Source organism: Crocuta crocuta, unplaced genomic scaffold (genome assembly GCF_008692635.1).
Source record: "Crocuta crocuta isolate KB4526 unplaced genomic scaffold, BGI_CrCroc_1.0 scaffold147, whole genome shotgun sequence".
Classification (NCBI taxonomy): domain Eukaryota; kingdom Metazoa; phylum Chordata; class Mammalia; order Carnivora; family Hyaenidae; genus Crocuta; species Crocuta crocuta.
Window position 1 is genome coordinate 6305885 of NW_027532594.1, and position 72089 is coordinate 6377973.

Here is a 72089-nt window from a genome sequence, read left to right on the forward strand (position 1 = left end):
TGTCATGATGAAAAACTCAATTTTTCTCCTAAGAAAGTTTTCATTTCCTACTGATTTAAAAACACTATTTATCAAGGTTGTTGGATATAACAACTACATACAAAAATCAATCACCTTCTTGAATGCCAGCAATAAGCAATAAAAAATATATTAGAAACTCAGCACTTCTAGTAATAAATGTATATCCCCAGGAATAAGTATAACAAGAAATGTGCATGATTTGTGGAGAAAATTGTACTTCATTAAAAGGCATTAAAATAACCCAAGTAAATGAAGGCATAACCCATGATAGAAGAGCCAATACCAGAAACATGGTAAATTTCCCCTAAATTAATGTAAAACTTCAACTCAAGTTGAAACCATGCCAGGCAGTTTCAGTAGCATCAGTGGGAGTGTGGGCTCCTGGGTTTCAGGGTTTCTGGTCAGCAAGAGAAATGTGATTTCTGCATGAGCAGTGGAAGCAGAGAGTATAGACATGGGGACCCCTAGCCCAGTGGGGGTAGCAGCTTCCAGGCCTTGGGTAACTTTTCCTTCTCCATTTTGTTGCACCAGTCTTTCCCTCACTTTTGTAACTTATTCCCTGTATTAAATTCTATGCCTGAAATAGCTCAGAGCATTTCTGTTTGGCTGACCGGACACTTATAAATACAGAACACATACATGGGTGTTACAGACCAAATGTTGATGAGGTTCAAAGGCGTAAAAAGAGTGGGGCTCTAGTGAGGAGATTAGTGCCCTTTTGAGACACCAGAGCTCACTCGCTCTCTCTTTCTCCCTCTCCCTCTCTCCTTGCAGAGGCACATAAGAGAGGTCATGTGAGCACATGGTAAGACCTTGGCTTGCTCACAAGCCAAGAGAAGAGGCCTCAAAATGAAAGCTACTTTGCAGGCATTCTGATCCTGGACTTCCAGCCTCTAGAACTGTTAGAAATAATTTCTGTTGTGGAAGCCTCCCAGTCTGTATTCTGCTATGGCAGCCTTAGCAAACTAATACAGATCACAAAAAGAAAGTCACGAAAATACCAAAGATTAACTAAGAGAAAAAAACCTGAATAACAGAAAAAAAAAAAAACAAGCTGAGGTTGAAGAAAAAAAAAAAAGAAAAAGACACAATCAGAGGTGAGATGAAGGATAAAGAATTATCTCCCTCTAATATTCTCCTACTATTTTGTTTTCTCTTACAAAGGGAGACGGGTTTAGGGGGTTACATTTTATTTTCCAAGTGGAAAGGCCAAGTGAAGAATTGAGGGATTATCCAGGGAACTGAATTAATATAAAAAGCCTGAGTAATTCAAGGCAAATCCCTTTTTCCCCCTTATCAATGCTTTTTAAAAAATAGTATCTATAAAGTTGTCTAATCCTACTTTTACTTGCCTCTGTCACTAACACTAATACTTCACCAATTTTTTTTTCTTTTTGAGCCTGGGAGAGGGGCAGGAGTGGGGGGGCGGGGGAGAGAGAGAGAGAGAGAGAGAGAGAGAGAGAGAATCCCAAGCAGGATCCACATTGTCAGCACAGAGCCAGATGTGGGTTTCAAATTCATCAACTGTGAGATCATGACCTGAGCTGAAGTCAAGAGTTGGATGCATAACTAACTGAGCCACCCAGGTGCCTCAGTACTTCACCAATTCCAATAAAGTATATCCAACAGCTCAATCTCAAGAGCCAAGAAAAAACATAATGAGCTTCTGATGAAACCATAGGAAAGAAAAAATCCAAAACCTATAGCAAACTTGTCTGAAATGTATTCTTCTAACAGGTAAAAGTTATGCCAAAATTTTGCTACTGAAATGTTCAGGATGTTAAGCTGAACATATTTGCAGAATACAGGTTTAGATGAAGTTGAGGAAACAAAATTTAGTACTTGAAAAAGAAAACAGTAAAATCTTCCTGTAAAAAAACAAATTCTCTGGGAAAGAATATTTAAGAATTTTTTACAATGGTTACAGATTCAAATGGTACTCAGAGTCAATTTCTTGGATGATATGCAAACAAAAATTCTGCAATGCACTAAAAAGCACAGCTTCTCTGTATTGTGAAGGAGACTTAGGGAGAGAATTTGGCAAATTTAGGAGAGATAAGAATGTCAGACTAGAAAACTCACGCCTCGCTGTGACCCGATACAAACACATCTGTCTGCTTATTCAAGCTCTCTTGCCTCAGGTGCTGAAAAGCAAGATCCATTTTTCTGTAGCTGTTGTTTTTATGGTTAAATTAGGAAAACAAACATTTTTTGACAGAGCATTTCTGAATAAAACTTGAATTTAGAGCTATGATTCTCATAAGAGGGGAAGAAATTATCAGAAATAGAATCTTCAAGGGGCTTTGTCAAAAGCTCCCATGCCCACTCTTCCCAGTCCACAGTCCCCAGGGGAAAAGGGGACCCCGGTCCTGAAGAGAGTGTGGGGGAGTCCCTCGGGCGGGCATGTCAGGGGGCAGGAGGCAGGTTGGGAATCAATGACATATATGAACAAATATGAAGAAATATTTTGTGGCAATAAGAAGGCAGTGTAAAAACTGAAAATTCTCATCTTGGTTTTATTTCTTTTACGTTTACAAAATAATCACTTTAAGGCTTTCTTACAAAAAAATTTTAAAAGACACATACAAATGACATTCGGGAGATGAGAATAATATTCCTCTAATACAAAGTCATTAAAGTAAATAATATTTCAGGTGCTGGACAGCACATATGGCACGTTTATTCACTAAGACCAGAAACCCTTGAGTCAATCACTTCCATTTTTTCCAACGCAGTATTATTGGTTGTGGGAAACGATTGGCCTGAATTGTCTTTTTCTGTGTCCTGTTTAGCAGCTTCCTCCCAAGTCGTTGCCAGAGGCCTCCCCATGGTTTCTGGAAGCATTAGTGACAGCACTCCACTTATGAAGGCCAAAATCGCAACAAGCAACTAGAAGGGATTAAAAAAACAATAATGAGTGACATATCAAGAAAGCAATGTCCCCTTCAGAATAATAATTTCTGAGCCTTTTTCAGAGGCAACAGAATTAAATTTGATGTAACAGTTGTCATTTTGATTCCCGGGTGAAATCTTTGGTTGTTTATGTAGAAATAGGCTTTGGTTACTTATGCATTCCAGCACAATGGTCACTCATCAATTCACTGACCTACTCAATAAATCCCAGTTAGTGCGCGGAGTGCTACCCTTGCAGGCACTGTTCTGGGAGATGCATAGAAAAAAGTCCTTGTCTCATTTTCCCAGACCCCAGAGTCTTATAGAGAAACCCAGCAGTTGAGCCTTGGCTTGGGACTTAATGGTCAGAGACTGCCTTGGTCAACCCTGTCCTTGCCCCCAAAATCGGTACACTATTAGTGTTCAATAAATGACACAGAATGAATGAATGAATGAATGAATGAATGAATGCACAAATGAATGTTTCAATGAACCAAACCTTACAGAATTTAGGGAGAAACCGAACAAAGGGAAATGAAAACTAATTGCTACGTTGGGGGGCAAGGATGCATCTGATTTCCTTTAAAACAAAATTCAGTATTCCTTTACTTTCCAAATTTTGACACACAAAGGGCAACCTTTTAGATTAGCACCGAGGTGTGTGCCTTTAAAAACGCAAATCACATTATACCAATTTTACCTCAGTTTTTAAAATGCAAATCTATGTATCTATTCTCTGTTGATCCTTATGAGATGCTTGCTGGGTGGATTCTAGAACTAAACCTCCACACAGTCTGTAAAAATGTGTCCCATCCTTACATAATTTAAACGTGTCCAGCCAAAATTACTGCCAGGGAAGAGCCCATAAATTAGATTAAGACATGGTTTTCCTGATAAACCCACATACTTGGTGCTTTTACAACCTCTGAGAATGAAAAACACAAAGCACACAGAGCAGCCATGATGTGGTGTGGGGCCCCGTCAACAACACGAGTGACCCCGGAAGACAGGGTGTGGTTTTGTTTTTGTGGGATGCTTATAACCTGTTTCTTAGAAAGACATGAGCAAGCCTAGAAGCAGTAGCAGAATTTAAAGTGACGCTGAAAGGCGTCTTTGGGTGCCTCCAGACGTAGCAGGTACACCCACTGAATAAGTCCAAACAAGAAATAGAATCAGTGGAAGATCCAAGACAGGACTGGGTTTTTCGTTTTTGGCTTCGCGGCAAGAAGAGTCACACAGTACACAAACCCATAACCCTCCACCCCCTCCTCTCTATCAGCAGAAGACCTGGTCTCCCGCCCTCCTGGCCAGCTCCCTCCAACCTCTCAAGCCTCGTCTCAAGCCCCTACCCCTCATCCCCCACCTCTCGCTCCCCCTTCATCCTCTCCAGACCCCAGTGCCTCTCGCCTCTGCCTCGGAGGGTGGCAGGTGGGGGCTCCTCTATCAAGAGACTTCCCTCCTTCTCAAATGTTTTTGAACTTTTCCTTTCCACTGGTTATCTTTCTTCAGTAAAGACAACAGTTCTCGAGCCTCTTATAATCTCTGTACCCACTCTGCCTGAGAACTTGTTCTTGCTACCTGTGTGAACTTGGGCAAGCTACTTAAACGTCCAGCTCCTCAGTTTCCTTATCTTTAAAATGGAAAGACCAATAGTACCTCCCTCAAAGGATGGTTGAGAGCGTTAAATTAAAGGACACATTTAAGGCACTTAGAACAGTGCCTGCCCATGGTAAGCCATCAATAAATGTGATTCTATCATTCAAAGAAGCCAGAGAGGCCCTCAGTCCGGGCCCACACCACTCAGGCTGCTAGCTCAACCTCTGCCCCAGGGCCACTACTTCCCCGCTGTCCGCTCTCCCTCTCCTTCCATCCACAGGAGGTGCTCCGCCCAAGCCCCAGACTCCTGGGTTCAAGCCCTGCGTCGGGCTCTGTGCTGACAGCTAGCTCAGAGCCGGGAGCCTGTCTCTGGATTCTGTATCTCTGTCTCTCTCTGACCCTCCCCTGTTCATGCTGTCTCTCTCTCATTCTCTCTCTCTCTCTCTCAGAAATAAATAAAACACTGCAAAAAATTTTAAACAAAATCAACACTCATTAAATCTTTGCCAAACTACATGATGAATACAAAACAGATATGAATTAGTTGTCCACTTGTTTTTTAGATTACCAGAAAACAATGGTTGAGAAGAGAAGCATCAGAATGAGTGATTTTTCATGTGCTTCTTTTCAAAAGAGAAATCCAAACATATCTTCTAGATTAGCATTTCCATTCCTCCAAATGAAAATATTGGCTCCTTAGGCAAGTTGACTCCCATAAATAAGCTTAATGAGAAATTTAATCATTTATTGTTTTTACTCATTAAAAACAACAAGCAACATCTGTTGCATCCAAAGGGAGCGTATTCACGGAATATTTCTGCAAATATATACAAGATCCTGCTGACAGAGGTTGTCTTGGGAAAGGGGACTAAGGCAGTTCAGGGTCAGGGTGGAGGAGGAGCTTTTTTTTTTTTGCATTCCCTTTTGTACTGTTTAACCTCTGTGAAAGGTGTGGCATTTGGGTTTGAATCCAAGCTCTCTCACCTCGAGGGTGTGTGGCCTTGGGCTAATAATTACTTTCAATTGTCAGTTTCCTCATCTGTAAAATGGGGATAGCAACGAATAGTATCTGCATTCTACGAAGACCAATTTTTGTAGTTTTGCATAGCAAGTGCTATTTAAGTATCTGTCGAAATAAAATTTAAAATCCCTTTTGACTACATAGCCCCAGTTGACTCTTATGACAGTCTTTTTTTTAAATTGTTAATAGGTTTTAGTATTTTTATAGTAGCTTGCTTTTACAGATTTAGCTATCTTCTGTGTGTTTCAGCTTACTGGTTTCAACAAACGCCTTTCCCATTTTTATCTTCTATTTATTTAATGAGGAACACAAAGTGCTAGCCTAAAGGGGATGCTTCTAGAAAAGCCCAGGCCCTAAAAAGGATGGTGGACTCGCCAAAAACACCTCCCTGCACAGGCTAGACAGCACGTACCATTTCTCAATCTCAGAGTCAGTCTGTGAAAGATGCTGGCATCCCAACACCCCAATTAAGAAACTTGACTGAGTGCCTGTTGCTGGGACGTGAGATTCCCAATGGTTCCCAAGGAACAGGCGCACCTGTGTGTGCAAGGTGCTTTTTTTTTTTTTTTTTTTTTTTGGGGCCCCAAACCTCTTTTCCTTTTTTGAGATTTTNNTTTTAGGTAGCACCACACACTTTGTCCTATTGTGAGATTTTGTTACTGTATTTTGAAAAACCTGTAACTAGCAAAATGCCCATGATTTCTCTGATAATAGTGTTGAAGACAACGCTAAGTTTAAAAAGCCAGTCTCTTTGATTTAAAATATCAATTAAATTAACATGAGTGGCACATGGAGTGAGGGAAATGCTCTGCTGGACACAGTTGTGGGGATACAAAGTGCCCTGTCTTGCAAGAGTCCAACAGTCTAATGAGGGGGACAAAGACATGCATGCAGCTCATAAAGCCAGACTGTGGCTGTGGGCTGTGAAAGGGGCACATGTGAAATGCTTCGCAGACCGAGGAAGGGAGAGGTGGGGTCATGAGATCCGGGTCTTTCTTAGAGAAGTGGGGTTTGCTCTGCATCTTAAAGGGTACATGGAAGTTTAGCAAGGGGAGATGGGAGGAGGCTTCTCTGCAGAGGAGATGAGGCAGAAAAGGAGAGAAGGATGCAGAGGAGGGGAAGTGGGTGAGGAAACAAAACGGGACGGGGGTGATCTGCAGGGGGTGCATCTGGAAGGGTCCATCTGCCAATATTTGGCAGAGCTTGGAGTTTATTCAGAAGGTGGTGGGGCCGCGGGGTCCGAGCTGTGGTCTGGCAAACTCTTCTGATGGGGTGGGGGTGAGCTCAGGGAGAGGATCTGGGAGGCAATTGAACTAGGAGCAGGCAAGCCAGGGTGGTTTCAACAAAGAAGGGGAGGATTTGGGGTCATGGATTGGGAGGAGAGGGGGACAGAAGAACAGGGCAAATAAAACGCTGATGCTCAAGCATCAGGCTGGAGGCCACGGACTCCTAACCCAAAGTAGGAGGCAGAGGAGAAGGGCTTTAAGGCACTGACCCGTTCTGTCTGAGAAAAGCTGACTTTGTTTGTGCGACACCCCGGGAGGAAATCCATGAGACCAGTGGAAGAGGGGGTTTGCAGCTTGGAAGGGAAGGCAGAACTGAGAAGAGGTTACCCGCGCAGGGCCTGGGGAGGCTGGCCAGGACGGCTCCCGGACCCTGAGTCTAGTTAAGGGGAAATCAGAAAAAGAATGAGGAGCCTGGAAGACAGAGAGGGGACAGCCTGGACGGAGCTATGGCAAAGAAATTCAGGGGAGGGCACCTGAAGGAAGGGGGAGTGGGCCACAGACCCAGGGCTCTCCCCCTAGTCTCAGAGCACCTTGGGCCACCCTCACCCCCCCATCCCTTCCTGCCTCCATAACCCCCCACCCTGCCTGCCCCCCATCTTCTTCCTCCTCACCACAAACTGCCCATCGAGTTTCAGGTAAACTGCAAACCAGATCCCTAAACCTCTCCACCAGGCACCACAGAATCCTCCGAGCGGCAGGCAGCCTCTGGAATTGACCCTGACCCGCAGGCACATGGCGGGAACCCAGAGGGAGGACGGACACCAGAGCTCTCCCCACGCAGCTGCATGAGATGGGAGGGGAGAGGGTCCTTCCACAGCAGGCACGACGGCAGTTAACAGCTCACCAGTGGCAGAAGGGATCCGCCACCAAGATACCGGCGGCCACCACTCTACTTACCGACTGGTGAGCTGTTAGTCACGTTTCTAGAAACGTCCAGCACTGAATTACAAACTGGCTTCCAATGAGCAAAAGATAGAAGGCAGTGAGCTGCTCTGCCTCTCTGCTGTCCCAGTGAGGGGCTATAAAGTGATGAACACCTGTGGTAGGAAGTTCCAGACGCTGGACAGGTAAACGCAGAACGGGGCCATGATGCTTCCCACGCGGCTCACCATGCTGCCGCTTCCCACGGCCAGCGACCTGCAAACGGGAGGAGCATTGAGACGGCAGGCAGAACAGAAGCCCAGGGGGCGCAGAGGCAGCCCCTGTCCACGCGCCCGGCACGGAACAGACCTAAGAACACTTAAGCTCGGGCTGATATACTTGAAAGTAATTTTACACCAATGCTTCAAGAATCACTTGCAATGTATAGCCACGTTCTGTGCAACAGTGGTGTATACAAGCATACAGATAATTCCAGGCCAATAAATAAATAAATAACCATTCTTCCTTTGCTACTCAGATGAGGCCCTTCTGTGTATTCATTCGGTCTAACATTGAGAAAAACCATAGTCTTCTAGAGCAGCACTTTGTTTGGGGTAGGGAATGGGAATTTGGAGAGAACGAAAGATTTGTATCTGTGGAACATTCTATTTCGATTTTTTAAAGTCAAGCAGTATCTTTTTTTTTTTAAGTTTATTTACTTTGAGAGAAACAGAGACAGAGTGAGCAGGGGGGGCGCAGNCACCCCGCTGTCACTGCTTGGGGCTTGATCTCATGAAATAGGGAGATCGTGACCTGAGTCAAAACCAAGAGGAGGCTTAACTGACTGAGCCACCCAGGCGCCCCAGGCAATATCTTACTGTGTTTTTCATCAAAAGTTACTTAAGGAAGCCATATAGGATATGTAAAAAGGGGAAAATGTACTTTTGATATAAGTATTTCTGATAAAGCCAAGGAGAGAGGCTCTAGGAGAAACCAAATCTGTCAACACCTTGATCTTGGACTTCTAGCCTCTATAAAATAGAGAAAATAGATTTCTGCTATTTGAACCAAACTTGGGTGTTTTGTTATGGCAGCCATAAATATTAAGACAAGTGACATCAGAACAGCAAGAGACAACGTCTTGAGAAAATTAGCCTTGAGTCCTATGGAGAGTCAGTGTAAGTCAACTGCATTTGAGATTTAAAATGGTTTTAGAATTCTAGAGTGTGATTTCACAATTTCTTTTTTTTTTTAGTTTTTTTTTTTTTTTAGTTTTTTAATGTTTATTTTTGAGAGAGACGAGTGTGAGCAGGGGAGGGGCAGAGAGAGAGGGAGACAGAATCTAAAGCAGGCTCCAGGCTCTGAGCGGTCAGCACAGAGCCTGACACAGAAATCAGACCCATGAACTGTGAGATCATGACCTGAGGCGAAGTCAGACACTTAACTAACTGAGACACCCAGGTTCCCCTAGATTTTCTTTAATCTCCCTGTTAATGAAGTGCAGACAAAGCCTCAGATTCAGAATTAGCTTCATCCTGGAACTTTCCCATTATCTCAGCACTCCAGTAACTGCTACCGGAAGAAAGCATTTATACTCAAAGGCCAAATATATCGAAATGACATGTCAGTAAAAGATAACAAGGAAACAAAAGAAAAATAAGCAACTCTTACCTTACCATGGTTGGATACAGCTCTGCTGTATAAAGATAAATGAGGCCAAATGCTGCCCCAATGGCAAATTTTCCAGCCATGGTCACCACCACAGTCCAAATAAAGTAATCCTGAAAAAACACGCATTAGCAAAGTAGACCATCATAAGTAATATTTTTGAAGTGAAATGATAAAATCTTTAAAATTTTATTTAAAATGTTCTAACTCTCCCGCATTTTTTCAGGAGAATGAAAAGTTTTTATTTCTCTGAATTTATTTTGTAATCTCTACTCCTGGTCTGGAAAAACTTTCCGTCTTTATGAAACGTAAGAGAAACACTTACGTGTGCCTCCCCCCAGCCTTGGAGACTTTTAAATTGTCAAATTAGAAAAGCCGTTTGCAAAGACTCCTTTGGAATGAGACCTGCCCAGACGGTCCTGGCCCCGCAAGTAACTGACCCGCTCCTTCTGGAATTGATCCAGCAGAGTGACTCAAAGAGCCATAAAAACAAATTGTGCCCTTTGTGACAGGAATCCTCTAGTTTATAAATTAGCTTCAGAAAATAATTTGAAAGTGATAACTGAGCTATTAAAACATTCTTTTTTTTCTCTTTCTTTTGGCTGATAACATTCCTCAACAGCGAAAGCTCCCAGTGCCTGGAGCTGTTTCTGCTGTTCCTGGTGTGCTCCACTTCCAGCTGTGGCTCACAGAGACCTCCCACATTCCATCTTTTCTCTCCTCCCCCATCTGCCAGCTGGATGTTGAGACTCAGGTGACCCTGGAGTCCGTATATTGAGAATGGCAGCACCTCTGTCTACCTGAACCCCTGAATGCCTCCAGGAAGCCAAACACTCCCACCAACAACCAGGTGCACCCACATCAAACTTTCTATGACCAAGAAATGAATATCTATTATGTGAAGTCCCTGAGATTTGATGATGCCTCTAATAAAGCAACTAATGTCATACTGTCACCCTATAAACTATGTGTTTATTGAATGAATTTATTTTACAGTACCTGCTGCAGACAGTATTTGTTGAATGAATTAATGTAACTTGAAAAAATTGAAGTCTGTTGACACTACCATTTGGGGAGAGATTTTATTAGAAGGGGAGAAATTTGTAGGTAAGTGTTAGTGCCCTGTTTCTAGAAATCCCCATTATCTACTTTCCTGTCTTTTCCATTATCACTGGGGCTTAACCACTATAGAATTCAAAGGACCTGGGGCTCCCCTAAATCTTCACCAGCTCAAATGCAACTGCCATCAACGCAACTAGTATAGCTGCAAATTACTTTAAAAGACAAACTAGGGGCACCTGGGTGGCTCAGTCGGTTAAGCGTCGACTCTTGATTTCAGTCATGATCTCACGATTCATTAAATTAAATAAATAAATAAATAAATAAATAAATAAATACACTTCAAAAATATTTTTTTAAAAACAAACCAGAAACACTATGGATGAAGTCCCCTCAAATCATCAGAGACCTCATGGTCCTGAGTGGTTTTACTGCATTCATATTAGTGTGTATCAATCACTCGGAAACTTCAGGTGCATAAAAAATCTGATTTGCCAATCTTGATAATTAAATGAAGTTGTTACTATAAAAGGAAGTCACTGGGTAACATAACGTAAATTTCAAACAATATGCAAAACTTAAAATGCCTTGCTCTAAATGTTGAGGTACTGTTGCTGTATAATTATATAATCACTAGAGACAATGATAGAAAGTACTTTAAAGTATTGTTACAGTGACCATATTTTCCAAATCAAGAATGAAAACAGGTTCTGATAACATTTGGGGGGGGAAGTGGAGGGGTCTTCTCGATGCAAGAGTTATTCTAGGGGGATGGAGTTTGCCCAAATATAGGAATGGGAAAGTTTGTGTAGTTTGAGTTTCTCAGTGAGAAACTGCATCTTTAGGAACAAGCTCCTTGAAGGTTTTAGGCATACTAGAAATTGGAAACTACTAATGTACTGCAATGAAAAACAAGATATTCAAATTAAAACAGTCCTGAATATAAAACTCATTCTATGCTGACAAAAACTGAGGACTGATGGATGTGGGGGGCAGGGGGGATGGGCATGGAGGAGGACACTTGTGGGGATGAGCACTGAGTGTTATGTGGAAACTAATTTGACAATAAACTATTAAAAAAAAAAAAACTCATTCTATTCTTCAGATGTCTCTTTGGCTTCCTCCCTCCTTCAGTTTTCTAATCAACTGTCACCTTCTCTGAGAAGCACACCATCCCCAATCACCCTGGATAAAATAAAATAGTACACATGTCACTCACACACACACACACACACACACACACACACACACACACACACTATCGCTAATAATGTATTGTTTTTCTTCAGCCTTCTACAAATTTGATTAACTGTGGTTCTCTAGCACCTAAAAGAACTCCTAGCATATAGTAGATGCAGGATATATATTTGTTAAATGAATGAATGTTTAAGATAATGATAATCACTGGAAGGTGTGATCTACTTTCCTCATTCAGGATCATTGTGTTTACAAATATAACACTGGCAATCTCTGGTAAGTGAGATTATGAGCTTTTTTTTAAAACATATTTTTCCTTAATTTTTTTACAATGAATGTGTATTACTTATATAACAGAGAAAGAATGGGTTTTTTAAGAAAACATTTCAAAATATTATGTATATTCACTGTCCATATGTCTGAATGGATCTTCATACTTACTGTCATAATATAACTAACCATGCCCTAAATAAAACGAAAAATAACTCACCTTGGGGATCACCATAATCACACCACAGAGCAGTGCACCTGAGATAAGGGAGAACACCAGAACTTTTCTTCTCCCTATACTGTCCATCCCCAAGCATATGAAGATGTAGGCAGGAATTTCCACTGCACCTGTCATTGAGCAAAAGGGCTCTCTATAAGTCATGGCAACCAACTGGACAGGGGATCTCTCCTATACTGGCCCTTTCCCCACCTCCAGGGGCCCCTAAGAACTACCCAATGACTGCCTGAGAGGCGGCAAGCCCTACCCCTTTTAAACCTCCTGGAGTGAGAAGGATGTTTCCTGTGAAGGGCACTGAGGCTCACACAATCCACCTGGCATTTATCACCTGCCCCAGGGATCTTGCCCCCCACCGGGCTGTCAGCTCCCCAGTACACAGTATGGTGTCCAGAGGACAGGCCTGTTGGATGAATAAATAAGTAAATTCATAGATGACATTGATAATTTCTGCTCTTTGGCTTCTCATGCTTGGCAGAACTAGGAAAAATTCTATATTTGTAACTTCAAGCTTAAGAACAAGTAGAAATTCAGTGTCGGCTAGGTACACAAACTAATGAAAATATGTGATGGATTTTAAACATAAAAGTAAACATTTAAAAATCTAACACAGGGGGCTCTAGGGTGGTAGTTGGTTAAGCCTCTTACTCTTGATTTCAGCTCAGGTCATGATCACACGGTTCATGGTATCGAACCCTATGTGGGGCTGTGCGCTGAATCCTGCTTGGGATTCTCTCTCTGCCTCTTACCTGCTCGTGCTCTCTCTCAAAACAAATAAATAAACTTAAAAAAAAAATCCCCTCTAGAACAGAAACTACTTCGGGCCTCTTCTTAGTGCCCCACAGCAAAAATAAAGAGATGGATTTAGTTGATAACTGACTTAAAAGCTCTTCTCTTACAAAACCAAAGTTTGAATCTGAGATCCAGAGCAAAAAAGCTGTGTATCAACCAGCCACAGTGAAACAGGGGGCAAGCAAGGAGATCTCTCGACCAAACTGAGCAAACCCCACAATCTCCTTTAGGAAACTGCCATCCTGTAACAGCCCAGATCTTCCAGGTCATTCAGTCTTCAAGTTCTTTCCTCCCACTGCAGCTCCCCTAAGCTCGGGACACGACCAGCCACCGCCTCTTAGGAGCAACCCGACTTATCCTTGCAACTCCAGAATGGTGCAAGCACCTGGAGAGGCAGGTCTGTACGTCTCCCACAGCTTCTAAGCTCATCACAAAGGTAGAGAACATATTTTCGGAGTAAACAGTCTTAGCAGTACATTAGAGACTAAACTCAGTTGCTGCTGCTCAAAACCAGTGGCTCAGGCAAAGGCAAAAAAAATAAGCTGCCTTTGAGAGCTGGTCTCTCCGTTTCGCTGAAACGGAGAACAGACACCTCTGGAGGAAATGCCTCCTTTCCACAGACCTTGGACCCTGCTGTAAAGTCCATGCTCTCAGGCCAGATCAGTGTGTACATCTGTTACTCTACCCTTTTTTTTTTTCTTAAGACGTTATCAAGCACTTTTCAAGGTCAAATAAGAGACAATGATCCACAAAAGAGCCACATGGGGGTAGCCCTGGATTAGTGTCCCCAGTTGACAGCGGAGAGTAACTACTTTGAGCCGAATGAGTAAGTGACAGCTCAGGGACCGGAAGCAAATACTTCAGGAGCCTAGACTCCTCTCCCGCAGCCTCCCTCCCCCAGTGCCTCCCTCCTAGCAAAGCTGGGCAGCAACTGTGAAAAACAGTACCCCACACTGGTTTTTCTTGAGCTGTCGCTTCAGGATACTGATACTACATCCAACTTTGACCGTGCCTGGGATATAAATGGCGCAAGCCGTGAGGCCCAAGTGTCCCAGGTTCAGGACAATCTGCCATTACTTTCCTCGCTGTATAATATATTATCTCTCTAATCACTCAGGCCCAATTCTGCTCCTATCCCCACATGACCCCAAGGTACTGAACCATTTATCACCTGCAAGGGACACAAACTTGAGCTCAAATGCCCACCAGCCCCGGCCCATCTCCGGAGATAAAAACGCGTTCAAAAATTTCACAGCGTAGGAATTTCAACTAGAACACCTGTCAGCAAGAGGACTTCTGGGAAGGGTGATGACACAAAAAATCCAAGATGGTAGAGAATATAAAACCATGTATATTTATCTTGGAGACATTTTTACATTTATGAGATGTCCCAGTTTCTTGAGAATTTATATCTTCATTAAAATTATGAAACTATATCATAAAGATCTAAAACTCCGGCTTGCCAAAGCGTCCCCATGTCACACCGCGCCCCACTTGGTTCTTCTGCCATTCGCTTCTCTGTCCTAGGAATATGGAGTCATTTCTCAAACCGGCATTCAGAGTGGGTATGAAATCAAGCTGGACTCCGCAAACCTGTTGGCTTGCCCAAAAAGAGACTATAAGGGGTTTTTTTTCCCCCCTTCAAATGACTTCTCTCATAATTCCTGCTGAGCTCTGATAAACAACATGACATGTCATCAGAACACTTTAATAAGAAGGGATGATATCTATGCGGGAAAATGTAAAAGCAAGATTTTCTGAGGATAATATCAAGTGCAGGCAGCCCATGTGAAAATAACCAGGAGCTAAGACTAGATGGACAAATAGAGGTTTCTCATATTTCTTTCATGTTTGGTATGGATTTGATCGACCCTAGGAGTCATGCCTCAAGATGTCACAGCAAAATCTGGAGCCCTTTTAACCCGCTATACTAAAATGAAAGAAGCATGACACTGAAATTATACTTGTGTTTAAGTGCTTTTACTTCCCGAAATTCCTAAACTAAGGATTTTGAAGGTAGAAAGACACCAGAAGATCTCCAAGAGATATGAAATTTTAAAAGGAAAACAACTTACAAAGAAGAATAAGCAGGGAATGGTCTCTTTATCTGCACAAATGTCTGGAAATGCACAGAAAGAGATCTAAGAGAGTACAAGTCAGATGTAATAGATGTTACCTCTCAAAGAGTGTTTTGAGGTGGGGATGGGTTACAGGAAGGAAGCAAATGAGGAAGAGAGGCAGAAAAAGAAGAAGGGACTAAATTCTTCTGTTTGCATTATCTTAAAAAGAAAATAGATATTTGTGTCCCAGCGTATAAACACTAAAAGAGACCATAATAGTAAGGTTGTCGGTATTGTTCTTGGTAGATAACAGACAATAAAAACACGCTAAAACCATGGTAGAAATGTCACTTCATTGCTACACTTAAATATAATTTAACTACTTACCCATGAGGAAGAGGTTTAAGTATTCATTGCCTCCTAAGTTAACAGAATTCAAGGAGAAGAAGTAGAATCCCAAACACCCAGTGAACCAAATCAGCCAAATAGTAAGTGTCTTTGTTCCAACATTCCAGTCATAAAACAGATCTACCAGGTTGTGCTTCTTAACTTCAAAGGGTTCATTACCAACAGGACCGTTTAGATCCAGTGACAACAGTTCTGACAGTTTACAGGAGCGTGCCCTATTCCACTTGGCAATTGTATCAACTACTTTTTGTGCTTCTTCACATCTTCCCTCTGAGAGAAGCCAAAAAGGTGTCTCTGGGAGTATCCAACAGCACAGGACAAAGGGGACAGTCACAGTGGAGAGGACTATCTGATAGATCCACCAGGTCCTGACAAAGTAGCCTGTCAAAGCCACCACCATTGTTCCAATTGCAAAAAAGGAATGCATCTGGATGCATGCCCACGTCCGAGACTTCATGCCAATAAATTCCGTCACATAGACAAACACCACCACGAGATAGCCACTTCCAGACTGAAAAACAAAGCGGGGAGGGTGGTCCAGATTTAAGGTCATATTTATAACTACTAAGGGGTCTGATCTCTCTGCAAATCACACATAGGCAAGAAAGAAAATGACAAAAATTGTCTTCTGAGAGCCATACCACATCTGTCAAATGGTGTTTCATCCAACCCATCCGTCTTTTCCCCCCACCCTTGCCGCCCCAAATAGCCAAATGTGAGAGGTTATGTATGATATAAACGAGAGGATATATATGATACACGTTAGACCCTTGTTTCATGTAAGTATTCCTTTACAGGGTGAACTTCTCAGTTACTGTAACTGTGAATATACATACCAATTTATCTATACACAAAGGGCCCTTATTCTTAAATCCGAAATTGTTAAATTGGGACAAAAAATTATGGCAACCGATGGGAAGGAAAAGATTTGATTGAAACTTTATTTTAATAGGCAACAAAAGAAAAGGTTAAACAAATTGGACTTCATGAAAGTTAGAAACATCTGTGCATCAAAGGACACTACCAGCAGAGCGAAAAGGCAATTTATGGAGTGACACATTTGCAAATTATATATCTGATAAGAAATTAATATCCAGAATATATCGAAGACTCCTAAAACTCAACAACAAAACAAATAATCCAATTCAAAATGAGCAAAGGATTTGTATTTTTCCAAAAAGATATACAGATGGCCAATAAGCTCATGAAAAGATGCTCAACATTACTAACTGTTAGGGAAACGCAAATCAAAATCACAATGAGATACCACTCCATAGCCATTAGGATGGCTAATATATTTTTTTAAAAAACAGAAAATAACAAGTGTTGACAAAGATATGGAGAAATTGGAACCCCTGAGCACTGTTGGTGGGAATGTAAAAGGATACAGCTGCTGTGGGAAACAGCATGGGGGTTCCCCCCCCCAAAATTAAAAATAGATTACCATATGACCCAGCAGCCCTACTTTGGATACATGCTCAAAATAATTGGAAGCGAGGTCTCAAAGAAATATTTGTACACCCATGTTCGTAACAGCATTATTCACAAAGGCTAAAATGTAAAAGCAAGCCAAGCAACCATCGACAGATAAACAGATAAGCAAAATGTGGTATATACATAGAGTAGAATATTCAGCCTCTAAAAGGATGGAAATTGTGACACAGGCTGCAACATGCATGAACTTTAAGGACATTATATTAAGTGAAATAAGCCAATCACAAAAAGATAAAATACTGTATGATTCCACTTATATAAGGTACCCAGTATAGTCAAAATCACAGACATAGGATGTAGAATGGCAGTCACCAGGGGCTGGGTGGAAGAGGCAATGAGTTACTGTTTAATGGGTATAAGAGTTTCAGTTTTGCAAAATGAAAAGAGTTCTGGAGATGGGTAGTGGTTGTGATTGTGCCACAACAAGAATATACTTAATATCGCCCTAACTGTATACCTAAAAATGATTAAAATGGTAAATTTTATGTGTATTTCACTACAATTTTTAAAATTGGGGGAAATTATTTTGAAATTAAACCTATCTTTATCAAAAATTCACTATAATAATAATAATAATATGTGATCACTCTTGGAATAAACAAAGAATGAATCAAATGATAGATTTTTTTGTGGGGGATGAAGAAAGGATTAGGATTTTTCCTACAGGATTATTTCACATTTGAATTTTATAACACAAATCATAAAGTTAATTTTTGCAATATTATTTGAAAGCCAAAGGCCTCTCTTAATCCTTTGATATTCAAATCACACTCTTTTGAAGGTTCATCATGTCATTATCCATGTGGATGTCAATTTCTTCATAAGTTAACTTATCTCGGCCACATCCCAATTGGTCAAGGGATACGGATAGGATTCAGTTTTCCCCCATTGCTTTCAAAGACATTTTGTAATCACACATCCTTTGTAAGACCTGCAGTTTCACCTTGCATCAGAGAGTCACAAAGAGGCTAACCTACAGGCAATTTCCTGTGACACAGAGGATGACACTAGTAGTAAAGAGGGCTGTGCTTAGTGGAGCCCTCCCCATTATTGTTCAGTTTAATATTTTTGTGACAAGAGCTTTCATTTCTCCATACAGCCTTGTAATTGCAACACTTAGACAATGAACCCTGATAATGAGCGGACTCCCACATCCAAGAATTGAGTTGTTTGGTAAATGTTTGGTGCAGGTACAGCACTCGAACAAAGATTGTGATAACTGTGAAATACTGTAAATTTCTCCATTAAGTTAAGTAGGAACATCAAATTTTTCTTCCATATTAATTGAGTCCACTCCCACCTCCTATTGGTTACTTCTGACACTGGGTTCAGACAATCCGTACACAACTGCCTATATTATTCCAAAAGACTCCTTGGATCCATTCACACCTGTCACCTCCCCTGATAACACTCTGTTCTTCACATCTACCCTGACCCCACCCCCACAGAGCAGCCAGAATGGTCACTTGACCACACCTGAACCCCTTCAGGAGATTCTCATAGCCTTTCGGAAGTCAAACAAACTCTTGATCATCCTCTAAGGCCTTGCCTAATTATCTCCCTCCCCTTCAGCATCATCAAGGTATTTCACCTCCTCTCTACTCTCCAGATATCTGGACCTTCAATTCCTTCTCATCGAAGGGCCTTCTCACTTGCTGCCTCTGCCTGGAACATTCTTCTCTTACACGCCCCTCAGAACTAAAAAGCCTTGACCCTCTGCCACTCCCCCTGCACCCCCCACACAACTTAAGGCCCCTCCCCATTGTCGTGCCTCTTGTCAACACTGTATTTTTGAAGATGGCCCATCAGTGTTTTGCCTTCCCACTACACTGTAGGGTTACTGAAATGGCCTGGTCTGCTTACTTAGCATTACATTCTGTGGGCAGATCAATAAATGTGTTGAGGAAATTAGTCTGTCTGCATCTTCCCTACTCAGAATTCAACCACAACAACATTTCACTTGAAAATCAAAGATGAGAGCCACAGAAAATTAAAGCCACATTTTACAAATGTATTCAATGAGTGGCTGTCTCATTTTCTTAGCTCTGGAGATAAACACTTTATGTGCAAGACTGAAACAGCTCTTTTCAGAATGTATCCTCGTAAGCCTCCCAGAAGAGGACCTTCACCCTATCTCCATACCTGTGCTTCTAGAACCATCATTACCCCCAGAAGGGCTCTCACCAAATCTCACTCTGCAGTTACAGAGCCATTTTCTCTTACTCTGTCCTCAGTGGGGACAGACTGCTGGTTGTTACCCTTTGCATTAAAAACTCTTTATATTCCTATATAAATATAATTACTTTTTAAAAGGTGCTACACCTCCCAGCCTCCTAAGTGTTTCTCTTTTGATGCACCGTCCCTATCCTTGGCCATCTGTGTGGTTTCCTAGGAACCCTTTCCAGCCATCAGGGAAGATTTCAAAACTGAACACACCACCTTGCTCTGTGAGGGGCTGCAGGGACCTCTTCTGAGATCCACTTCCTTGGCTTCTCGCTGGACCCTTGGCTCCTGCCCCCTGGTGAGAGGGGGTGCACGCCCATCTCTGTGTTCACCAAGGTCACAAGCTCCTCCCACAGATAGAAACATCACACCATTATCCTTGACCAGTGACCTCCAAATAGAATCTCTGCTGTTGTCTGGCAGCTTGGAACCTGTCTGGAAGCTTCACCAAGTGTGGGGACGCTTCCTCACTGGCTGGCTCACTTCCGATAACAGTCACTACCGGAAGGAAGGCCTATGTCGTGAGAGGTGCTGTACTGTGGACGTTTTCTTTAATCTCATTGAATTCTGATAACACCCAGTTATCAATACCAGAGAAGCAGGGGTTATTGTCTACAGTTTACAGATTTGAAACTACGGCTCAAAGGGGACAACGTGTTTGCCCAAATTAAGGCAAAGCTGGTATTCAAATGATATGTCCCTGTTCCTAATAACAGAAAAGCTGAATGCGTCTGGTTTTCATTCCTACACAAATGACTTTGTTTACGCCTTGAATGTCTGTTTGGCCCATGTGTGCAGGCCCTGACCAGGCCAATATAATTGCTTAGAAATAAAATAATGCCTTAGTAATCATGGAATGTGGACCATGTGCCAGGCATGGAGACAAACAAAAAGGTTCTGCCTAGTAAGCAACGATTTTTCATTTTAATGAGTTTCATTCAAACACAGGGCACTACCATTCTGCAGAAAGACTTCTCAGTCGAAGGAACAAACAATCAGTCCCTGATCTCTCTCACCACATTCTAAATGACCCACACTAAGAGAGAGTGAGGTTTAATATGAAAATACCGTAGTAGAATTAGAGGTTTCAGAAAAGCGCCCCCATGACTCACCATAGCAAGAAGAAAGCGTGCGATCATGAAGCTGTAATAATCGAATGAGAATGCCACTGCGAGGCCAAATAAAAATATGCCAGTGCTTGTGGACCACAAGACAAATCGTCTCCCTATCCTGAAAAATAAGAAGCACACAGCAGAGAAGCAAGGTGTGGTTATCAGAGTTTAAACATCCACTCCAGTTCATGAAAGATGAATGTGACCTATGTATTTAATAGCTTCTGTATTGATTGTTGTCATTCATTCATTTATTTGGGGGAAGTCATGAGTTAACACGTGATTTCTTTAAGATGCCAGTCTTCAGAGGAGACGCCCCTACCCTAGGCCCTCATAAACATACATGATCACCCCGGGTGATCCCCAGAGCACCTCCTAACCCAGGACTGGCAAGGGAGAGGGGAGGGAATCTGTCCTTCCGCTCAGAGGACTTCTGCTCTAGGACCTGTTGGATCATCTTCCCTGTCAGCCTGGCTCTACCCACAGGGGTAAGTCAGCTCTTGCCAAACCCCTCTAAAACCAGAGGTCTTACCACATTCTGCTCATAAGAATAAGGCGCTTACTTGCCCTATATTTTCATCATTGGGAGGGGCATTGCTCTGTCTAAAAAGCAAACAAATCATATTCCTGACAGGTTTTTAAAATTTAAGATATAATTCACATAAAGTTCAACCTTTTAAAGTATACAATTCAGTGGCTTTTAGTGTATTCAAAAAGCTGTGCAACTCTCATTACTGACTCCAGGACATTTTCATCACTCCAAAAAGAAATTCTGTACCCAGGAGCCACCATTCTGCCCTCTCTGCTCCCTCCAGTCCCTGACAACCACTAACCTACTTTCTTTCCCTACAGAGTTGCTTTTTCTGGAATTTTATGTTAACAGTGTCATACAATATGTGACCTGCAGTGTCTCGCCACTCTCACTTAGCATGGTGTCTTCAAGTTTCATCTGTGAGGTAGCCTGTATCAGTACTCCGGTCCTTTTTGTGTCTAAGTGACCCTTCATTGTATGGCTATATCACATTTTGTTTATCTATTCATCAGCTGATGGACAGTTGGACTGTGTCCACTTTTTGGCTGTTGGGAATAATACTGCCATGAACATTTGTGATCAAGATTTTGTGTGAATTTGTTTTCAATTCTCTTGGGTATATACTTAGGAGTGGAGTTTCTGGGTCATATGATAACTCTTTGTTTAACATTTGAGGAACTGCCAAACTGCTTCCCAAAGTGGCTGCCCTATTTTTACAGTCTCACCAACAATGAATGAGGAGAGGAGACCAATTTCCCCACATCCTCTTCAACACTTGTCTATTTTTGTCTTTTTTTTTTTTTTTTTAGTGAGAGAGATAGAAAAATCATAAGCAGGGTAGAGCCTGATTCAGGACTTGATCCCATGACCCCCGGGATCATGACCTGAGCTAAAATCAAGAGTCGGACACTCAACTGACTGAGACACCCAGGTGCCCCATTGTCTGTCTTTTTGATCACAGCCATCCTAATGAGTGTACAAGGGTATCGCATTGTGGTTTTGTTCTACATTTTCCTTAATGATTAATGGTGTTGAGTATTTTTATATGTGCTTATAGGCCATTTGCATATATCCTTTAAAGAAACATCTACCTAAATCCTTTGCCCATTTTAAAACTGGGTCATTTGTCTTTTATTGTTGAGTTGTAAGAGTTCTTTATGTCTTTGGGATACTGGACTCTTATTAGATATGTAATTTACAAATATTTTCTCCCTGACAGATAATTTTAAGGTAAAAGAATATAGTCCTGAGATTCCAACCAACACGTTTGCCCGGTAGAACAGAGGATATGCAAGCAAATAAAAAACTGTCATCTGCACACCCTCAGCCTTCTCTGCTCCCACACACACTAGTAGGGATGGTTGGTCCTACACATGCATGTTCTCCAATCTCATCTGAGCCCTGAATGCCGTTTCAAACTTTTTAGCCGTCCCCAGTCAACCTCCTCTACCAGCCACAATGTCTCCACCACCCAACTCCTGCAGAAGGCAGACACCATCAAAGAGAAAGCCCCACAACTTCTTGTTCTACCCACTCGCCAACACAACCTGAATCTGCATTCAGCTTTCTCTTCTTCTCTCCTCTCCAGAGACATAAACTCTTTTCTTTCCAAATACCATTTTGCGATCTTTGTATTGGATCATGCCTCTTCCCACCTCCTCTGAGAACTTATTCCAACAATGACTTTTTCCCCCCTCTGTCTTTCTCTCTTCTCTGACTCTTTCTTTGCAAGTTAAGTCTTTTCCAACCCAAGACAAGAACCTCTGGACCCCATCACTCCTTCAGTCCCAATGCTCCTTGCATTTCCTCCACGGAAGGCTTATCAGAAAGGAGTATCTACTTCTTCAACTCCTATGTTTCCTTAGCCATGACACCAGGTTGCAACTGGCTTTACTGAGATTGCTCTCCCGTCACCAGGGACCTCCATGTTGCCTCTCTCAGTCCTTATTTGCCTGTCTTCTCTAGTGCCACTGGCCATGTCCACTCCTGAGGGCCAGCTCTCCATCAGCTACAGAAGCCACTCTCCAGCTTTGCCTCATATCACCCTGGTGGCCTACCTGTCTCCATGCTGGCATTTCCTGAAGTCCACCAAATTATGTCAGTTTCAAAATGCCTTTTCAGGCCCCAGGGTGACAAGATCATTAAGCATCTGACTTCAGCTTAGATTACGATCTCGTGAGATTCAGTCCCACATTGGGTGAGCTCATCCCCTGCTTTGGGTGAGCCCTGCTTCTCTCTCTCTCTCTCTCTCCCTCTCCCCTCCTGGGCTTCTTTCTCTATCTCTGCCCATGGCTCACTTGCACTCTCTTTCTCTAAACAAACAAACAAGCAAATAAATACCTCCTCAAAATGTATCCATCTTTCCCTCTCTGCTCCTCGTCCCAACATGGCACCAGTGCACTCCCCACAGTGCCCAGAAATAAAACAATCCCAGGTATGGCTTAGCATCACTTCCTTTATGCATCCTTCACTTCTGCCAGACTGACTTAGGCTCTCTCATGACATGAAGTTGTTCCTTCCCCCTTAGAAAGCCTTCCCTATTGAGCATTTAAAACCCAGGTCAAATGTGCAGCCTTTTCTGACCATCCTCTGGGGTCTCATGGCAGAAATGAAGGACAACACAATGTTGTGTAGTTAGGTGTCTGGGACTGGATTCAAATCCCAGCTTCACTGCTTACTCTCCAAGTTAATTTTCTGTGCTTTCTTTTTTTTTTTTTTTTAATGTTTTATTTATTTTTAGGAGAGAGAGAGAGAGACAGCATGAGCAGGGGAGGGTCAGAGAGAGAGGGAGTCACAGGCTGAAACAGGCTCCAGGCTCTGAGCTGGCAGTCAGCACAGAGCCCGACGCGGGGCTCGAACCCACGAACTGCGAGATCATGACCCAAGTGAAAGTCGGACGCTTAACCGACTAAGCCACCCAGGCGCCCCTGTGCTTTCTTTTCTACAGTGGTATTTAAAATAGGGCCAGTAATGCTTACCACATAGACTTCTTTAAGTAATTACATGAGATAATACACAAGACATTTAAAATAGTATGGGGTGCCTGGGTGACTCAGTCAGTTGGGCGTCCAACTTCGGCTCAGGTCATGATCTCACAGTTCATGAGTTCGAGCCCCATGACAGGCTCTGTGCTGGCAGCTAGCTCAGAGCCTGGAGCCTGCTTTGGATTCTGTGTTCCCCTCTCTCTCTGCCCCTCCCCTGCTCATACTCTGTCTCTCTCTCTCTCTCTCAAAAATAAATAAAACATTAAAAAAATAAATTAAATAAAATGGTATGTAGCTCATAGTAAATGGTCCATAAAAGTGAGTTGTTGTTTTTTTTATTTTATTTTATAGAGAGAGATTTTTTAAATTTTATTTTACAGAGAGAGAGGGAGAGAGAGAGAGAGAGAGAGCGAGCGAGCAGGGGAGGTACAGAAGGACAGAGAAAATCCCAAGCAGGCTCCATACTCAGCACAGAGCCCAAGGCAGACCTCGATCCCACAACCCCAGGATCATGACCTGAGCCAAATCAACAGTCAGATCCTCAACCATTGTGGTTTTGATTTGCATTTAGTGATGTTGAGCACCTTCATGCATCTGTTGGCCATCTGCCTGTCTTCTTTGGGAAAACATTTATTCACATCTTCTGTTCATTTTTTAATCAGATTGGGGTTTTTTTGGTGTTGAGTTGAATAAGTTCTTTATACCCTTTGGATATTATCCCTCACTGGATATATCATTAGCAAATATCTTCTCCCTTTTGGTAGGTTGCCTTTTCATTTTGTCGATGGTTTCCTTTGTTACACAAAAGCTTTTTGTTTTGGCGTAGTCCTAATAGTTTATTTTTGCTTTTGTTTCCCTTGTCTGAGGAAACATTTCTAGAAAAACACTGTGTAGGCTAATGTCAATGAGATTACTGTCAATGTGTTCTTCTATGAGTTTTATGATTTTAGGTCTCATATTCAGGTTTTTAATCCATTTTGAGTTTATTTTTGTGTATGATGTAAGAAAGTGGTCCAATTCCATTCTTTTGCATGTAGCCGTCCAGTTTTCCCAGCACTATTTATTGAACAGATTGTCTTTTACCCATTTTATATTCTTGCCTCCTTTGTTATAGATTAATTGACCATAAAGTCTGATTTTATTTCTGGCCTCTGCAATGGCATTTTTAAAGTTTTGTATATTACTAGTAGATAGAAACATAATTAATTTATATGTATTAATAACATATCCAGCAATCTCATTAAATGCTCATTAATTCCAATAAATCTTCTGCTGGATATTTTTCATACAGAATTGTAATGGCTAAAAATAATGACTTTTTTCTTTTTTCTTTCCACTTATGCCTTCCTCCCTCCCTCTGCTTTTCCCTCTCTCTTTCATTTCTCTGTTTTGCTTTATAGGAATCCAGTATAATACTAAGCAGAAGCAGTGTTTCACACATCCTTATGTACTCCTCATTTCAAAGGAAAAGCTTTTAACGTTTCACAGTTAAGATGCTCATAGTAGATCTCTTTGTAGATACCTGAATGTATTTTGAAATTTATCAAATGTTTTTCCTGAGTCGATAATATGAAATTTTGTCCTCTAATCTATTAATGTGGTAAATTCCACTGATTATTTTTTTAAACGTTTATTTACGAGAGAGAAACAGTGAGAGAGCATGAAAGCAGGGGAGGGGCAGAGAGGGAGGGAGAGAGAGAAGCTCAAGCAGGACACAGGGCTTGATCACACAAACCATGAGATCATGACCTGAGTGGAAATCAAGAATTGGACGCTTAACCAACTAAGCTACCCAGGCATCTCTGATTAGTTTCTAATATTAAGTATATTTTAGACTTTATCCCTCAGCCTTCATGAATTTTAATTTTTCATATTTTCCATCTGTCTCTCTGATGTTTATTATTGATAATTTTTTCTGAGCTTTCATCCATTTTACTCATTCTCTCTCTAGTTATATATAATAGGTTGTTAAAACTTCCCAGGAATTTGTCAGGAACTTATTATTTTTTTTCTAGATGTTCTAGGTAGTTATTCTTCAATTTTATGTCATTGTAAAACACAATTTCTAGGGACACCTGGTTGGCTCATGCAGTGGAATATGCAACTCTTGATCTTGGCATCGTGAGTTCTAGATCCGTGTTGGGCTGAGAGTTTACTTTAAATAAATAAGTTAGTAAGTAAGTAAACAAATAAATATAATACAGAGCCCATGTCAAGCTCTACGGTGACAGTGTGGAGCCCACTTAGGATTCTCTCTCTCCTCTCTCTCACTGCTCCTTCCCCACTCATGCATGCGTGCTCTCTAAATAAATAAATATTTAAAAAATAAAATACAATTTCCAGTACTTTAATTCTTCTTTGTGCAGAAGGTCTGCTTTGGGGGCCTATTGCTTCTGCTGACTCTCACTCATGGTGCCTTTCAATCATGATTTTGGCTTTGACTGACCTAATTTCCACACTCCAGGAAGATGGTTATGGAACAGAAGATTCTTTTTTAATGCTTTTTAAAAGTTTTTTTTTTTTTTTTAGAGAGAGAGAGAAAGAGAGAGAACCAGCAGGGGAGGGGCAGAGAGAGAAGGGGACAGAGGATCTGAACCAGGCTCTGTGCTATCAACAGAGAACCCTATGCGGCTCGAACTCGCAAACTACGAGGTCATGACCTGAGCTGAAGTCAGATGCTTAACCGACTGAGCCACCCAGGTGCCCCTGGAATAAAAGATTCTTAAACATAGAAACATAAACTTCATCCACCAAATAATAACTAGACTCCACTTCTGCTTTAATTTCATTATTCAAATGCCACCTCCTGGGACGGGGATTAGGGGTGGGAAGACCTAGGCACTCCTCCCTTTAGGCTTCCATAGATTTTGCCTCATTTCTACTATGGCCCTGGCCACAATAAAACCCTACAATTTTATTTTGGACATGTTTGGACATGGGCGAGACTTGGACCTACGCTATTGTCTTCAGGTTTCCAGGGCTCAGCATATGGCTGCAAAACTTACAACTATGGGGACCATACATTCACTTCTGTGCTTTAGCACAGGTACTTAAAGTGTAGTCCATGTCCACACAGAGATGCACTTTGCCTTGTTTAAGGGCTATGTATTCATTTTAATGTGTGTTTTTTAAAGAAAATATGGCTGGTGTATCAAACCCACAATTTCATAAATATTATTGCATAGAACCAGGCTACACTTCTTTTTTTTTTTTTTAATGTTTTTTTTTTTTTACTTTTTTTTAGGAGAGAGAGAGAGCGAGCGACAGTGTGATCAGGGGAGGGTCAGAGAGAGAGGGACTCACAGACTCTGAAACAGGCTCCAGGCTCTGAGCTGGCAGTCAGCACAGAGCCCGACGCAGGGCTCGAACCCACGAACCGTGAGATCATGACCTAAGTGGAAGTCGGACGCTTAACCGACTAAGCCACCCAGGCGCCCCCAGGCTACACTTCTTAAAAAGCAAGTTTATTTTTAAAAAGATTAGATAGATAGATAGATAGATAGATAGATAGATAGATAGACAGATAGATAGATAATGTTCATATTCAAATAGTAACCAGTATTTATTGAGTGGTTATATGCCCAAAGTACTTTCTTTAGTATTTTTTCAGTAACCCTTTGAAGTGAGTGCTATTATTTTCATCACCAGCTTACAGACTACTTTCTGAAGCACAGGTTATGCAATTTGCCTAGAGCTCATGGCTAATAAGGGGTAGAACCAGGATCTGAACCCAGGTAGACTTCAAAACACATCCTCTAACACTATGGTTTTTTTGTGTGTGTGCTCCCCTAAATGACAAAGCAGCAAAGAGGTAGGTATTTAGATAGGAGGTATCAAAATAACTAGAGTTTTGAACATAATTCCTTGACCTTTAAGAAAACCAGATAGGAAAATGGACCCTACACAGATGCAACAAACTTAAAGATTTCATTTTACCTGTCAGAAAGGTAGCCAAAAATCATCGCTCCCAGCAGAACTCCCACCATAAATGCAGGCTGGATCACCTTTGCGAACCATTCTCGGTTACAGACCAGATCCCACTGAGTCACCACGGTGCTGTCCCACTTGCTTTTGTCATAGACATAGCCATCCACGCAGGGAAAGCCACTCTTACGGCCACTGTAATCATAGTTCAAACCAGACTTGTCATCCCTCCGGAATCTGTGACAACTTGTGAGCTCCCAGACCTCACCATTCTGTAGCTGCACTATAATGTGATCTTCGTGGCCTGTGATAAACAGGATCCAGATGTCCTCCAACCTCCAACTAGAGATATTGTGGAAAAGGACCCGACTCACGTTGCCTGGGGGCCTACAGGTATGGTAGGGGGACACTGTCATGAACACAGAGGCCAAGTAGTGGATACCACAAGAGATGTTCTGGAAAGCACATATAAAATAGATGAATATCTGAAATCTGCAAAGAGAAGAAAAGCAAGTTATTTTATCTGCCCTCTGGGCTAAAAAAGACTATAAGCAAATATGAAGGGTGTTCATCATGGTTAGCTTAACATATATACAGATGAATAAATACGGAAATAATTATAGATATGTAATATATACATATACATAACATGTTAGTATACATACATAACTCTGTCTGGTAGGAGGGCCTAGAAGCAATGACATTGAGACAGGGAAACTGAAGGGACCCCCTGAGAAATTGCTTTTTTTGCTCCTTTTCATGCTTCTATTCTTGTTAGGACCTGCACCCCCACCTTACACATGCCTTAGAGAACAGATAATGTATGTTCTCCTTGTAAAGGCCAAGGAGTTAATGCTTTCTTAGAGTCTTCCAGCACGGTAGATAGCATCTAGGGAGTGACCAGGTAGGGTCAAGACCACTAACGCATCAAGACCCCTGGCTCCAGGTCATATGTGAACTATGGAGAACACCTAAACACTCATCTTTGTTCCTGGATGCTTAAGAAGACATGTGCACCACATGTGCCCCAATGTTCATAGCAGCACTCTCCACAATAGCCAAAACATGGACAGAGCCTAAGTGTCCATCAACGGGCGAATGGATCAAGAAGATGTGGTTTATCTATACCNAGATACTTGCACCAGACCACTGTCCCCCGAAAAAACCCCAGACTCCAAGCAAAGATGGAACTCACTCTCCTTTCCTTTCCCAGATGCTCTGTCTATATATGCTTTCTTTATGTCTTCAGTAAACTCTGTCCTCACTTCCTCTTGGCTTACGTTTGGTTTATATTCTGCGTGAAGCCAACAACCCTCTTGGCTGGTCCTCAAACCCAGCCAGCCTGCGTCAACATCTCAATAGCAACAAGCACACCCAGTGCCCAGATCTTGTTTTCTAAATACCATCCTCCAATTAAAAAAAAAACAGGAAAAATGGCTGATTTAAGACCAGGACAGGGAAAATGAAAAATATGTCTAAAGCATCTTGTGGTATCAGAAAGTAAGGAAGCGCTCAAAATACAAAATGATGGGGGCATGTTAAAGGGACACAGGAACCAATGTGAAATACTTCCCAATGGGCAAGTCTGAAACAATTTGAGCAACAAAATAAATAGCATGGTAGATTCCAAAGTATAAAATAAACATATGAGTCTAGACTGTGATGTTTAATTTTATATATCAACATGACTGGGCTAAGGAATGCCCAGGTAGCTGGTAAATATTATTTCTGCACATGTTTATGAGGTTGTCTCTGGATGAGATTAGCATTTGAATTGGGCGACTGAGTGGAGATCACCCTCATCAGTGGGTGGGCATCAACCAATCCACTATGGACTTGACTAGAACAAAGGATAGAGGAAGGGCAAATCTGATCCCTCTTCTCCTACCGTTAGACATTGGCATCCTTGGTTCTCAGACTTTTGGACTCAGGCTGATATAGGGAAACTGAAGACTTCATAAAAAGCTGCTTTTTGCTCCTTTTCCTGCTTCATTCTTGCTAGGGCCTGCACCCCCACTTTACACATGCCTCAGAATGCAAACAGTGTACATCCTCCTTGTAAGGATCAAGGAGTTAATGATTTCTTCAGAACAGACAACATCTAATGAAGGACCAGATGAGAATGACCAATGAAGCTGTCATATGCATATTCTAGACCATCCGCACTAGACATCTTGACGCCAAGGCCTTCTCGCTCCAAGGAATAGTACCTGGGCCCTGGTCTTTGTTTTAATTCCTAGATGCTTGAGAGGCCACAGACACCAGGTCATGATCCTCAATAAAAACCCCCAGATCCCGAACAAACATGAGACTTCCTCCTTTCCTTTCTGAGTCTTCCAGAAGCTCTGTCTGTATGGTCAGTCTCTCTATACTTTCGATAAACTCTGCTTTCACCTCCTGTGGCCTGAGTTTAATTTCTATCCCGGGCACAAACAAGGACCTTCTTGGCTGATCCTGTGGGACCCCTTCTGGGTCCTGGAACCAAGCCTGCCAGCATCTGGACCAGGACTCACATCATCAGCCCGCCAATTTTCAGGCCTTCAGACTCAGACCTCACAAATACACCACCAGCTTTCCTGGGTCTCCAGCCTACAGGTAGCACATGGTGGGACTTGACTGCCTCCATCACTGTGTGAGCCAATTCTTACAATAAATCTCTTATCTACATCTCTATCTATGTCCTATTTGCTCTGTTTTTTGAGGGGATCTAGACGGATACAGATTTTGGTACTGAAATTAGTTCTAAAGGAACAAAATTTAAGAATGAGTTTTCTGAATTGGTTCTGGGGTTTCTGAAATTGTCTGATTTGATTAGATTTAAATATACTATTGGCTATTCGCAGCAGTAAAGAGAACACTGATATTCCATGGTGTGAACTGTTTATAGGAACACACAAAATATCAGCATTGGACAGTGTCATCAGTATTCCAACTTTTAAAAAAAAGTTTATTTTTTGAGACAGAGAGACAGTGTGGACGTGAGTGGGGGAAGGGCATAGAGAAAAGGAGAAAGAGAATCCCATGTAAGCTCTGCATTGTCAGCACAGGGCCCAAAGTGGGACTCAAACCCATGACCGCAAGACCACAACCCAAGCCAATATCAAGAGTCTGATGGTTAACCGACTGAGCCACCCAGGCACAGGGGGTATTTCTTCTTTATTATGAATGCTTGTGTGTATATAGACATATATTAAGCAAATATCTTTGTTTTATTCCTTATTCTGTCCTCATCTAACATAAGATGTATTGCCATATCAGTATTTAAATAGCTTTACACCATAATATTTAAGTTATAGAGTATCAAATAAAGAGTAAACACCATCCAAGGACTTTATGTCTCCTTCTGGGAAAGAGATTAGCTTATTTTGGGTTGTATGTTGGATAGTTGTGTCACACTGGGTGGAATTAAGACCTTGTTATTGTCTTTATTTAGAGATCAAGTTTGGTGTAAAGAGATCCATATGGGTTGCAAGTTGACAAGGGGTGAACCTGTGATGGTTAATTTTATAAATCAACTTGACTGGGCCAAAGGATGCCCAGACAGTTGGTAAAACATTATATCTGGGTGTGTCTGTGAGGAATCTCCAGAAGAGATTGGCATTTGAATCTGTAAACTGAGTAAACATCATCTTCACCAATGTGGGTGGGCACCACCCAATCCATTAAGAACCTGAAGAGAACAAAAAAGCCAAGGAAGTACTAATTCACTTTCTTTGCTTGGCTGAGACATCCATGTTATCATGCCCTCAGACATTTCATGCCCCCGTGCTCCTGGTTCAGACTCTGCCAGGGCCGTACACCATCAGCCCTGTGGTTCCCAGATCTTGGGACTGGGACTGAATTATAGCACTGGCTTTCCCAGGTCTCCGGCTTGCACACAGTACATTGCGGGACTTCTCACTTCTACAATTGTGTGAACCAATTCCTGTAATAAATCTCCTCTTCTCTACATCTATGTCCATCGACTTGTATATCCTATCAATTTTGTTTTTCTGGAGAATCCTGAAAAATATACCACTTGGTATAAATAAATGGTTGAACAAACAGGTACAAAGGACAGATGAGACAAATCTTTCTTCTAGCAGAATTCCAACTATCTGCAGATATTCCCCCTCTACAGGAGATGGAGCTTCATTCCCACCCTTTATTCCTGGAGGGCAGGCTAAGACACAGTGACTCTTTTCCAAATATGGTAGGGAAAAAAAGTGGGGGGGGAGGGTGCCTTGATGGTTCAGTCAGTTGAGCGTGGGTCTCTTGATCTCAGCTCAGGTCATGATCCTGTGGTCATAGGATTGAGCCCGTTGTGGAGCTCCGAGCTGAGCATGGGGCCATAGCGTCTGCTTAGGATTCTCTCTCTCTCTCTCTCTCTCTCTCTCCCCGTGCCCCTCTCCCCTTCTCATGCACACACTCTCTCTCTCAAAACAAAACAAAACAAAACAAAACAAAACAAAGAATGAAAAAGGAAAGAAGAGTAATTTTACAGTAGGAGAAATCAAGCAAATCCTATCTTAACCAAATGTTGAAGGTTAATACCTCCAATGATGTTATGTGGATATCATGTGCTCCTATGATACGATCATCAAGTACTTCACACCTTGGTGACATCTTCCAAAAGCCATAACCCCAGTCTCTTCAGGAGAAAAATAACAAATAATCCCAAACTGTAGGACATTCTACAGTTGCCAGGTCAATATGCCTAAAGAGCCCCAAGGTCATAAAGAAACAAAACAAAACCAAGCAAAAAATGAGAGACTGAGAAACTACCACAGACCAGAGGAGACCAGGATAACACACCAACTAAATGCAGTGTTATACCCTGAATTAGATCCTGTAACAGGAAGAGAACGTTAGTGGAAAAACTGGTGAAAGCCTGGGGTTTAGTTAATAGTAATACAGTCACGTCAGCTTCTTAGTTTGGCAAATACGCCACAGTAAGGTAGACATTGACAATGGGGAGGCAAACTGGGTGAGGGACATACAGGAACTATCTTTGCAACTTTTCTGTAAATCTAAAATGATCCAAAAATTAGAACTTTATTCAAACTTTAAAAATAAATGTAGAGTCTCCAAATTTACAGACTCAAGCCAACAAACAGTGACATAGTTTCCGAAATAAAAGTTGTCTCACAAGGACAACTGTGCCAGGACGGCAGGGTAAAGTATATAAAATTTGGATTTCCCCATTAATTTCAAAGCCCTGGAATCAAGATAGAACAGCCCCCTTTGGGCAGGTGGTTTCAATATTCAATTTTAAAGTGAACAGCTCGGACAACGAGGAACATTACCGTAAAACCGTTATAACGGGTAGTAGAAAATAGGCCCTGTCAGATCACACTGAGCCAAACTGCACTGTTGATACATGCGATCTTCATCTCCCTACTTTTCGGAGCTGTCCACCCACCTGGTCCTGGTGCGCCTTCTCTCTGGAAGGTGCTTCTGACCCTCCTGTAGCTCACTCATTCTCAAACTTTTTTTCTCAGGAACCTTTACATTCTTACAAATGTTGAGAATCCCAAGGGCCTTTTCTTTATGTGAGTTGTCAGTTATGTATTAGGAATTAAAAAGGAGAAAATTTTTAGTATTTATTCATCCATTTAAACATAACAGGAATAAGCCTACTGCATTAAAGAACATATAGATATCATTTTCAAAACAAAATGAAACAAAGTGGGCAGGATGGCATTGTTTTACATTTAACATTTAGATTAATGGGGTGCCTGGGTGGCTCAGTCAAATTTCCGACTTTGGCTCGGGTCATGATCTCACAGTTTGTGGGTTAAAGCCCCATGGGGGGCTCTGTGCTGACAGCTCAGAGCCTGGAGCCTGCTTCGGATTCTGTGTCTCCCTCTCTCTCTTCCCCTCCCCCCCCCAAAATAAATTAACCTTAAACAAATTTTAATGTGTTTTTTTTTACATTTTTCTAGTGTTTATTTATTTTTGAGAGAGAGAGAGAGTGAGAGCATGAGTGGGGGAGGGGCAGACAGTGAGGGAGACATGGAATCCAAAGCAGGCTCCAGGCTCTGGGCTGTCAGTACAGAGCCTGATGTGGGGCTCGAACCCACAAACCACTAGATCATGACCTGAGCCAAAGTTGGACGTTCAACCGACTGGGCCACTCAGGCGCCCCTAAACAAATTTTAATTTAGATTAATGGAAGACAGCTGGTTTTTCATATCAGTGTCTGCATTCCATCTGATGCATTATTACATGTGGGCTAGCCTCTGGAAAACCCCACTGTGCCTTCCTGAGAGAATGAGAGTAAACAACAGCAGCTGGGGCCTTGCAGACCCAGAGATGTGCAGGTCACGCTGTGCGAACAGCAGGCCTCAGCCATTCCTGCCGCAGCACCTCCCCTCCACTCCTCTGGTCTCTCCCCGCTAAATGCCTCCATCCAGCCCCTCTTTACCCATCCCCACTGCCTGCTTCTCTCGGGTCCACCCTTTCTATTTGCTTCCCCTGCTCTGCCATCTCTCCTTTGCTCATTTTCTCTCCCATTTCTTTCTCTCCCCTCTCTGACCACGGTATACAGCTGAAGTACCATTCTGTTATACACATGTGTTTGTTAAAGAACATCAGGTGAATGCTTTCTATTTCTCTACCAAATCAACAGCAACAAAAAAATTCCCACAAAAGGCTGAATGATAGTCCCATAAAGGTAGAAACGGTACTTCAATCACGTTAGTATCTCTGTGGCACCTAGCACAGTGTGTAGTGCAGTGTATGTAGAATGTCATGGAATCCCTCAGGGTAAAAGGAGCAGTGCTGAGGTTATTGCATACTCAGTACCTCTGGTAAGGAGAGGTTCAAGAGGCCAGTGCATAGGGGCACCTGGGTGGCTCAGTCAATTAAGCATCAACTCTTGATTTCAGCTCAGGTCACGATCTCACAGTTCATGAGTTTGAGCCCTGTGTCAGGCTCCATGCTGACAGCATAGAGCCTGCTAGGGATTCTCTCTTCCTCTCTCTCTGCCATTCCCCTGTTCATGCTCTAAATGAATAAATAAATAAATAAATAAGAGGTCGGTGTATAAAAAATTTCGACTGGATTCTCCTTCAGCCAAAAAAAAAAAAAAAGGATGTGTGTGTGTGTGCACAGATGTATAAAATGAGCATATCTGGATACACGTATTTACATACTGAATTAACATATTATGCATATTGAAATATAAATTCATATACATGTACATACCCTCATATGTAAAATAGGTGTGCTCATGGTACTCCAAAGAATCATCTTTGTCCACCAGAGGGGTGAACACACCCCACGCTGGAGACTCTGACAAGGTGGCAATGCTAAGCAAAGTCACAGAAGCGGTGCTGTGAAGTTATCAAGCTGGCAACCTCCCCCAGTGCCCAGGGATGACTGCCAAGCTGGCACGCGGCCACGGTCCCTCGCTTCTAGAACCCCACGGAGACAGAGAAGTAGAATGGAACCAATTTAACATATTGTGGCCATCCAGATGCCGCACACTGGAGCTGGCCACGGTTTCAGAGTTGAACTCTGTATCTGGCACTGGCCCCAGCAGCCAGTTCAAAAAGAAAAACACGACGCAAAAGGCAAGCGAGCAACGAGTGGCTTTCTTCTAGCAACAGAAATGGAGGGAGAACACACACATACTATTCTCAGCGTCTCCGGGGTGGGTGGCCGAGAGAAGAGCCTAGAGCACTAAAGCCTGAGTCCTTGCAGCTAAAAGGAGCCAGCTCTGTTTTTCTAGACAAGGCAACCCTGCCCGAAGAACAACTATCAGAAATCGGCCTCAGTCTATCCCATACCGAGGGGCTGGGTAGGAACAGCAGGCTGGGAAGACAAGCCTGAGTTGCTGTGACTCAAAAGAACCTGAGAAGCTAAGATCACACTTGAAACGGTGGTGCCTGACCCTCACTGCCGCAGGTCACTAGCCTCCATGCCCAGGCTGCTAGATATCACTGTGGAGCCACAGGGTCAGGCTCTGCCCTTGGCCTGCACACACTAGGCTACTTGTGAGCACCTGGCTTGGCTGGAGGGTCGCCTGCCCCAGGGAACAGGCTTGTGGATTCAGGAAGTGCTTCTCCCCTGGCCGGTAGTTCCTCAAGAAGCACTTCCCATCCTGCGAGGGTGATGAAGGATGGCTAGAAGGGCGCTGTGAGACAACTCCATCCGAGCGGCTCTGCTTGTGTCAGGCAGATTCTAGACGGGCCTGTTCTTGCACAGCAGGGACTCCCCATTTCCCTCGCCCAGGTTACACCTGTTGCTTATGCTGCACATGGCACCTTATTCGGCATTGTCTCGGCCCCACTGTGCCTATTCTACTAACACTGTATGTTGGATCATGCACTTTAGCATCTGGGTTGGTACCTAAGTAGTTTCTTCCCTTGGAATGGCTCCACTGTTGAAAAGGTCACATTCTGCTGATGGTAACCTCCCACCCTCCCCCATCCCCCAGTCCTTCTCACTGACCCCAGCCACAGCCCCATGCAGGAGCCCAGTCTTTGGATCCCACCAGCTTCTTAAGTTTATTGCCACCTTCCTGGCTTCACTTCCTTCCCCAGCCAGCCTGAACCCCACAGTCAACCCTAGAACTACTTACACACACACACACACACACACACACACACACACACACACACACCCCAACAGAGCACCTACCATCGCAGCCTCTGAGACTAGGATTTGTCTTCTCTGACCCACCCCTAGTGACTGTGGTTCAGGAGGTCTGAGGTAGGATCCAGGACTCTATACAAGCTTAAAAAGCTTCCTAAGAGATTCTGACATGGAAGAGAAACACCACCCTGAGAAACCGAATTCTCTGGTTGAACTATCTGTTGATACAAGGTTTGACATGCAAAATATTTAACAGTTGTTGTGGAGCAACTGGGACTCTCATAAACAGCTTGTGAGGATGTAATCTGTTGCAACCACTTTGCCGATCTGTCTGGCCGCTGACTACACGCACACTCAGCAAGAGTGATTCCTCTCCTGGTACATACCCAACGAAATGCATACACAAGGACCTTAAAATACATAGAGGAGAAAAAGTATGTGTGATAAGCCCAACCTGGAGACAATCTAAATGTCTGTTAACAGTAAGTGAATGGACTGTGAAACATTTGGGTCATGACATACTCTAAACCAATGAAAATCAACAAACTACTGTGTCATATATGGGGTGAACCTCCCATATGATGTTGAACAAAGGAAGTCTGACCAAAAGTACATGATTTTTTACTCCATTTATATATATAAAGTTTAGAATCAGACAAAACTAATCCATGGAGGTAGAGATGAGGACAGTAGTGACTGGGGGAGGGGAGGGAAGGGGAGGAGAGAGGGCACCAGAAGGGGTGGTCTGGCGGTGGTAACATGGTTGTGTTCACTTTATGATGATTCATCGGGTTGTAGATTATGGTGCATACTTTCTGTATATATGTAATATATCAATTTAAAAGTTTAATATCTTCAAGACCCAGAGAGCAAGAAAAGTATTCAGCAAGGCCCTGCTGAGGCTAGATTGGAATGGGTACCAAGTTACACCCAGTCTGTCCACATTGTGCCTACCAGCTGGATTTCAGCCCTGAATGGCCACCCAACCCATACTGACAAGGACATTATCTTGCCTGAGCAATACATTGTTCATCCAAATGCCTATTAAATGTCTCAACCTGCAATTCCCACAAAGCTCTCAAACTGATCCAAGCCCCAAGCCTGCCCCACCTGGGGTGTAACTGTTTCTGAGTTTAGGACACCATCATCTACACAAACCAGAAATATGATGCATGGCATGAGAGTGTCTTGCCCACTTCTCCTTTATAACCAGAAGGTCCCAACAATGCCACCTGTCAGAACTGTCCAGTCCTGGGGCGCCTGGATGGGTCAGTCGGTTAAGCCTCCAACTTCGGCTCAGGTCATGATCTCATNCCTCCCCTGCTCACGCTGTCTCTCTCTCTCTCAGAAATAAATAAAACATTAAAAAAAAAAAAAAAGAACTGTCCAGTCCTCCCTCTCACACCCCCTGCCTTGGTCCAGACCCTCCTGATGTCCCACCTGGGCTCTTCCCTAGGTCTTCTCTGGGCCCTACCCAAACTCCGGTCCCCCCAACGCACCTTCCATTCTGCAAAGCAACCTTCCTAATACCTGAACTCCTTAGCATGCCATATAAAAACATTCTTAGAGATGATTGTGAGTTTACCTCCCTTCTCTCACCCTCATACTTTATACTTTAGGAATAAAAACATCTTAGCACTCTCCAAACAATCCATGTTGGTTCAGATAAATATGCTTTCTACATGCTGGAAAGATACTGAGTATCCTTTCAATTCAAATGTCCCTTTCCTTGTTGCAAGGATAACTTCTTGAAATGATAAGACCCTACTTCCCTAGGTATCTAGCATTCTTACATACCACTCTCTCCCTTACAGAGATTATTGTCCATCAGGTGTTATCAATGTGCCGACCTAAGGACCCTCTGGGATAAGACTTACAGATACAACACAGCACCGTGTTCACAGCTAGAGAGACACACTAATGGAAAAAGAATCATACAGACACAGTAGGCAGAAAGCCCAGCAAGGAAAAGCAAAGATGACCGAAAATGGACCCATGTAATCTGGGTGACAGGTGAAGAAAATTACTTTCAGTTCTAGATTTATATCATTCTGTATAAAGAAATGTAACTGGTGGTATCCTACTATGGACAAGAGCATGGACTCCAGAGCCAGATTACTAAGGTTTGACTCTTGTGTCTCTTACTTACCACCGGGGACCATGGGCAAGATCCTTAAGCTTTCTATGCCTCAGTTTCCTTATCTGAAGAGTGGGTTGTTGAGGGGTTGTTGAAGAGTTCATGTAAAGCACTGTGGCAGAGTGTTGGTGCACAGAAGTGCTGGCTATATGATGTTTGTAAGGTGAAGTCAAAAAGGAGGAACCAAAGCAGGTTCCTATATTGAGAAAACAAAACAAAACAAAACGACCTATGTCCATAGGTGTAAATCAGCTACAGGCTCCACATTCCAGCTCTAATATTTTAAATCATTTCTCCCCTTAATTCAAGACAAGTCAGGGATCCTGGTTCTTAGATGATCCCAGCACAGATGCCTGAGGATGGTTCCTCAATTCCCTCTCACGTGGGCCTTAATCCATGAAGTTTATGGGACTTCAGTACGGCTTCCGGACAAGACCAGGAGTGGTTTTTAATTCTTAGGTGTCCTGCTTTCCTCTCTTAAAGGTGATTAGGATAGTGCTTCCTCCCCGTAGAAATTACTAATGCTAAATGAAAGATAATTAGGGCTCCCTACTTAACACTTTCACTAGGTTTCCTTAAAAGAAGGTTAAATAATAAAACACAACTTCTCTTTCTATGTATAAACAATAAAAAGCACAATTAGAGCAAATGACAGAGAAAATCGGGGGCCTGTGCCGTGGTCACACTGTTTTCACCTTCTATAAGCATTAGTTTGTTACCCTTGCCTCGCTACATGCTGCTTTCACAAGCCAACCCTTCCCACCAGGATGGGGACTTGGGAAACAATAATAGCCGTGGTTTATTGAGGATGTACTGAATGTTAAGACTTCTGCACACATTATTGTAGCCAGCTAAGAGTTGTCTCCCCAAATCCATTCTCTCTTTTTCCCACCCAGGAGAGCTATATTTGACCAATGCAGGTGAGGAAAATGGGAACAGATGCCCCAAGCACAGAGAGAGAGCCCCATGCTGTGGGTGGCAGGGCTGCGTCACCCACGTGGGTCCCTGGAAGACCCCATGGGAAGAATCTGCCCTGAACTGTTACTGGAGAGGGACAAATTTCCAACTGAGGGATCTCTGTTAGCCAAACACCAACTGATATAACGACCTTGTTATTCTCTAAAATATAAAGGAAAAGAATGGTATTAGTACCTCCTACCTCATGGGGTGACTGTAAGGATTTAATGAGAGGCTGCATGTGGAGTCCTTATAATAAAAATTTGGAGTACTATTATTACCCTCCTTTTACAGGTGAGGAAGTAGTAAGTAAAATGCTCAAGACCACAGTTAATATGTGGTATGGCCAGGACTGGAGCTCAGACATCCGACCCTAGAGCTGATCTTGTAATCCCCATGCTAGTCGGCTTCAAGAAGGATAAAACAAAATAATATATAAAGAGCCCGATGGAGTCCTGGAGTTGGTACCTAACTGTGTTCAGGAGAACATCAGGGCTGAGAGCATGGGCTATGGAGACTGATGGACTTCCAATGACATCCAATTCTGCCCTGCCATTACTAGATCTGTGATGTAGGCACAAGCCCCAGTTTTCTCAGGTGTAAAACGAGAGTGATACTACCAATCTCATGAAGCAGTAGAGAAGATTACAGAAGGTAGCACGTACAAAAAGCTTCTGACAGAGCCAGGCACACTGATCAATGTTCAAGAAACACAGGTATTAGGGGGCACCTGGGTGGCTTAGTCGGTTAAGCGTTCAACTTTCGCTTAGGTCATGATCTCGCGGNAAAGAAAGAAACACAGGTATTAGAAGGAAGCAGGAGAGGGGCCCCTGGGTGGCTCAGTCAGTTAAGCGTCTGACTTCAGCTCAGGTCATGATCTCACAGTCAGTGAGTTCAAGCCCTACGTCGGGCTCTGTGCTGACAGCTCAGAGCCTGGAGCCTGCTTCGGATTCTGTGTCTCCCTCTCTCTTCCCCTCCCCTGTCATTCTCTGTCTCTTTCTCTCTCTCTAAAAAATAAATATTAAAAAAAAAAAAGAAGGAAGCAGGAGAAATCTGGGGCCTCCTGCCCCTTCTGGGACTGCTCTACCACCTTCCTCCTTCCCCCACATGGAATCATCACCAACATTTGTGCAACTTTCCAACTTGGAAAACAGCACCACACCATCTCCTCACTACAAGCCCGGGAGGCAAGGCAGGAATTACTGTGATTCCCAGTTTGTGGATAGGAAACTGAGGCACAATATTACCAGAATAGTAGAGATAAGAGGCAGGCCAGGATTCAGACTCCGCTCCACACCTCTGATCATCACGCTGTATGGCCCCTCACCCAGCAGCCTCTCTTCCCAGAAGGCTCTGGGTCAGAGGAGCGTTTCTCCATGAATGAATGAATGCAGTATTTTAATGTCTTAATTTAGCAAATGAAAGAAGGGTGCCAAGTGGCTAAATCTGGGTCCCAGCGTGTAGCCTTTGTGGGTCCCTGGCCATATCAGCCTCAGTTTCCCCATCATTAAAATAAGAGTGTAAACACCTCCTTTGCAAGGGCATCAAATGAAACGCTGTGTGTACCCGACACAATGTACCTGGCACACTATTAGGTTTCTATAAATGGCAACAAAATCTGACTAACGGGTTTTCCTGGGGCGATACCTGCCTGCCAGGCACAGAGGGGGACCCTACGGGGGCGGAGCCGGTCAGCAGTCGTCTGGGACCTGAAAGAGGAGCCGCGCCGCCGGGCACAGGCACGCCTCTACTTGTGTGAGCCGACCTCTCCGGCCCGGGCTCGGACTTGGGCTCCCGCAGAGGGCGCGCCCCGGGTCCCACCTGCTCGCAGCAGGCGCGCCGGCCGGGGTGGAGGGGGGGGCGCACCCAAGCTCCCGAGGCCAGTCCCTGCGCCCCTCCGCTCGCTGTCGGGGAGACCCCGGCGCCAGAGTCCGAGAGCACAAGCCCAGCTCCGGGCCAGGAGTCTGGACGCGGGTCTCCCGACTTCCCCACGGAAGGAGCGGGAGAGGTTTCCGTGTCGGGATCGCGGCGCGAGAGCCCCACCGCAACGGAAAGAAACAGACCCGACCTGCGCCTCCTCCACGTGGCTCCCGCTCCCCTCCGCCGTCCTCCCCCCTGCCCACCGCCAACTCCCTACCTGCCGAAGTGCCCCACGTGGTCAAAAATCAGCTCCAAATTGTGGGGCTTCATGTTGCCGCCGCGCACTGCTNCCGGCTTCTCCTCGCCGCCGTGGCCTCGTCCCCAGCTCGCCGGGGCCCCGGCGCCAGCCGTCGCGCCCGCGCCCTCCCTGTCGGACACTCACCGCGTCGTCATGGTCGCCTCTCTCTCTCTCTCCCTCTCCCCCCTCTCTCTCGGTCGTCCCGGTGCCCCGGGACTGCCCAAGGAGGCAATGCAAAGACCCGAGGTTAGGTTCTGGGGCCACAAGAACCTAACACCTTTGGAAGGACACGCCTCCCAAGCGTGGCTCTCAGACTTGTGGGAAGGGTCTACTGCAAGTACTTACTTGCTTTTCTGTGTAACGTTTCTGGACTCCTCTCTTGCCTGGGAGAGAACCGCTGTCTCAGAGAAGGCCAACAGTTCGAGGCCAGGACAGAGTCTCCAAGAGCTGAGCCTCAAGAATGGATTCTGATGACCCCGAAAAGTGACAGGATCTGGCTCGGCCGTGTTAAAGCTTTTATGTCACCCCAAGGGCAGAGGAACGCTCTGGGCAGAGAGAGGCACAAGCAGAAGAGTGGCAACAAGAAACTTGCACTGGAGCAGGATTTGAAAAACTCACTCCCAAAGTACTTCCCTCACCTACTGGTATATTCTGGATACCTTTCCGTTGTCAGTTAACTGTTATGAGAAATTGTACTTTCCATCTATTTATGGTGATTCTCGATCAGAAGTGGTATTTTTTATTTTAATGAAGTCAAATTCTCATATATTTTCCTTTATAATTTGCGGTTTTGTATCTTGTTTAAAAAATTCTGCTTTACTGGGGCACCTGGGTGGCTCAGTCAGTTAAGCATCCGACTTGGGCTCAGGTCATGATCTCACGGTTGGTGGGTTTGAGTTCTGCGTGGGGCTCTGTGTTGACAGCTCAGAGCCTGGAGCCTGCTTCAGATTCTGTGTCTCCCTCTCTCTTTCTGCCCCTCCCCTGCTCTCTCGCTCTCTCTCTCTCTCAAAAATGAATAAACATTAAGAAAAATTTAATTCTGCTTTACTATGAGGTCATAAAAATATTCTATTATATTTTTCTAAAAGCTTTAGCTTTTGGCTTTTCTCATTTAGGTCTTAAATCCACTGGAAGAAGTTGTTTAGTTGCAGATGGAGATCCAATTTGGGGCTTTTGTCCTACGGATAAAAAATTGTCCAGGGCATCTGGGTGGCTCAGTTGGTTAAGTGTCCAACTTTGGCTCAGGTCATGATCTCACGGTTTGTGGGTTTGAGCCCCGCATGAGCTCTGTGCTGACAGCTCAGAGTTTGGAGCCTGCTTCAGATTCTGTGTCCCCCTCGCTTTCTGCCACTCCCCCCCCACCACAGTCTGTCTCTCTCTCCTTCAAAAATAAATAAACACTTAAAAATTTTTAAAAACTTGTCCAGCACCGCTTATGGCATACTCAATCTGTGCACTGCCACCTCTGTCGTCTGTGAAGTTTCTATTTACGTGTGGGTTTGCTCTGGGCTCTCTAAATCTGTTCCAGTGACCTATTTATTTTTCCCTGTGCCCATGTGTCTTTATTATTATAGTTTTATACAGCATGCTCCAGTCAATGCTTTTACTACTACTCCAAAATAGCTCTTATCAAAGACACACTGAGCCCCATGTTGCCAAATCCAATGGTCAATTCTCAATTCTTATCTTACTTACCGTCCACTGTTAAAGAAACATTATTTTACAAGGTATGATCATGACTCGTGTAGAAATATAAAATGAATATCACTAATTTTAGTTCACTCATTAATTAATGAGGGAACCAATAAGATGTTACAATCTGTTCAAAGAAGAATTCAGTGAACCCCACATATGGAAATAATGAATGCTAGTACAAAGTTACAAATAGATGCAGAACTGGTCTGTCCACCAGGCAGTGACATTTCACCAATTCCACCAATGTATCAGGTGCGTTCCACCAAACACAATTCTTTTCTATGGACAGGAATAATTTGCATTATTATCAGTTTTCTACAACTTACAAAGTTGTAAAATGGTTCAAAAATAATGAAAGATGAAGATAACCATGAAGAGTATTTCAAAAAATTTTTCAGTCTCCAAGTGTTTCATGATACTTATTGATACCACAATATTGGTTTGTCTTTCTTAAAACATCTTCCTTGGCTTCTGTGCTATGCCAGTCTCCGGATTTTTCTCTTATCTTTCTGTTTGCTATCATCTCAGTCTCTTAAATCCTCTTCCTTTCCCCATTTCTCTAAATGTTGGAGTGCCCCAGGGCTCTGAGCTCTTCACTTTTTACATTCTCCCTCAGTAGCATAATGTAGTTCAAGAGTTGGCAAAGTACAGTCCACAGGCCAAATCTGGTCTGCCACCTGCTCTATCAAAGTTTTATTGGAACACAATCATGCTCATTCATTTTTATATTGTCTATGGTTACTTTCATACTGCAATGCCAGACTTGAGTGGCTGTGACAGAAGGTATGGCCCAAGTCTAAAATATTTACTATCTGGCCCTTTATAGATAAAGCTTGCCAACCCATGATCTACTACTCCCAAGGCTTTCAAAACATGTATGAATGATCCCAGATCTATGGGTCCAAGCTGACCTCAACTCAGCACTCCAGACGTGTTAATACCACCATCTTCTCCACCTTTTGTCCACATGTCTAAAAGCCACCTCAAACTTACCATGGCCACCTTCAACCTCACTCCTCTCTAGCATTTCCTGTGTCAGTAAATGGCACCTCACCAGGTGCTTAGGCAAAACCCCTGGTATCTTCTTTTATCCCTCTCTTGTTTTCACACTCCACGTCCTTTTCCAGCAGAAAATTCTAGTTGCTCTGCCTTTATGATAGAGCCCAATTCTGAACACTTCTCTCTACTCCCGCTGCTAACCTTCTTGTCCAAACCATCATCTCCAGCCTGGATTATGCAACATCCTCCGAATTGGTCTCCATGCTTCCTCCCTTGCTCCATACATCTCCTCAAAATATAATTCAGAGTAAGACACTTCCTTGCTTGGCAGCTTCCTGTCACTGTTAGAATAAAATCAAAATCCTAACATGGCACTGTCTGCCTCTCTGATTCATCTCCCACCTTTTCCTTAACCACTTTTCCACTCCAGCCTCTTGGCTCATCCTAAACCATACTCCAGTCCCCACACATTTACACTTGCTATTCCTTCTTACACTTGAAACTCTTTTTTTCCACTTTGACTTTCTATTTATTTTTCAATTTAAAAATATGCACCCCCGCCAATAAAGCAGCCACAATTGTATTTTAGGGAGATGTGTGGGGCAAGGGAGGAAGCATGGAGACCAATTTGGAGGATGTTGCATAATCCAGGCTGGAGATGATGGTTTGAAATCTCTGTGTACATTTCGATCTCAGATGAGAGAAAACCACCCTCTTCCGCATCTACAAGTCAGTTTCTCAAAAGCCATGTGTGGAGGAGGGGGAAGACTAGAAGGCACAGACAGATTCACCTGTGGCAGGGTAGGGAATTCTCTGATTGGCTGGCCTGTGGCAGGCAGGGAATGATCCGATTGGCTGGCCTATGTCACATGTTCGGTTCTCATTTTAAACACTATATAGTTAACCACATCTATAAATAACAGTACTTTATATATATTATCTAATTCTATCTCAAAATTATAACCTATGGGGTTATATAGGGAAACTGAGGCTCAGAGATATTAAGTATATTTGACTTTAACCAACTAGTGAATGGCAGAGCTGGGATTTGAATTGCTCTTCCCCTGATTCCATAAGCCTGCATACTTTCCTTTGTGCAAAGCTGAGTCTCTAGCCAAATATTTCTCTTTTTTAAAAAATGTTTATTTATTTTGAGAGAGAAAGAGAGAGTGGGGGAGGGGCAGAGAGAGAGAGAGAGAAAATTCCAAGCAGATTTCACATTGAGCATGGAGCCCCACCCCAGGCTCGATCCCACAACCCTGGGATCAACACCTGAGTAGAAATCAAGTGTCAGACAATGAACTGACTAAGCCACTCAGGTGCCCAGACTACATTTCTTTCTTAAATAGCTACATGATATTTTCCCGTTGCATGAATACACCATAGTCCATTTACCTAAACTTCTATTGCAGAACATAATGCTACATAGGGTCCATATAGCTTTTCAAGTTAATGCTTCCCAGTTAGTGGAACTGCTGGATCATATGGTATTTCTATTTTTAATTTTTTAAGGAAGCTCCATACTATTTTCCACAATGGATGCACCAATTTACATTCCCACCATCTGGTCATGAAGGTTACATTTTCTTCACATCCTCACCAACACTTATTATCTTTTTCATACCAGCCATTCTAACAAGTATGAGGTGATATCTCATTGTAGTTTTACTTTGCATCTCCCTGATGATTAGTGGTGTTGAACATCTTTTCATGTAGTTCTACATCTTAAAATTTTATTTAATTAGAACTTCCATATTTCTTTTAATTTGTTTTTTCAGTTACAATGTAAATAGAGTCTTCCATTACATCTTCTAATTGATTATTATTTTTTATTATTTTTATATTTCAAAGGCTGTTTACTGTGTGTGTGTGTGTGTGTGTTAACCGAGCCAAATTACTTCCTGTATTGTTTAACATCATTTGTCAGGTGACTCTCTCTTATTCTAAATATAACATTACCTCATTTGTAATAGTGGTTATGTTAACCTCTTCTTTTTTTTTCAGTATGCCTCTAATTTCTTTCTTTTACCTAACTGAATTAGCTAATACCTGCAGAATGATGTTAAATAATTGTAGTGTTACTAGACATCCTTGCCTCATTTCCGACTTTAATGGAAACATATATTATTCCTTCATTACACTCAATTCTGGCTTTTACACTAAGATAGATCTATTTAATCAGGTTAAGAAAGTATTCAACTACTGCTAAGCTAACTGTATCTTTACCAGGCATAGATATTGAATTTGATCAAATGCCTTCCTTGTACCTGTTGGAAAGATAATATTATTTTTTTTCTATCACAAAATAAGATTTCCTAATATTGAATGGTCTTTACATTCCTGGAATTCCTAACTGTAATGTTAGTATTCTTTTAATGTGTTACTGAAGTTTGATTGCTAATACTTGGATTGTTGGATTGATATTCATAAGTGAGATTGCTCTATGGTTTTCTCATGTATTCATTATTGCATATTATCAGTGTAATGCTGGCTTCATGTAAAATAATTTGGATATTTTATTTCTTTATGCTCTGGAACAATTTAAATAGCATTAGAGTCATCTGTGTCTTTCATAAAATTCCTCTTTTTCATGATCCCTTGCTTTATCAACTTTTTAAAAATGTTTCCCTATTTTTGAAAGAGAGCACAAGCAGTGGAGGGGCAGAGTCAGAGAGGAGGACAGAGGATATGAAGTGGGATCTGCACTGATAGCAGCAAGCCTGATGAGGGACTTGAACCTATGAACCAAGAGATCATGACCTGAGCCAAAGATGGATGCTCAACCAACTGAGCCACCCAGGCATTCCACTTTACCAACTTTTTCAGTTAGCTACCTACTTGTCTTAACCACCTTAGGTAAAAAATATTTTTATTATTTCCAAATTTGGTAAGTATTCATTATCCTTATAACAATAAGGATATTAAAATATCACTAAAATGAGGAGATAATCAGAGAAATGTGCAAATATCTATATGCAAAATATTTCAATACAGTATTATTTATAATGAAAGCAAAAAAGGAGGCAACTTAAGAGCTAACTATTCATAGGGGACTGGTTAAATTATAGTGTTTTCTATATAATAAAATACCGTGCAGCTATTGAAAATGATGTTTGGATATGGGAAAATAGGACTTTCAGGGTTTGGTTTGGTTTTGTTTTAGAGCAAGAGCACATGCAGGCAGGGGATACAGGCAGGGGGTGAGAGAGAGAGAGAAAGAGAGAGAGAGAGAGAGAGAGAGAATCCCAAGTAGACTCTATGCTCAGCATGCAGCTGACATAGGGCTTGATCCCACCACCCAAGAACCACAACCTGAGCTGAAATCAAAAGTCAGCCACTCAACCAACTGAGCCACCCAGCCACCCCAGGACTTTCCGTTTTTACACATTCCTGAACTGTCTCAAGTTTTTGCACTAGGGAATTGTTACTTTTATAATTAATAATATATAATTTTAAAATAAAAATTAAATGACGATGTAGTTGTATATTTGTTAACATGGAAGGATGTTCACAACAGATGGCAATGGGTCTTTCAGATCAGTATGATCCCACTTATTGATGTGTGTTTCTTTAGTTATAGAAAAAGTTTGGAGGCGATTTTCTTGAGCTAAATGAATTTTAGATATTTTTAATTTTTATTTATATGTATATCCCATTTTCTTGGGGTGATTATAAATTAGATGGATGGGTGGGCAGATAGCTAAAAAGACAGATGAAATGCAGTATTTCAGGATTAAGCACAAACCATTATAGAATTAACTGGATGAACGGTCAGGCATGCTAATCGGCTCTAGCCAACCTAGATAAGTCTCCCAGTACAAATCGCTGATGAAAGAAGAAAGTATTTTCTAGTTCTGCCCCCCATCTTTCACGCCACAAACTGGAAACTGAGCACCCACCACCCGGCTGTGTTGTCTCCTGCAGTAAGCTCTGAATTTCCAGGACTGGGGAAGGGTGTGAAGGGAGGAAGGAGTAGCGACAAGAATATATAGGCCTAATCCTACATAATGGCCACAGACCTTAAATGTCCTCCACCTTCAAGGGAAGAGTCCACTAAATGAGTTAATGTAATAAATAAGCAGTTCTCTAAGCACGGTCCCACAGCAGGAGCATCACCTAGGAACTTGTTACAAATGCAGGTTCTCAGCCCCCACCCCCCCCCAGACTAGCTGAGCCAGGACCTCTGGGAGTGGGACCCAGCAATGTGCGTGATACGCCCATTCTGAGGCCTACAAACCCACTTACATCAATATTCCCAATCCTAGGTGATTGTCTGAGGCAGGCTGGTTTAACTGCTGAGGGGGACAAAAAGCCTCCTCGCTTCCAGGAAATCTTGGAAAACACAGAAAAATTTAAAGTGAGTACATTCACAATAAGCTGAAGAAGATTCCTGAGTTTCAGGGAACTATTTCTCATGTTAATCAAGTCTTTAACATTTGCCTGAGACTATCTGTATATTATAATATATAGAGTACTATAGAATATAGTATTTAGAATATATATCCTATCACAGGATCCTAGAATAACAGACTGTCACAGCTGCTTGAACCTTGGAGATCATTCTGGAACAGCCTCTGGTTTTTACGAATAAAGACACTGTGCTGAGAGAGGCCACTTGGCAAACAGCAAAGTATAAACAAGGTACCTCCTCGTTTGTTTGGAGTTGTTTCAAATAGACCCCAAGAGACCCAAACTATGGTTACTTAATAATATACCAAAGCATCACCCATAACAGCCACATGAAGACTTTCTAGTAGAAGCAAAAGATTCTTTGAGGGTAAGATCTTCACCTTTCCAGACCAATGACAACAATCTCTAGACAAACCTAACCAAGTTCATTGTCACAACCTTTCTTACTGAGAATGAATTTCAGCTCATGACAAAACTGAACATGAATCCCAAACCTTTCCTGTAAAGGCCAGGGTGAGCAGTCTAATTCAACTCCTTTCCTCCCAAGTAATTTCACAGTAACTCTTTATGAAAATGTATAAAATAAACACATGCTGGGGTGCCTGGGCGGCTTAGGTGGTTATGCGTCCCGCTTCAGCTCAGGTCATGATCTCAGTTTGTGGAGTTCAAGCCCCACATCGGGCTCTGTGCTGACAGCTCAGAGCCTGGAACCTGCTTCAGATTCTGTGTCTCCCTCCCTCTCTCTCTCTCTCTCTCTCTGCCCCTCCTCCACTAGTGCTCTCTTTCTGTCTTTCAAAAATAGGTAAATTTTAAAAAATTAAAATAAACACATGCTCTTCAATGATACTAGGAAACATTGAGTTACTTATAGTAATTTCTAACATAATAACAAGCTTATATCTGGCAAGATTTTTTACTTTAAAGTTCTGTTTCAACAAATATCACGGACATAGCCACTAGACAATTACTTGAAATAAGAGAATCAGTGGCCAAGGCTTAGGTCATTGCTGTGTTCTGTAACCATGTTTTGCTGTTGTTGTAAAAGTATTTCTGTATAGGATCCTTTGAGTTTGTGACTGAACTCCTCTGTGGAACTTGGACTCCTCTATGAGACTTTTGTGTATGGTCAAATAAAAACAAAGTATAATCATTTTGGAATCACATTCTTGGAAAAAAGCATTAATAAATCAATGTTTTTATACATAAACAACTTTGCTGATCACTGGGAGGCACAACCAGAAAAGTTTAACCCATAGTCCCTGCCTTAAATAGCTTCATCACCAAAAAAATCATTCATTAGACCCATTTGGAAGAAATGAAAGCTAAAAAGTTCAAAACACATTTAAAACCTAGTGGTCATGTCTTGTTTGTGTCACTAGATGTCCTTTTACCCTCGTTTTTTATAAAATATTTTCTTCTGGGAGCAACCTTCTCATCTTCTCTTCAGCAGAGAAAGATCCAGGTTTTGTGAAGTCTGAAGTTTATGCAATTTGCAGAAACCACTCTAGAGGATAAAAAAAAATATTTAGAATAAGAAATTTTCATTATAAATTTCAAAAGGCTGACAAATACAAAAAAAATCACAAAAATCTCAAAAACTTACCTAATATTGTTATTACTGAATGCTCTGGCATTCTTTACAATCCTTTTCTCCTCCATGATAGTGTTTGCTGGATCAAACCTTACCTGAAGCTGACTACCTCTGGACTTTTCTGTTAGGTAAGCCAATATTTCTCTTTATTTTCTCAGATATTTTGAGTTATTTGCAACACAGAACACTAATGATACAAAGATAATGAATTGAATAAAATGCAATTATAGATAGATCTCCATCCACAAAGAAAAGCATTTGAGGATTTAATCCAGCTTGTAAAATATAGAATGATTTGTGCAATCACACAGCAATTCCCTCTAATGGCAGAAGGAACTTGGAATCACTTAGTTTTTAGCACTGTGTAATAAATATGATTAAACCACACAAGGATGTCAGGGGGAACAAACACATTTGTAAGGTCAAACAATAAAACAAAAAGATTATTATTGCCTTTATCAAGTATTTATTAGTTAGCTCTTAATGGGAAATGGTTAAATGGCTCCTTTGATGTGGTTGCCTAGAATTAATCATTGCCTAGTACTGTTTTCTTTTCCAATGAAATAAAGAAATAATCTGTGTAAAGATGAAAAACAAGTGGGGGAAAGTTTAATTGGCTAAAAACTATATTTACTTAAAATCCATTAAGTAAAAGCATTGGAAAGAAGCAAGCGGAAATCATAACATGCAAACAAGCATTAGATAATGTAGCTTTGAGACCTAAGTGTGCCGTGGGAAAACAGCCCTGAGTAGAAAACTACGCAGCTTTTTGCAGTACGGGAAAACGAATGGTCCTTTTGAAAGTGTGGGAGCTCAGTGTGAGTCTGTTTGGAATAATGAAAGAAAAGAACCAAAGCAAGAATCGCAGAATCTGATGGAATGGGACCCCGTGGGGTTCATGGTGTGATTACTCCCCGACAAAGAGCAGAGGGGCAAGGCACACTAGGTTTTAGCTCGCGTGTCTTTTACAACTATGGCTTATTTGATGATGACCTTCTTGGATTTACCTGGAACCATGAAAGAAGAAAAGGGAAGGATAATTTGAGAGGTTTGCAAAAACAGTTAATATTCGGGATAGATTTTCTTAACAGCAATTTGACGAAACAATTTCTGCAGTTACTGCTCATAATGGAAAAGTTGATTCCGTGGCAGAATCTCAGCACCGTGGGGTGGGGCCACAGAGAGCACCTCATCTGGAATGTACTTGGCACATAAATTAAGGGACTTCTCAAAGACCTCAGTCAGCTGGTAGCGCAGTGGGTAGTATCTAACTCTGTGTAACTTGGGAAAAAAGGAGAGTAGAGCTTAAGGAGGAATGTTTGTTCCAACTTGTGAAATGTATGCCTCCCATCCCCCTGCAGCTTTATTCCTCAGTTTCCACAACCTTCCTTCTCTCCACCTGCTCTCAGCAGACACCTGAGAATATCCTCCCCTTTCTCCCACTTAACTTCAGTTTTAAGTTGAGACTTATTCTTACGGGAAAATACACATCCATAGGTTATATGTTCCAGGAGGAATCTCATCCATTATCACATCTTGACCTCCTAGCTTGGTGGCGGCTCTCGGCCAACGTTTGTCGAATGAATGCAATACACAAAAGGTAACTGAATTGCTCAGTAAAGGTTTCACCTGTGTAGCTGGCCTTCAATTTCCTTGGTTTTCTAAGACAGCTCACCAGCCAGCCTTGCCAGTAGGCACAACAGTCTTTTCTTACCAATTCACTTATGTTCTACGACAGCTTTGACCAGCAGAGAGATAAAGCTTCTCACTCACCCCTGGTGAGACTGCCTTCAACACCCAGCCCCTCAGTCTTGGCTGACACATACTTCTAACTGCACCAAGGACACAGTAGAGAAAAACTAGTCAAGGACGTGTACACACTCCCAGCACCACATCTACCCATGCGCCTACACATCTACTCTCTCGCTGCTGTGAAGGACTGACTCTCTTCTAACTCAGGCCAGCCCTGCAACTTGTGAGCTGCATCCCCATCTCCTCTCTCCTACTCAAGGTCGTCAATCATGCAGTTACCTCCTCTCTCCCCCGCATTCCTCTCTCTGCATACAAAAATATCTCAGTATCTTGATCTTAGTGTCTTCTCGCCCTGGGCTTCCTCCTCTGTTGATGGCTGGTCCTTCTCAGTGTCCTTTATTGGGTCTTTTTCCTCTTTCCAGTTCCTAATGTTGGAATGCTCTAAGGGTCCAAGGACCTCCTCTCACTGTGACTGCACTCTCTGATAGGTCTCGTAGTTTTAAATACCATCTTCACACCCGTGAGTCCCAAATCGAGATCTCCGGCCCTGAGCTTTGCCCTGAACTCCAATTTCCTGGCATCTCCGCTGGGAAGTCTGATGGGCATTGAACCTAGATTTTTTCCAAAACAGAATTTATGATAATTGAGCTTCTCCCCAAGGCTGTTCAGCCACCAGTGTCTTATATCTTAGAGAGTGGTGCCTTCAATCTCTTAGTGGTTTAGGCCCCAAACTCTGGGCTCTCTTTAACTCTTCTTTTCCTCTAACAGGCTACCTTTAAGCATCAGCAAATCATGTTACCTCTACCTCCAAAACGTACCCCATTCCAGCCACGTATCACCACCATCCTTGCCACTTCTCTGGGCTAGTGCAGTGGCCTCTCAGCCCATTTCCCTGCTCTCCTTCTTGTTCACTGACCCCAGTCTTTTCACAACACAACATCCAGAGTGATCCTCTGGAAACATGGGAACTGTTAGAAAACTCTTATAGCTTCAAAGAAAGTATATAACTTTTCTGCACTGATAAGGGGAAAATGTACATGACCATACAAATCTTTTGTTTATTTATTTGTTTAAAATAAACAATAGTTCCACAAGAGTGCTGGGTGGCTCAGTTAGCCAAGCATCCAACTCTTGATTTCAGCTCAGGTCATGATCTCATGGTTACGGGATTGAGCTCCACATCTGGCTTTGAGCTGACACCATGGAGCCTGCTTGGGCCTCTCTCTCCCTCTCTCTCTGCCCCCTCCTGCTCCCATGCACTTGCTCTCTCTCTCTCTCTCTCTTTCTCTCAAAATAACTAAATTTTTTCTCAAACGGTTTACAAAGCTATTCCTTGTATACTGATTTGCATGGTGGTATCTTTTCCATGTATGCTTTTTTAAACATTTATTGAAGAATAATTACTATACAATATTATATTCGTTTCAGGCATACAACATAATGATTCGATATTTATATATACTATGAGATGGTCACCACAATAATTCTAGTTAGCATCTGTCACCACACATAGTTACTGAATTATTTTTTCTTATGATGAGAACTTTTAAGATTTACTCTCTTAGCAACTTTCAAATACACAATACAGTATTATCAACTATAGTTATCATGCTGACTTATTTATCTGATAACTGGAAGTTTGTGCCTTTGACTGCCTTCACCCATTTCGCCCACTCCCCCACCCCCCACCTCTGACACCAGCTTGTTCATTCTATCTATGAACTTAGTTTTCTTTTTTTTTTTCAGACATGTAAGCGAGATCAGACAGTATTTGTCTTTCACTGTGTGATTTACCTCACTTAGCATAATGCCTTCCAGGTCCATCCGTGTTGTCACAAATGATTAGATTTCATTCTATAATATTCTATTTTATACACATCCACACACCCATACACACACACACACACACACACACACACACATTTTTAAAGGTAGGCTCCACACCCAATGGGGGACTTGAACTCACGATCCCAAGATCAAGAGTTGCATATTCTACTGACTGAGTCCACCAGACGCCCCTTTTACATTTTTTAAAACCCATTTCATCTGTCAGTGGACACTTAGGTTGCTTCCATATTTAACTATTGTAAATAATGCTGCAATGAACATGGTGGTACATATTATATCTTTTTGAGTTAGTGTGTTTGTTTTCTTTAGATAGATACCAGAAGTGAAATAGCTGCATTAGATGGGATAGCTCGATTTTTAACTTTTTGAGGAACGTCAATGCTGTTTTCCATAGAGGTTGCACCAATTTACATTCCCACCAACAGTGCACAAGGGTTCCCTTTTCTCCACATTCTCACCAGCATTTGTTATCTCTTGTCTTTTTGTAATAGCCATCCTAACAGGTGTGAGGTAATATCTCATCATAATTTTGCTTTGCCTCCTGGTTGGTGACATTGAGCATCTTTTCATGTACTCATTAGCTATCTGTATATGATATTTAGACAAATGTCTATTCAGATCATCTGCTTATTTTTTAATTGGCTATTTTTGTTTTTTGCTAATTGAGTTATAGGAGTTCTTCACATATTTTGGATATTAACCCCTAATTGGATATATTACTCGCAAATATTTTCTCCCACCCAGTGTGTTGCCTTTTCATTTTGTTTTTGGTTTCCTTTGCTGTGCAGATGCTTTTCAGTTTCATGCAGTTTAGTTTTGCTTTTCTTGCCTTTGCTTTTGGTGTCAAATCTAAAAAATCATCCAAGATTGATGTCAAGGAGTTTACCATTTATGTTTTCTTCCAGGAGTTTTCAGGTTTCGAAACTTTCATTCAAGTCTGTAAGCCAGTTTGAGTAAATTTTTGTGTATAGTGTAAGGCAGTGATCCAGTTTCACTCTTTTGCATGCAGCTGTCCGGTTTCCGCAACATCATTCATTGAAGAGATTGTTCTTTCTCCATTGTATATTCTTGCGTCCTCCGTCATAAATTAATGTTCCATAGATGCGTAGGTTTATTTCTCGGGTTTCTGTTCTGTTCCATTGATCTACGTGTCTCTTTTCCTGCCAGCATCCTCCTGTTTTGATTACTATTCTTTTGTAACACAGTTTGAAAATAACGGAGAGTGACGCCTTCAGCTTTGTTCTTCTCAGACTGTTACGGCTTAGGGTCTTTTATGGTTCTATCCAAATGTTAAGATTGTTCGATTTGTCTGAAAACTGTCATTAGAATTTTTGACAGAGATTGCATTGAATTTAGATTGCTCTGGATAGTATGGACATTTTGACAGTATTCTTCCAATCCATGAGCATGAATATCCCTCCATTTCTTTGTGTTGTCTTCAATTTCTTTTATCAATGTCTTACAGTTTTTAGAGTACAGGTCTTTCATCTCCTTGGTTACATTTATTCCTAGGTATTTTATTATTTTTGATGCAATTGTTAATGGAATTATTTTATTAATTTCTCTTTCTTTTTCTTTTTGTTTTCTTTTAAGAAAGAGAGAGCGGGGCGCCTGGGTGGCTCAGTCGGCTCAGGTCATGATCTCACGGTTCATGAGTTCGAGCCCCGCGTCAGGCTCTGTGCTGACTGCTAGCTCAGAGCCTGGAGCCTGCTTCAGATTCTGTATCTCCCCCTCTCTCTGACCCTCCCCTACTCATGCTGTATCTCTCTCTCTCAGAAATAAATTTAAAAAAACATTAAAAAAAAAAAAGAAAAGACAGAGAGCGAGAGAGCACTGGTGCAGGCGGGGGAGGAGCAGAGGGAGTGGGAGAAAGAGAATTTCAAGCAGGCTCCACACCCAGCTCAGAGACTCTTGTGGGACTCAATCTCACAACTGTGAGATCATGACCTGAGCTAAAATCAAGAGTCGGATGCTTAACAAACTGTGCTACCCACATGCCCCTTTAATTTCTCTTTCTGATAGTTCATTATTAGTGTATAGAAATGCAACAGATTTCTTTTGGGTGCCTGGCTGGATGAGTTGATAGAGCATGTGAGTCTTGATCTTGGGGTTGTAAATTCAAGCCCCGCACTGGGTATAGAGATGACTTAAAAGTAAGATCTTTAAAAAAAAAATGCAACAGATTTCTGTATATTAATTTTTCATTTCCTGCAACTTTACTGAATTCATTTCCTTGTTTTAACAGTTTTTCTTGGTAGGGTGTTTAGGTCTTTTCTATATATAGTATTATGTCACTGGCAGATAGTGACAGTTTTACTTCTTCCTTTCTAATTTGGGTGCCTTTTATTTCTTTTTCTTCCCTAATTACTCCAGCCAGGACATCTAATATCATATGAATAAATGTGGTAAAAGTTGGGCATCCTTGTCTTGTTCCTGATCTTAAAGGTAAAGCTTTAATCTTTTCACTGTTGAGTATCCATGGATGTTTTTATTTCCCTATTTAGGCTATAAGTTCCTGAAGAATAGAGAGTATCTTACACTTTTAAGGCACCCAGCAGCAGTGTCTTACATGTATTAAACACTCAAACATTTGGCTAGAAAGGCGCCTGGGTGGCTCAGTCAGTTGAGTGTCAGACTCTTGATTTCAGCTCAGGTCATGATCTTGGAGTCATGAGATCAAGCCCTACGTTGGGCTAGGTGTTGAGCGTGGGGTCTACTTGGGATTCTCTCTCTCCCTTTCTCTGTCTGCCCCTCCCTCTCTCTCTCTCTCTCTCACTTGCTCACTCACTCAAAATTAGTAAATAAACATTTAAAAAGAGAACTATTTGGCTAGAGAGTCAGCTTTGCACAATGGATAATATGCAGGTTTATGGAATCAGGGGAAGATCAATTCAAATCCAAGCTCTGCCATTCACTAGTTGCTTAAACTCAAACATACTTAATACCTCTGAGCCTCAAGTTCCCTATATAACTCCATAGTTCTGAGATAAAATGGGACAATATATATAAACTACTGTTATTTATAGATGTAGATAACTATAAAACATTTTAAATGAGTGAATTTTAACATTAAGCAGAAAATTTAAATGCCAGCTCTCTGTAATGGATATTTCTTTGGATTTGTGAAAACGTCATGATTCCTTTCAGTTCCTGCTCCCCTTAGCATAAGGATAATCCCACCCAAATGTACATGCTGTCAGTGCACCAACAATGACCCTTTTCTGCAAACCATCTTTGCCCTTGAATAAGCATTCCTCGAAACAAATCTAAGGAATAGCTATAAAATAGGCCAGGGCATCTTCTAAATTCTAATTATAATAATAGTTCGACCACAAGAGGGCGCAGCGTGACTGTGTATATTGCACGAAACGACGGACAATCCTGAAAGTATCACACAACAGGATACACTGTGCTTCCGGAACTGTTTTCATTTGAACCCTGTTCTTATAGACTTGAATTAGTTCTACCCTTTGAAGCAAGAATAATTGAAAGCAAAATATTTCCACTATTTCCTTTTGGGAAATATTTTCTCAGACTATAACTGGTTAAGAACAAACTTAGCATCATTCTTTTCTGTTTAAAATAGTGATTCATCTCCTTTCCCGCAGTCATTTCCTGTAGGGCCTTAAGAGGCTTTCTAGCTCCAAATCACAGTACATTCCTGGTTCATGTTATGTTTCCTGTAGGCCATCAAGTTCATGGGTTTTATTATAGCCTTGCAAATTAGTAGAAAAAATTTACTAGCCCATAAACATTTTATCAGCCCCATCTTGTTCCTGAGGGCAGATTGGTAACCAAATAGCTAAAAACACTGTTATGCATAGCTTTCTCAGCTATGAAACTAGTAACTGTTATGCAACCATTCTTAACTTTATTTAATCCTTGCATAGGGTGTGAAGGTACAGTGGACATGGGCATGAATGTAACCAAATAAACCTGTGGCCCGTGTGCAATCTACGGCATGCATGGCAGAAGTTATGCACACACAGATGGATTTCATTGGCAAGTGGAAATCACCCTCCTCTGAAAAGTCTGACTGGCCTCTCTCTGCTCAAGAGAATTACTGGCCAGATGTCAGTAATGTCTGACATGTCCTTTTCCCTCTGCACCCCCTACTCTGCACCCAGATGCCAGAGGGAGAGAAGGCAGAACCTAGGCACGGTATTTTACAAAGGTAAATATTTGATCTCAAAGGTAAATTACTGATCTCTGGACTGAGATGGATGCTTCTGCACTCAGGAAGCTGGCATCCAGGTGGTGTGGTACAGTGGCCCAAGTCCCTGTCTACTTGGTTGTCCACTATCAACAATGAAAATGAAAAGACAACCTAATGAACAGGAAAAGATATTTGCAGATGATATATCCGATAAAGGACTAGTATCCAAAATCTGTAAGGAACTTCTACAATTCAATACCAAAAAGGCAAATCATCCAATTAAGAATGGGCAGAAGACATGAACAGACATTTCTCCAAAGAAGACACACAGATGGCCCCAACCCAACAGACAAGTGAAAAGATGCTCAACATCACTCATCATCAGGGAAATGCAAATCAAAACCACAATGTCACCTCACACCTGTCAGAATGCCTAATATCAAAAAAACAAGAAACAACAGTGTTGGCAAGGATGTGGAGAAAAAGAAAACCTCATGCACTGCTGGTAGGAATGCAAACTGGCCCAGCCACTGTGGAAAACAGTGTGGAGCTTCCTCAAAAAGTTGAAAAAGGAATTACCATATGATCCAGTAATTCCACTACTGGGCATTTACTCAAAGACTATGAAAATACTAATTCAAAAAGATATATGCACCCCTATGTTTATTGCAGCATTATTTACAACAGCCAAATTACGGAAACAGCCCAAGTGTCCAATGTTAGATGAATGAATAAAGAAGATGTGGTATATGTATATATGAAATGGAATATTTTTCAGCCATAAAAAATGAATCATGCCATTTGCAGTGACACAGATGGATCTAGAGGGTAATATGCTAAGTGAAATTAAGTCAGAGAAAAACAAATACTGTATGATTTCACTCATATGTGGAATTTACAAAACAAAACAAATGAAAAAAGACAATCAAAAAACCAGAGAATACAGAGAATAAACTGATGGTTACCAGAGAGGATGTGGGTACAGGAGTGGATGAAATAAGTAGGTGAGAGGGATTAAAAGTATATTTATCATGATGAGTACTGAGTAATCTACAGAATTGTTAGATCCTTCTATTGTACTGAAACTAATATAACCCTGTAAGTTAATTATATTGAAATTACAATAAAAATAAACTAATTTAATTTAAAACTGATAATGTGGTTTTCCTTATTAAATAGCAGCAAAAAAAGGTTTTTCATGTGTGACAAAAAAGAAAGAAGATTGAGGAATACCTCTAGAGTGTTACTAAGGAGTTGGAGGTGACATTATCATTGCAGATTTGCAAATACCTACAGTCCTAGTGAAAGGTACAAAAATTGTTTTTCACCCAGCTGCATCTTTATTTCAACAATGCTTCTCAGATGCCACCTGGTAAGAAATCTCCAAGTTCTAAAAATGGATTTAGAGGTAGCCTGGCTCATGATGTGATAAAGTGACAAATGAAGAGGCTCAGTGTTCTTTAGGTAGAATCTAAATGGCTAATATCTCAGAGAGAGACACCCAGCAACTGTCTGTTCTTAGCGAGGTACAAGACGCTGCCCTTGCTAAAAGTCATAGACTAACCTATTCCCCCATATATAAATCAATGCAAGTTGATGACCTGAATGAAGCTACATGTATTAAAAGGAAGCAGATTGCATGCAAATAAAATCCCAGGAAATCCTGAAATAACGTAGAACTTGGTGTTGTAACCATTGTCTTACAGACAATGAGGATGCAAGAAAATGATTTGGCTGGGTCCTTTTGCAGGTTAGAGATGCTCTCTATTCATCTGCGAGGCTTCCAGAAGTCCCGTGATCCTGCTTTGTGCTGCACCATGAGGGTGATGATAATGGATGGTGTCCTTACAGCATGTCTGAGGAAGGAAGGATTGCCAAGAATTATCTTCTGAATTCCAAATGGAAGAAACCAACCATCAGTGTTCAGGGCTCGAGAGTAAATGACAATAACTCAGTCCATATCTAATTGGGTTTATATTATCTAGCCACAAACCTATAGACACTTTGCACCTATAGAAACCTCCTCTAGAGTGTCTTGTGTGAGTACCTGTGTCAAATTGGCCCCAAAGGTCATCTGCAGAGCTCTGACCTAGTAAGGAACTCAGCCATCTATTCTGAAAAACCAAAGTTTGACTTCAAGACCAAAAAAGCAGAAACTGAAGAAAGGAAGGAAGGAAGGAAAGAAATGAAAAAGAAAAAGAAAAAGAAAAAAAGAAAGAAAAGGAAAGAAGGAAAGAAAGACTCCTTAATCTCCTCCAGAAACCTAGGGAGAGGGAGGGGGTGCATACCAATACTTGTGGCCACACGGAGAGAGGGCTTAAATGGCCCAAGAAAAAATGTGCCATTCTAAGTGGAGAAGAAAACAGCTATTGTCTAACACTTAAATAAAAAATACTGTATAAACAGCTAACAGCTGTTTTTCAGCATTTGCTTTTTAGAGCAAAAGCCAATAAAAGAAAAGACATAGTCTTTCAAATGTGGTTTTTGTTCAGAGCCCAGATTTTCTACAACTAATTTCCAACCCAGAAGTAGGTCCTGTTTTGGATCGTCTTGTTTTGAAGACTAGAGAAAACGACAAAGTTTAGGACGACACCAAAGATCTGGATGGAGCTGAGCCAAACAGACTTTCCATACCAAGGGGGAGGCATATTTGTGTCAGAGGGAATTTTAGTGTTAAAAAACAGAAACCAGTATTCTAGAAACTCTCCTCAGTAAGTGGCTATTGCAAGGAAAAAGCATTCATTTTGCACACAGAAGTAGGAAACAAGGTGTGTGTCTTTGAGGTGCTGTTGTTTGATTTCAGCACCCTTAATGCAAAGTCATCAAGGAGGGTAAATGACATGGTTCATTCATTCGGTGTACACGTATGTAAGCCACCTGATAAGCTCAGGAGGACTCTAATGAATGCCCTTCTTGTAAATAAGGAAATTACAGGGGACTTTTAAAAGGGATATTCATATGAAAAATTACTAGCTAAGTCTTATAATTATGAAGCCAGAGGAATAAAATCACAGTGAGGTGAAGCCTGGTTTATAAACAGACTCAAAGATAAGCCCTTATTTATTCCCTCTTGGTGCCTCTGATAATGCTGTTTACTCCACCCTGAATACCAGCTTCAGTCCCTTACAGGAAACATTATACCTACTCCGGGTATCAGCTCTTCACTCCTCTCTAACCGTATTATATATATATAATGTATGTATACACACACACATATATATGAAGAGTGACAGAGAGCCTTGAAATTTTCTTTCTCATATCTTTATTTCATCTTAAAATGTTGACATACAGGCTGTGTTTGCTTCTGCATGTGTATATCTTGCTGCTGTGTCCATACGCCCTGAATATTATGAACACATAATATCCATTCCCAGTATCATGGCAGAGCCGATCATCTGAAGGCTCTCCTGCTACAATCCTATTAGGTCCCAAACACAGTGTCATTTAAAAAAATTTTTTAATATTTTTTTAGAGAGAGAGGGAGACAGAGTGTGAGTGGGGTAGGGTAAAGAGAGAGGGAGCTACAGAATTCAACGCAGGCCCCAGGCTCCAAGCCATCAGCACAGAGCCCAATGTGGGACTTGAACCCACAAACCACAAGATCATGACCTGAACTGAAGTCAGACGCCCAACAGACTGAGCCACCCAGGTTGCCCCAAGACAGGGTCATTTTTAATGTACAATACTGGGCTTGCAGATAGAAAAGGCATCTTCCAGAGTCCAAAGAAATAAGCAGTGAGATAAAATCCAAGTAAGGGTGGTAAGTACAGGACCAAATTGAACCCTGAGTCCTGGGCCCACTGCGAGGCGCAAAAGCCAAATTCAAGTCCTGCTTTAAACTCTAACCCTTGATGGGAGCTAGATCAGCCTGCTAGCCCTGGAGGAAGCAAATGAAAACCTGTTTTAGAGTAAATAACTCTAATTTAGGCCCTCAGCACTCCCAAGATGAAGCAAAATGAGTTCAGAATCAAACATTACCAAACAGCAAGAAAATAAGCCACAAGATGTAAGAGAAACCAGGAAGAACAGATAATACATTTATACTTCCAGGGCTTTAGTACTGGAATTATCAAATGCGAAGTTTTTAAAACTATATATGAAATATTCCAAGATGGAATCATAGTTGTAAAAGCACCAAGAGAGTAAGACATATGACCAGGCAGTGTTGAGAAAAAGACAAGTAAAACATTTATGAGTAAAAAATGTCATTGTCGTAATTAACAACACAATGGCTGGATAAACAGTAAATAAGACAGAGTTGAAAAGAGATTTAACTAATGTGCCTGGAGAAATTACCCAGACTACAGCACAGAGACACAGGAAGATAGAAAATATGAAAGAAGATGGAATAAGAAATTTAATATGCTGATCAGAAGAGTCCCAGAAAGACTAGAGAGAATAGGTGAAAGGCATTATTCAAAGATAATGAATTAGAATGTCCAAAATGAAGAGATAGAGGAGCACAACATAGGGATGCAGGATTAAAAAAAATTTTTTTTAAATCTATACTCAGACACATTGTCATAAAACTGCAGAATACTAGACTCAAAAAAGAAGATCTTGAAGGCATCAAGCAGAAAAAAGGCAGATCACCTACAAAGAAACAATTAGGTTGTCAGCAGACACGTATAAAGGTGTTAACAGAAACAGAAACCAGAAAACGGTAAAATAATATCTTCAACGTGATAAGAGAAAATAACCAAGAATTGCATGTGCTGCAAAACTACTTTTAAGGCATGGAGGAAGACACTTGTGGGGATGAGCACTGAGTGTTATGTGGAAACTAATTTGACAATAAACTATTAAAAAAAAAAAAAGAATGAGTATGGAATAGGGGCGCCTGGGTGGCTCAGTTGGTTGAGTGTCTGACTTTGGCTCAGGTCATGATCTCACAGTTCGTGGGTTGGAGCCCTGCATCAGGCTCTGTGCTGACAGCTAGCTCAGAGCCTGGAGCCTCCTTCCGATTCTGTGTCTCTCTCTCTCTCTGCCCTCCCCTGCACACTCTGTCTCTCTCTCAAAAGTAAATAAACATAAAAAAAAAAAGAATGAGTGTGGAATAAGTAATTTTTAGATAAACATGATATGTGAACGAAAAATGAACAATAAGAAGGGTGCTATGCCTAAGCTTCTTTCTGGGCATCATACCAAGAATGGTTTTTTGGGGAAAAAAAATTTAAGCAGGAGTTTAGCATTTACTTAGTTGAGTGACAAAGAGGGTATTTGGTATTCCTGACTCCATGGGAATTCAGGAAACAATTGAGTTATTGGTGGTTTAAAATGTCAGAGAGCAGTAATCACAATGTGCTTCCCACTCTCAATTACTTCAAGCATTGTCTGATTTTGAGGCTATTCTTGAGAACTAAAATGTTTTTCTAGTATATATTGTGCAGTTTCCACGTGCTCGGTATGACTAATGCATTAGTCACAAGTTACAATAGGAGAGACTCAAGAAAAGATAGTCTGGGTCTCTGGAATGACTTTCTTCCCAAAACTTAGTCTCCCCTTCCCCTCAACCAACCAATTATTGTCCCCTGCCCCAGACACTGGCTGTGTTCTGGACAGAGTACTCTATTCCAGAGCATAACCTGGGGCTCCTGGAAGCCTTTACTCTTGTAAAAAGCTCCATCATCCTTCTTGGGGCAACATTCTCCCTGTATTTCTCCTTCCTTTCCCTATAATCTCTTGTCTAATGTGTGAGCTCGCTATTAGAGAAACGAAAGGGAGAGACGAGAGAAAAAAATTAGGTGGGGTTGACACAACTTCAACGAAGATATTTTAAGATGTAGTTTTTAAAATAGAAAAGCAGGGACCAACCCAAGCATCCACCAATTAGGAACTAGTTAAGCAAACTTCAGCATCTGAAAAAAAAAAAAGGAATATGATCTTGCCATAGCTGATGATAAATGCAAGCCTGTGTGGACCGTGGCTCCATATGGATTATGAGATTGGATCAAATGACTTAAATAATGTCAGACTGATAAACATAGACTACAGACTCAATTATGTACAAGGGTAATAATTATGTAAGAGGTACCCAGACATGCAGCTAAGAATTTTTAAAGAATAGTTTTCTAACTAATTAGTAAATTTATTATTTATTAGTGTTTATTAGTAAATTTATGGTGAAACTTTTTATGTTGTTTTCATTCCCATGAATTCTTACATGTCTTTCCATGGAAAAGATACACCTCTATTTAAAACGGCAGACTAAAAAAATATGGTAAATATATTAGAGTCCAAACAAGAGACAGAAATTACACAGTAATTTCTACTAGGGAAGTTAGCTATAAAGAATTATTAACAGGGAATTGGAGGAACAAGAGATTGGCTAGTAAGAGGTAAAGAGAGCTCTAAGGAAAATAGTAATAACAGACACACATAGTGGCTATCACCCTTATGGCTGATATGGAACATTCAGGAAGAGGCTGTCACCTCTCAGGGCTGAGATCTGGACCTTATTGGAGAGGGCCAGATGCGGTTCTCTGCATGGTGGAAAAGTACAGAAGGGGCTGCACTGATGGGACTTTCCAGAAACCTGCTGTCTGGAGTGCTGAGAAAGCCATCCGTTGAGTGAGATACATTGTTCCAAAATCACTACAAAGCAATCGAATGGGGTGCCAGGGAAGCCACCCACGGGGAGATAACCTCCCTTTTGGCCACTCTCTTAAGAACCTCCTGTGAGAGTTCCAGCAGAAATCATTAAAATGTCCAGGGAGGGGCGCCTGGGTGGCTTAGTTAAGCGTCCGACTTTCGCTTAGGTCATGATCTCGCGGTTCGTGGGTTCGAGCCCCGCGTCGGGCACTGTGCTGACTGCCAGCTCAGAGCCTGGAGCCAATTTCAGAGTCTGTGTCTCCCTCTCTCTCTGACCCTCCCCTGCTCAGCTGTCTCTCTCTCTCTCTCTCCTAGAAATAAATAACATTAAAAAAAAAATGTCTAGGGAAACTGCCCATAGGAAGGAAAGAGATGTACCTGCTCCAGGATGCTGACAAAGCAAGCCCACCGGAACCAGAATGTCCCTTTAGGACTTTCTGCTGACAAAACTTACCACCACACTAGCTGGCAAACGAGAACCGCTCATAGGATCCAGGCCCATTACTGCAGAGCAAAGAAGGGTGAATCGAGACCTGAGAGGCAACAAATTGGCAACTGTCACAGTAATTAAGCTGGTGGCTAAACCTATGTTCCTTGGTTTGCCCTGGATTTTCCTATCAGAGAGCCAAGTCCATGCAGGAAGCCTGAGCTGCTGATCAGATAGCTGAGTGAACAGGTTCTTAGCCTCCTTCTATGCAGTATCTTTTATGAAAGCCTACTGCCTTTCCATAGGAATCATTACTAGCCTAGCCAAGGCAGGCTGGACCAAATGGGTCTCCCAGTCGTATGATTTAAAATACATATTTAACAATACTAGTATGTCTGTTAGTGGTGTCAAGAAAAATAACGAATTAAGAATACGGTAAGAATGAATTAAGAATAATGAACAATGAATATGTGTAGTAGTTAAATAAATGCCAATCATGATTGTAAAATTTCTGCAACATACTCTCTGACAATGTAGTGAACCAGAGGCTGGGCTCTGAGCTACTTACTAATCATGTAACCCAAGGCAAATTACATCACCTTTCTGTGCCTCAGTTTTCCCATCTGAAAGTAGGGATAATGATGGTACCTGCTTCAGAGGCTTGTTGGGAAGATTGAGTGAGTTGATGGTAAAGCTCTTTAGACAAGGTAGCACATAGCACCTAGTAAGCACTTTATCTGTCAGGTAATAATTGTTAATATTTGAGAACAGGTACATCCAGACTGATTTATGCCAGACTCTTCTCAAGTCCTCTACAATCTCTCCCACTCTCTTTCCATAGAATGTTCCTCACCAATACTGTTCCTAAGAGGCACACAGGCATAGTGCAAGCACTGAATCATGCTGCGTAGCCCATCAGTTCCACCGTCACGCAGGACACAGGCTCACTCCTGTCATCAGTGCTGGACAGAAAGGCCGAAAGCCAAAACAAGTAAACTGGCCCCCACATAACTGATCCAAACGGCTTGGGGCATGGCACTGCCAGTGGAAGAGTTTGAAAAGAAAAACAACCAAAAACAACGCACAGGCTTGTCTTTGTCATGACCGCCCCAGCTCGCAGCCAGGCGTGGAAACAGAGCAGCTTTATGAGAATATGCCTTTCTTTCCCCGCAGTAATTGAATCCAGTTGTGGATTGAGGTTGTACATTAGCGGGGTTTAAGAAAGGTTTACTTCTTAGATACATCTACTCCAGCTGAACAATCTTTTATTTCTATTAAATTCTCATTAAGTGGGGTGTTAAAGCCTCCACCGACGATATAATGCTCTGGAATCTGGCTCTCACACTCACCTTAGAGATATATTGGCAATCCTTTAGGTGTTTCGAAAACTAAACTCATGGGTGAAGTCCAAGACCATCCTTCTGGATACTGCATTCCACTTTGTAGGAAACAGTGTTTGGGGCAGTTTTAGGGTAGCTGAATGTTCAGAACACATTAGATCAACTTCACCAGAATTCCCCTTCAGGGGGGCTCTCCTTGGCTGATTACCATCCTTCTGGAAAAACCCTACGAGGGAAGTTTGCTTGAGGCGAGGACAGGATGTTTCAGAGTCAGATTTGGTTGCTTCTTGTCCTACGGCTATTGCTGCCCGCTGACAGCCAGGCTTTGCTCTGTTAATGAAAGGAAACAGTCCCTGTTCAAGCAACTGCCACCCACGTGAGGACAGCAAGTCTTACACCACCCAGCTGGAGTCCTGCCCCAGAGCCCTCGGGGCACAGGTACAAAGTTCTTAGCCAGAAGCTCCTCAGTAAAGCATGCTTTTTAAATTTTTAAATTATATTTGTAGCCTTGCAATGATGAAATGTTCCATATGAGAAGTAGAGTGGGTATGGGTTAAGTTAGCATAAATTTCTTTTATAAACATGAAAGCCAAAGAGGTCATTGGGCATCCGCTCTGTGGCATGAGACTCTGATATGCGGAGGTTACACCGCGTGGCAGTGTCTCCCGCACTCAGACTAGGAGCCTCTGTTTTCTAGCTTCCGCCTGGGAAAGGCTTTCCACCCATACAGGTCAGGGGGGTGGATGGCTCACACGTTGGGACGTGGACAACCACCCGCAAAGGTGTGGGCAGAGCGCGGGGAAGCCACGGGGATGGACGGTAAAACCGCCGGGGGCTGGTGACAGCGGGCACAGTTACCACCCCTTGCCTGAGGATTGAAGGCAGTCGACAGTTACTAGACCCAGAGAGAAAAAGCAGTGACACAGCCCAAGCAGGGCAATTCCACGGCAAGGAGCCGACAAGGCAGGATGGCTACCACACAGCCTTGCTGCCCTACAGGCGATCTCCACTGGCAGAGCCCACTAGAACCGGGGGGNGGGGTGTGGGGAGGCAATAGGGCCGTTAGATGGCCCCGTACAGGCATGAGCAGGGCAGAGGATGGATGTGGAAGAGCCAATGGGCGACACACAGCACATACACCACACCCGAAGCTCCTAGAAGGCAGGACCTAGGTCTTACTCATCTTTATATTCAAATGCCTGGCACATGGTTGCACTTTTTTCTGAACAAATGTATGAAAGAGTGACCGAGAGTGTACCTACATCCATGAAAATTGTCAGTGACAGATGAAAAGTGAGTAAGAGCCAGGGACAAATCTACCGAACCAGAAGCTTTCACAGGACAGAGAAGGCACTGTGGACTGCAGTAAGTAGAAATGGCTTCGTGGAGAAAGTAAGAAAGCTAGGTCTCAAAGGCAGTGCGTGGTTAGCTCAGTGGGGACACCATTTCAGGTGGAGGAAACGGGATGAGCAAGAACCTAGAGCCACGTGTTAAGGAAACAATAGCCCAATGTGGCCAGAAAGGGAGGTTTATGCAGAGACCAGGAGCTGATGGAGGACCAAGTTACAGAGGGCACGGGGTGGTGGCCAAGGAGCCTGGAAGGTGCTCTGCATGCAGTGAGCAGGCACGAAGACCTGGCCAGCCGGGCAGGCAGTGGGCAGACCAAGAGAGAAAAAGACCCGAGGGACACCCTTATCGGGAATGAGAAGGAAAGGAGAGACGTGCACCAAGTGAGAGAGAAGCAAAGGACTTGGCGCTTTGCCGGGGGCGGGGGGAAGAGGCCGTGACCGAGAGAGGCCCAGGGGCTGGGGAATTACAGCATTGGTGGTGGAGGACCCTGTCAGAGCTGTGCTCTCCCGGAGGGCCACCCTACTCAGCAGTCATCTCTGTGGCCACAAGTCGCTGTGGTCACAGGAAAACTGGGTGGAGTGTGGACTTCCGGAGGACACAGTCTCCCCAGCATGTCAGCCCCACCTCCCCCTTCAGGCCTCAGCTGAATAGTACCTTGGCCAGTACCACACCCATCTCTGCAGGGGGTAGGAAGACAGACATCCCTGTCCCCTGGGGAACCTGGCCCAGAGTAAGGCCCACCCATCACTGGAATTGAGAAGGACTGGGATGGTTGAAATCAGCAACTAATGCGCATCACACTTGTGAGGGGCAGGCCCATCTCCAGGCCTCCCTGGAGCCCTTCCCTTTGCCACTTGCTGCCCGGCTCGGTCCCAGGCTCCCCTATCACCAGGCCTGTGTGGATGAGCACAAGGTGCAGGCAAACTCCCAGGGAAGATTGCTTCTCCCCGCCACCTCCAAGAACAGGTTTTCACTGGGAGCTTTCAAAGTTTGAGGAGAGGACTTCTGTCGGACATGAAGTTTGCCATCTTAACCATTTTTAAATGGATATTTCAGAGGCGTTAATTACGGCCACTTACTTTGCAATGTTTTGTCATTTGAAAACATTGTCCTGTATGTCCTCACCCCTGTCCTGTACACGTTCTCTCAAAGATGGGCACCCTCCATCGTCAACCTTCTCTGTCCCTTCTCCAATTTGGATACTGCTGACCACTCCCTTTTTAAAACTGTTCCCTTGGCTTCCTGGGCCCCTGTTCTTTTCTGGGTGGACTATTTCTCTAACCCCTTCTTCCCATTCCCTAAATCAGTATTCTTTAAGGACTTGCCTTGTTCCCCTTAGTTTTGATTGCTCCCCTGGAAATCTCTCATATTTTTATCCAGTGTCACGGCTCCAACCAACCCCTCAATGCAGATGACCTGACCTAAAAGCTTGGCTAATAGTTTAAGCCTTTGAGTCTCAGATGCACACATCCATTCGCCTTCTAAGCAACCCCAGTCCCACTGACAACCTACACGTCCCATTGACAACCCCAAACTCAGTATGTCCAAAAGGCTCTCATGGTCTCTTTTAAGCTTGTGCTTCCCATATCTGGACTATCACCCCCCAACTCACCCTGTGTGGAAATGTTGGCACCATCTTTGCCTTCCATATGCACTCTGATCCCGTAGCTTTTGTCTCTACAGTAGCTCTCCCCTGCCCCCATGACGTCTTTTCCATTCTTACCCTCTCCAGATGCTAATGCCTGCCTTCCTGCATCAGCCTGGTGGACACCGGTGGACTCCTCACAGATTTCCCTGCCTCCACTCTCTTTACCTTCCATTCTGTTTCACATATTGTTAATACATTGTTCTGCTTCAAACACAGTTCTGATCCACCTGCACCAAAGCCCTTGGTAGTTCCTGCTACTTTTTTTTTTTAATGTTTTATTTATTCCTGAGAGAGAGACAGACAGACAGCGTGAGCAGGGGAGGGTCAGAGAGAGAGGGAGATACAGAATCCAAAACAGGCTCCAGGCTCTCAGCTGGCTGTCAGCACAGAGCCTGACACGGGACTCNTCAAGCAACTGCCACCCACGTGAGGACAGCAAGTCTTACACCACCCAGCTGGAGTCCTGCCCCAGAGCCCTCGGGGCACAGGTACAAAGTTCTTAGCCAGAAGCTCCTCAGTAAAGCATGCTTTTTAAATTTTTAAATTATATTTGTAGCCTTGCAATGATGAAATGTTCCATATGAGAAGTAGAGTGGGTATGGGTTAAGTTAGCATAAATTTCTTTTATAAACATGAAAGCCAAAGAGGTCATTGGGCATCCGCTCTGTGGCATGAGACTCTGATATGCGGAGGTTACACCGCGTGGCAGTGTCTCCCGCACTCAGACTAGGAGCTTCTGTTTTCTAGCTTCCGCCTGGGAAAGGCTTTCCACCCATACAGGTCAGGGGGGTGGATGGCTCACACGTTGGGACGTGGACAACCACCCGCAAAGGTGTGGGCAGAGCGCGGGGAAGCCACGGGGATGGACGGTAAAACCGCCGGGGGCTGGTGACAGCGGGCACAGTTACCACCCCTTGCCTGAGGATTGAAGGCAGTCGACAGTTACTAGACCCAGAGAGAAAAAGCAGTGACACAGCCCAAGCAGGGCAATTCCACGGCAAGGAGCCGACAAGGCAGGATGGCTACCACACAGCCTTGCTGCCCTACAGGCGATCTCCACTGGCAGAGCCCACTAGAACCGGGGGGGGGGGGGGGGGGGNGGGGGGGGGGAGGCAATAGGGCCGTTAGATGGCCCCGTACAGGCATGAGCAGGGCAGAGGATGGATGTGGAAGAGCCAATGGGCGACACACAGCACATACACCACACCCGAAGCTCCTAGAAGGCAGGACCTAGGTCTTACTCATCTTTATATTCAAATGCCTGGCACATGGTTGCACTTTTTTCTGAACAAATGTATGAAAGAGTGACCGAGAGTGTACCTACATCCATGAAAATTGTCAGTGACAGATGAAAAGTGAGTAAGAGCCAGGGACAAATCTACCGAACCAGAAGCTTTCACAGGACAGAGAAGGCACTGTGGACTGCAGTAAGTAGAAATGGCTTCGTGGAGAAAGTAAGAAAGCTAGGTCTCAAAGGCAGTGCGTGGTTAGCTCAGTGGGGACACCATTTCAGGTGGAGGAAACGGGATGAGCAAGAACCTAGAGCCACGTGTTAAGGAAACAATAGCCCAATGTGGCCAGAAAGGGAGGTTTATGCAGAGACCAGGAGCTGATGGAGGACCAAGTTACAGAGGGCACGGGGTGGTGGCCAAGGAGCCTGGAAGGTGCTCTGCATGCAGTGAGCAGGCACGAAGACCTGGCCAGCCGGGCAGGCAGTGGGCAGACCAAGAGAGAAAAAGACCCGAGGGACACCCTTATCGGGAATGAGAAGGAAAGGAGAGACGTGCACCAAGTGAGAGAGAAGCAAAGGACTTGGCGCTTTGCCGGGGGCGGGGGGAAGAGGCCGTGACCGAGAGAGGCCCAGGGGCTGGGGAATTACAGCATTGGTGGTGGAGGACCCTGTCAGAGCTGTGCTCTCCCGGAGGGCCACCCTACTCAGCAGTCATCTCTGTGGCCACAAGTCGCTGTGGTCACAGGAAAACTGGGTGGAGTGTGGACTTCCGGAGGACACAGTCTCCCCAGCATGTCAGCCCCACCTCCCCCTTCAGGCCTCAGCTGAATAGTACCTTGGCCAGTACCACACCCATCTCTGCAGGGGGTAGGAAGACAGACATCCCTGTCCCCTGGGGAACCTGGCCCAGAGTAAGGCCCACCCATCACTGGAATTGAGAAGGACTGGGATGGTTGAAATCAGCAACTAATGCGCATCACACTTGTGAGGGGCAGGCCCATCTCCAGGCCTCCCTGGAGCCCTTCCCTTTGCCACTTGCTGCCCGGCTCGGTCCCAGGCTCCCCTATCACCAGGCCTGTGTGGATGAGCACAAGGTGCAGGCAAACTCCCAGGGAAGATTGCTTCTCCCCGCCACCTCCAAGAACAGGTTTTCACTGGGAGCTTTCAAAGTTTGAGGAGAGGACTTCTGTCGGACATGAAGTTTGCCATCTTAACCATTTTTAAATGGATATTTCAGAGGCGTTAATTACGGCCACTTACTTTGCAATGTTTTGTCATTTGAAAACATTGTCCTGTATGTCCTCACCCCTGTCCTGTACACGTTCTCTCAAAGATGGGCACCCTCCATCGTCAACCTTCTCTGTCCCTTCTCCAATTTGGATACTGCTGACCACTCCCTTTTTAAAACTGTTCCCTTGGCTTCCTGGGCCCCTGTTCTTTTCTGGGTGGACTATTTCTCTAACCCCTTCTTCCCATTCCCTAAATCAGTATTCTTTAAGGACTTGCCTTGTTCCCCTTAGTTTTGATTGCTCCCCTGGAAATCTCTCATATTTTTATCCAGTGTCACGGCTCCAACCAACCCCT

General features: G+C 42.8%; 1 protein-coding gene across 1 annotated transcript; it reads right to left on the minus strand.

Moving 5' to 3' along the window:
* Positions 1-2540: 2540 nt before the first annotated feature.
* Positions 2541-50230, minus strand: SLC22A16 (solute carrier family 22 member 16). The gene is made up of 9 exons (XM_077780042.1): positions 50175-50230; positions 48407-48493; positions 27648-28127; positions 20196-20313; positions 15346-15877; positions 12092-12219; positions 9349-9458; positions 7854-7953; positions 2541-2910 (listed from the first exon to the last, which is right to left on the minus strand). The coding sequence occupies exons 1-9, from the start codon at positions 50228-50230 to the stop codon at positions 2701-2703; spliced, it is 1821 nt and encodes a 606-aa protein (XP_077636168.1). The 3' UTR covers positions 2541-2700.
* Between the last annotated feature and the right edge of the window lie 21859 nt (positions 50231-72089).

Bases quoted from the DNA above. Each gene is read 5' to 3' on its own strand.
- SLC22A16 (XM_077780042.1), bottom strand. From the start codon at position 50,230: ATGGAGGAGAAAAGGATTGTAAAGAATGCCAGAGCATTCAGTAATAAC. The intron at 48,494-50,174 runs GTAAGTTTTTGA...GTGTTTTCCAAG, and splicing joins TTCAGTAATAACAATATTAG to ATTTCCTGGAAGCGAGGAGG. The intron at 7,954-9,348 runs GTAAGAGTTGCT...TCCCGTTTGCAG, and splicing joins CTGTATCCAACCATGGTAAG to GTCGCTGGCCGTGGGAAGCG.